At 36.0% G+C, this 54,484-nt stretch overlaps 1 protein-coding gene and 7 gene segments (V, D, J or C); all 8 read left to right on the top strand.

The window, feature by feature from the left end:
- The first annotated feature begins 1,153 nt into the window (after positions 1–1,153).
- On the top strand, positions 1,154–1,769 carry LOC122148801. The segment is given in 2 exon segments: positions 1,154–1,227; positions 1,339–1,769. Coding segments are annotated over 2 exon segments (393 nt in total).
- Positions 1,770–17,278: 15,509 nt separating this feature from the next.
- On the top strand, positions 17,279–17,998 carry LOC122147001. The segment is given in 2 exon segments: positions 17,279–17,434; positions 17,531–17,998. Coding segments are annotated over 2 exon segments (408 nt in total).
- Positions 17,999–22,345: 4,347 nt separating this feature from the next.
- On the top strand, positions 22,346–23,634 carry LOC122148798. The segment is given in 2 exon segments: positions 22,346–22,944; positions 23,128–23,634. Coding segments are annotated over 2 exon segments (516 nt in total).
- A 4,246-nt stretch (positions 23,635–27,880) lies between these two features.
- LOC122148796 lies at positions 27,881–28,761 on the top strand. The segment is given in 2 exon segments: positions 27,881–27,953; positions 28,249–28,761. Coding segments are annotated over 2 exon segments (408 nt in total).
- A 265-nt stretch (positions 28,762–29,026) lies between these two features.
- Positions 29,027–29,926, top strand: LOC122148794. The segment is given in 2 exon segments: positions 29,027–29,264; positions 29,446–29,926. Coding segments are annotated over 2 exon segments (438 nt in total).
- Positions 29,927–30,466: 540 nt separating this feature from the next.
- LOC109074162 lies at positions 30,467–31,253 on the top strand. The segment is given in 2 exon segments: positions 30,467–30,670; positions 30,771–31,253. Coding segments are annotated over 2 exon segments (348 nt in total).
- Positions 31,254–35,294: 4,041 nt separating this feature from the next.
- LOC109087728 lies at positions 35,295–39,774 on the top strand. Its single transcript, XM_042767999.1, has 4 exons — positions 35,295–35,403; positions 35,537–35,878; positions 36,895–37,082; positions 39,715–39,774. Exons 1-4 carry the CDS (start codon positions 35,364–35,366, stop codon positions 39,772–39,774), a joined length of 630 nt encoding a protein of 209 aa, XP_042623933.1. The 5' UTR covers positions 35,295–35,363.
- Positions 39,775–47,312: 7,538 nt separating this feature from the next.
- On the top strand, positions 47,313–48,075 carry LOC109053341. The segment is given in 2 exon segments: positions 47,313–47,475; positions 47,554–48,075. Coding segments are annotated over 2 exon segments (396 nt in total).
- The last annotated feature ends 6,409 nt before the right edge of the window (positions 48,076–54,484 follow it).

The following is a 54,484-nucleotide window of genomic DNA, read 5'->3' as shown; positions in this document are numbered from 1 at the left end:
ATATTTCCTGACAGAGTGCAATACATAAAATTCTGTCAATCAGCCAGCAATTTTTTTTTTTTAATTCCACTGCATTTACAGTACCAGTGATTCATACCCTTATCTTTACTGGTACCAACATAAAACCAACAGTTTCCCAGTTTACATGCTCTGTAAACTCACGACTGGATCAAGCAGCAGTGAAAAAGAATTTGAGGAAAGATTTCATGCTGATCTCAACAAATCCTCAAGCTCAGTTTCTCTGTCAATCCAGGATCTGCGTGTGTCTGACTCTGCTGTTTACTACTGTGCTCTGCAGCCCACAGTGACTGAAACACATAAACATCCTGACAAAAACTAAAAGCTCTGAAATGTGCAGTTTTCCACATGAGCATGTTTTCACTAGAATAAACACACTCCAGCAGCAGTGGGTGGAGCTTATGGTTGAGAGTGTGTGACAGAGTGAAACAGTTACAGTAATTCAGATACTATTGTTGTCATCACTATTTCTGTAAGGATATTGTGGTTCTCGTCACCTGTATAATAATCAAAATTTTCATGGGTAAGAAATATTCATTCAATCAATATGCTTATTGTGAAAAAAATCCTTTAATAAAATTCATTTAGCTTTATACAGTGTATAAATATGTTTTATTGTTTGATTAATTAGGGTCCATTTCTTTTTCACAGGAAAATTTTTTGGTGACACAATACAACTATGGTTTCCAGAAAAACTTGATTCTGAGGGTGAAAATGTGACTCTTTCCTGTAACTACAGTCTCACTAGCGGCACTAGTGTTGTTATCCAGTGGTATCGCCAGTATCCTCCAGCACAACCAGAGTTTTTACTTCTTGTCACTGAATATTCAAGCAAATCTGAGCCCAAACTATGTCTATATTCAGAAGCTAAAAAAAAATAAAAAGTGTGGATCTGATCAAATCCACATAAAAGCAGCCTATAATTTATGTTTCATGGATTATCATGTGTAACACATTGTGCTGGTATAACGTGCCACAAGATGGCAGTGTTCTCAGAAATTCACTAAGAACTAGCAATGTGCAATGAACAACAGAACTGAACTTTGGTATAATGTGGCTCAGAGAGGAGGGACTCAGTGTTCACAGAGCTGACATGATCTAATTATGTCTGACAGAGACTTTGGAAGAATCTATTCAGTCTGACTCTTCTCAGAGTGAACACTTGCACAATGGATCTTCATTCAGTTATTCTGTTCTGTGCCTTAGAAGGTGTGTATTTATTTGGTTAATAACTCTTTTTTATTTTGATAACAATGAGTTTTATTTAAAATATCCCACTAAAAATGTACAAATGTACTCTTACCAATTTTTATTTTTCAGCTGCTGTCTTTGGAAATGTTATCAAACCAAACAAAACAACTGTTGTTTATGAGGAGGGTTCAAATATTATATTAATCTGTAGTCATTCCCCTGGAAATTCAGATTACCTCCACTGGTACCGTCAGTATGGAAGATCAAAACCTGAATTTCTTGTACTCACCTACGGTAGTTCAAAGGAAGCTGCAGTGTCTGATGTAGATCCAAGATTCACTGTTAAAGTTGAAAAAAGGGAACAAAACCATGCGGATCTGAATATCTCCTCTGCTTCTGTATCAGATTCTGCTCTGTACTACTGTGCTCTGGCGCCCACAGTGACAGGAAACACATCAGCTCTCTACAAAAACCTGCTATAATGAGAGACAAGAGAGAAACACAGAGACAGCGATGAAGACAGAGAGAAATAAGCTGTAACTGTTTTGTGTACAGTATACATTATTATATAGGTCAGAAAAACTAATATAACCAATGAAAATATATCACAGGCAGCTACTAAAATCTAATAGTAGACAAATCATTTAACTAGAATATGAAAAAACAAACAAAATACCAAAAAAAAAAAAAAAGTATCATTTTAAAGTAATTTAATCTTTGGCGATATGAAGATGAAGTTTGTTAAAATCCCACAGGACTGTCTTACATTTTTTTTTTTTTTTTTTGGTAAGTGCTGTCAAATGTGTTTCCATTTGTTTTGTAAACTTTGCTTTTACAATCAGAAATCAGTTTATTTTTGCTTATTTGTTGACAGGTTTTTGGCTGGAGACAACATTGAGCCAGATAAAGGGACAGAAAAAACCTCTAAAGGAACACAAACTGTCAAGCTGAGCTGCTCATATAGTACATTTAGTGATTATGTTTGGCTTTACTGGTACAGACAGTATCCAAACAGGAACCACATTATTTGTTACCCAAGGGTGCACAATCATATAGTTATGAAGACACCTCTGATGATCGGTTTGATTTGACTGCCCAGAGATACAAAATATGAGACATGTCATACAAAAACCTTAAGCTCTTTTCACACACCACAATCAAAACCCAAATCTATCCATCCCAGAATGTAATAAAATTTGTGGTAAGACCTGTAAATTAGGCCGTTATAAAACTTCATGTTATCATGATATCATGTTCAAAGTAGTTATTTGTTTGTGCAGATAATTAATATTTGTTATTTTTTAATTTATATTTTAATTTTTTATAATTTATATTTTATTTCAAGAAAATTATATGTCAATAGGTCAATACTAAAACTCATCTATAAAATTCTGCTTTTGTAAGTCTAAAATAATTATTAAAATAATATAATATAATAAAAATAAACAAATAAATAAAACCAGCACAGATTGCAACCAAACTTAATTTGGTTCAAAAAGAAAATAAAAGATAATTACATGCATGTTAAAATTCAGTATGAATAGACTAAGGAGATTACTATATGACAAAACTTCATTATAGTCTACATAATCAACACCACTATTCTTGCCTATTTTTTTAAGTATATTTTTTTTTGTATATAATTCATTATTGTTTATATATTCAAAAGCATTTTTTTTGTATATTTTTTGGTGGCTATCCCTTAAATGGTGTTGATATTCCAGTAATTTATGTGAGGACAAATCAAAGCCATAGAATGATATTCTAGAGTGTTTGAAGAGGGCCCATTCTGTTCCAGCATTACAATGCCCCGGTAATTTCAGATGTTGTCCACAGTGTGGCATAATCTATGATGTTTGTGGCGACTGTTTATTTAAGCTCCCTCCTGCTATATGTGTAACTTCTGCAAACAATTGTTCACTGGAAAACTTATTAGACTAACATTGCCTGTTGTACATAAATTATGTTAATTTAAACTTAAATGGCTGCAGTCCTTGGTAAATAACTGTTAAATGTAACAAATTTGTACTGTTAAAGTTTGAATTGATTTTATTTTATAATTTTACCTGTAACTATGAATATCCATGACAACATACAGAACAAGATGAACACTAAAAATTGAATAGTCATTTTAATACTGGCATCATCTAAGATAATTTTCAAGACCATTGATAACTGAGATGCATGATAGTGCCAGTTGCCTTTGTTTCGAACAAGAGAGTCTGCTCTGGTTTCAGTTACTGTGATGAGTGGACCAATCGGACTATACAGCATTGCTATGGACGATGGTAAATATTAGGAAATATAAAACTGGTGCTGAATGCAACATTTGACCAATCAATCAAATAATTCAAAGAAGTGTAATAAGAGACTGTGTAGTGTTCTTCAGTGAATTAAGTGACATAACCTAATCAAATGAGTGGATGCATACTGTATGTACATTCTAAGATTAATCATTGTACCCATAGACATAATTAAGTGATATGATTTTACATATACATAATATTACAGTCTTCACTGACACACACTGTAGCACAGGCTCCTCCCAGCAGTCAGACACAGTGATTTGAATTTACTGCTGCTTTAACAGATGCAGAAAGAGGAAGAGGATCACAACATCTCTGCACATTTTTCAAGAGTTGGTGATTTCAATTGTATATAATGGCACTGTGGAAAAATGCCATTGTGATCTTAGTTTTGTATATCTGGGGTGAGTAGCACTATTAAATAATGATTCTTTTCAAATATATTTAAAATTAATTTTCATTATGTGTGTATGTGCATATTTTTTGCTATCTTTTTTATTCATAATGTTTTCGTTCAATTTCAGGATGTAATTCCCAAGACAAAGTTGATCAGCATACAAGGATTCAATCTGCTTTTGAAGGTGATAGTGTAACGATCAACTGTACATATCAGACTACTGTCACAAACCCGACTCTCTTCTGGTACCAACAGAAAGTCAGTGGAATTCCCAAGTACATGCTAAATAAAGTCTTTAAATCTGGACACAGTGAGGAAGAATTCAAGGAGAGATTTAATGCAAATCTCAGAACAACTTCAGTTCCTTTAACAATCCAGAATGTGTGTGTGTGTCTGACTCTGCTGTGTACTACTGTGCTCTGCAGCCCACAGTGACTGAAACACACTCAACACTCATACAAGAACTCCAACAATGCAACAGCATATATTACATGCAATTAAATATGTGTTGCTTAGTCTATGATTTCATTTATAAAACCCCTTTCATCCATAAATATATTCTATTTTAGTAGGTTTCTTTCACTTAAAAGTTTACATTCAGTTTACATGATCTAATTTTAGTTTATTTGCAATTAATTTTGTATTAATTTCCCCTTGTTTCAGGAGATTTGCTATTGTTCATGCAGCTAAAATAATATAATCAGCATAAATATGGCTACTGCTATTAAAATCCTTTGTAAATGTGTACTATGCAAGTGCAGAAAGGTGATTGCAGTGTGATTTACTAAGTTTTGCGATTGTCAAAAAGCACACCTTAACACATTTTGTGCTTAACATTGCTACGGTAGTTGCTAATTTGCACTGCTCTTGGTTGCACTGGTCTTTGTGGAAATGCACCGTCTGAGTCTGTGTTCTTCAATTTGCACACTGTCAGTAGACCACTCACTGAAATTTCCACACACATCTGTGCTTTTATGGGATTGCCCTGTTTTTTTAATATCTGGCCCAAAATATTCTTCACATTTGCATTATATATGGTAAAACTTTTAAAGATCAATGCACTAAGGAATGATGAGTCACTTAATAGACAAATTTGGCTCATACATAAACTAATAGACGAACCAAAAATTAAATAGTGCAGATCTTTTATTACATTAAAAGATATGAGTAGCATAACTGCTGCAAATAAGTCTCACCTGAAACACGTTTACGTGCATACACTCCAGTCTGTCTATTATGTCTTGAACACTCTCCATTTGCACTGTTTGCCCTTAATGTGTCTTTTTGTATTTTTTATATATGTTTATATATCTAGCACCGTGGTCCTGTGAGGCACAACATTTCGTTCCTTTGTATGTAACATATAGCAGAATGACAATAAATTTTACTTATACTTGAGATGCCACTTATGCAATATACTTGTAGTTAACCAGAAGAGGGCAGTAGGTGCTCAATATTACATTTGATAATTCAGCAGCTTTTATCGGTCTCCACAAGCTCCTCTTTGGATCATTATTATAATACCAGAAGCAAAACTCTCATATTCACAGATTTCTCTAGACTTCAAGGTGTATTCAGCATAGATACAGTCATGTCACACAAGCTGAGAAATATTTCTCTTCGCACTATTAATTTTTGGCATGGTTTCATTTAATACAACTGTATATTGATGTACGTTAATTATATGTTGTATTGTACTGTACATTACATATCCTTAAACATTTACAGAGTGCAGATAAGAGGACACAACATGTGACTGGTGTCAAAAATTTCTTAGTAAAAAGTAGGCCTTTTCTGAGAGTAGGAGACTATTATAAAGAAGCTAAAAGCAACTTTCAGTAAAGTCTTAGACTGATTCTTAAGTGTTGACTGAGGTGAGACTTAAGTGTTGTGAACTAAGGACTACAATGATGTCAACACAAAATGGCTGACCTCAACCTCTGAATCAGCCAATAGTGAGCCTGCTCATGTAAAGTCACAGCAGCACAACACCAATCATTTAATGTAACTACAGTAAAATCATTTAATTAAGACATTAAAATATTTTAATATTTAAAGTATTTTTTAAAATGCTTTGCATTGTGCAAAATTAACACAAATTATTACTGAAGCTTTTTTTCTATTGGTGTGTCTCCTCTTTTACAGTTGGGGCAATGATGTGAACATGAGTTCCATCAGTGGCTCCAACAACTCCAGGAAAGCCCACAATCCTCATAAAAGTGGCTTGTTTTGCAATATGGTTTGGCGGACAGTTGGAAAGTCAATAAACTGCCATAAAGTAGTGGCAAAAGTGATGTCCAGTCTAGGAAATTTGACATCTTCACCCTTAAAAAAAAAAAAAAATTTGTAAGCATATTGCATAGTCAGTTGTTTTATTTGTGATAATAATGCAATGAAACATGCCAAATTCTGTGGTCATAATTTTTCGCCATGCTGAAATACAAAGAAATTATGAAGACATGCATGAAATGTAAATAACGTATTTTATAGTCAGTGTGCCAGTTTTGCCAATTTAGAGATTTTGTCTCTAGATTTAGTGACTTCCTCATCCCTTTAGAGACTTTTTTTTTTTTAAAGCCTAGCAACAAAATCAGTTTCTTGGATAAACCTTAACTACATTCTAAGACTCATAAAGGCAAGTTCACTAATCTATATAAATATAAATATAGATCAGTGAACTCACCTTTATGAGGTCATCTAGCAACAATAAGTGACCAGTTTTAGTTACTTTCAATTGAAAGCAGTTGGCAACACTGGTCAGTGTTTTTTTGTCCTTTGTATTTTAATGGTTTAAGTGAAATGTGGGGTCATATAAAAAAAAAAAATCCACACATCATTTTTGGCCACTGTTGTGTTTGGTGGGGTTAGTGCCACAATATGTAAGACCCTGCTTACAGTGTCATCACCGGTGCATTGCTGCATTTTTCCAATTTTCCAGCCAAATGTAATTACTACTTTCATTTCTGCAGTTAGAGCATTGACTTGTTGAGAAGAGGTTATTAAATTTCTTACTTTGTCAGTTACAAAAAAAAAAAAAAGAAAATCTTGACAATCAAGTTTGCATCGTTTTATCAACACCATTTTATCATACAAGTCCAATATGTCATATTTTTGCTGGAAAGTGTTTGTCTCCTACTCTTTGCTGCCATCTTACTCCTAACTAGGTTAGGAGACCTCTTCAGCTCTCTTAAATAACTTCGGAGCTGAGACGTAGTCTTAACACTTAAGAACCTTTATGAATCACTTAAGTCTAGGAATAAGAGTAAAATTACATCATTCTAAGAATTTTGACACACTTAGGACTAAAATTTTACTCTTATACATATGGACCCAGATACTCTTTTGGGCTTTTCACACTTGAAATAGTGAACCCTGGTCATTCTAAACCCCAGGTAAACGGAATCCTGGGTTATCTTGCTTTATGTTTCACATGGCTTATGCTTTACCCAGAGTTGAAAGTTAATTCTGGGTATTTATACGCTACTGTTTTTTTCTGCCTTTTCTCAAGTCACATCATAGTTGTCTACACAGTGTGGGCAAGAGCATTTTCTCATTGAAAATTAACATCTGTTCATTCCTCTTTAGATAACAACTTTTCAATTGTGGAAAGCAAGCCATTCTGCAATATTCTTTATACTAAGTGAGCAAATCTTTACCAATTTAAAGATGAATACATTGAATTCCTACAATACTGTCTTACAAATAAAATAATAATAATAAAAAAAAAAAACTGTCAAATGTAGCAAACAAAAAATATCTTAATTCATGAATATTGAATGCGGAAGACAGCGCTGTTCATTCACTTTCCCCACCCACTAAAACAGAGTGCAAAACACAATGTCATAGAGTAATTAAAGCAGGAAGTTCCTGTGTGTGTTTATGACTGATCTGCAGTGACTCAACAGAGAACTGAGCTGATCTGATTGAACATGGACAGATGCTTCATACTGATTCTTATTGTGGGAACAGGTACATTATTTATGGAGTAAAAACAACTGCAACAGTGTATTTATGATTTTTTATTTAAATAATCATCTTTTTTTATTTCATTATTATTATTATTTTAAGTGCTGTGAAATATGTTAGCGTTATTATTTAGTAAACTTTGCTTTCACAAAAAAAAAACAAACAAAAAAAAAAATCAGCTAATTTGTGCTTTTTGTTGACAGGTTTGGTGGCTGGAGACAACATTGAGCCAGATAAAGGGACAGAAAAAACTTATAAAGAAAGAGAAACTGTCAAGCTGAGCTGCTCATATAGTACAAACAGTGAAAATGTTTATCTGTACTGGTACAGACAGTATCCCAACAGAGAACCTAAGTATTTATTACGGAAAGGTGCACGATCATATAGTAATGCAGACAGCTCTGATCTTCGATTTCAGTCGATCACATCACGTACATCCACTGAACTCACTATTACTGATGTAGGTCTGTCAGATTCAGCTCTCTATTATTGTGCTCTTAGAGTAGGAGCCCAGTGATACAAAACATGAAGAATGTCATACAAAAACCTGAAGCTCTTTTCACTTTGAACCAATCTAGTGAAAACCACAACCAAAACCCCAATCTATCCAGCTCTGAATGTAATAAAATATGTGGTCACACCTGTGTGAGGTGAAATTAGGCCTGTTATAAAACTTCAAAGAAATATTAACAATATGTTCTGGATATCACTTTCCAGCTTCAGTGTATAAATATTTCATCTTAATTTCTACATTAATAACTACATTTTAATAAATATACATTTTTTTCAAGAAAATCCTATGCAGGTGAGTATTAGAACATCATTTACCTACATAGTCAATGACACTATTCTTGAACACTGAGCTTCTTCATACTTACAAACTCAACCATCTAAATCCAGCTAAAATATAACCCAAACTTCTCTTCAGCAAATGCAAAGCCATATGTGCTTGCAACATTAACAATATGTGGCCATGCCTTATAATTAAATGGTGTTGATATATCAGTAATTTCTGTGATCAAAGACAAACATTGCCTGCTGTACATAAATCCGCAGAGGAATTTACTTGCTTTTAAATGTAACAAAACTGTATCCTTACATAAAAACATTTCTATATAAATGATTCTCTTAAGATTCCCAGTTTACATGCTCCATAAACTCTCAACTGGATAAAACAACATTGGAAATAAATAAATATATAAATAAGGAAAGAGTTTATGCTGATCTCAACAAATTCTCAAGCTCAGTTTCTCTGTCAATCCAACTTTTGTTTATCTGACTGCTGTGTACTACAGAGCTGTGCAGCCCACTGTGACTGAAACACATAAAACATCCATCCTGACAAGAACTAAGAGCTCTGAAATGTGCATTTCTGAAATACGCATTTTCCCCCATATTTTTTAGAAAATAAACACTCAAGCAGTAGGTGGACTTTATTCATCTTGCTGAGGGTGTGAGACAGAGTGAAATAGTTGTTCAAACACTATTTTTGAATTGTCTCTCTGAAGGCATCATGCTTCTTTTTACCTGAATAATAATTCAACTTTGCATGGGAATTCATTCAGATTAAATATTTATTATGAAACAAGGAAATTAAAAATAAATAAATAAAATAAATAAATAAATAAATAAAATGCATTATTATTTTATTGCTTGATTAATTGGGAGTCTTTTTTTCCCCACAGGAATTTCTTTTGCTGATACAATACAACCACTGTCTTCAGAAAAATGTGACACCGTTTTGTAATTACAGTACCAGTACTGGCACTGTTAACTCTTTCCTGTGATATTGAAGTTGTGTATGGGCAGTATGTCGGAGTTAATGCTTATTTTCTATTTATTTTCGATGAATATTCAAGTAGATCGTCGTCTGTATTCAAAAGCTAAAAGAAATGTGAATCTGGAGATCTCTTCTGCTGCTGTATCAGACTCTGCTCTGTACTACTTGAAGCCCAGTGATACAAAATTGAAACAATTTGTATAAAAACTACAAGCCATTTTCACTTTGAAGCTTTTATGAAAACCAAATCCAAACCTCAGTGTGAGATAATAACTGTAAACACCTGTGTAAGGTTGAAAAAAAAAAAGCTTTTCAGAAAGATAAAATGCTTAAAAAGTTTAAGGTTTGCAACTGTGTATTAAAAAATGTACTACAGGTGTGCAACACTTCATTTATGTTACATTTGCAAAAAACCTAATGCTTCCCTATATTATACATAATAATGTGTTTCAAGTAGTTTTGTTTTTTAAATCTTACAGTGACAAACTGACTGACACTAAATAATGACTAAAGTTAATTTTAACTTGTGTACAAAATCTACTATGCACCCACTTAGAATATTATTAATTAGAATTAATCTTAACAATAGTGGACAGAAAAGTTGATTCACATAATGGTAGCAATAATGAGCCAGGCCCAAAGAAAAACTATTCCTTCAAAATAGAGCTTTTCTTTTGTCTCGAAGTTTCAAAAGAGGAGGGACTTACATCTGACATGATCTAATTATGTCTGACAGAGACTGTTGTTGAAATGATTCAGTCTGACTCTTCTCAGAGTGAACACTTGTACAATGAATCTTCATTCAGTTATTCTGTTCTGTGCCTCAACCGGTATGTACATTTATTTGGCTAATTATTTGGTAGATCATTAAGAGAAGAAAATAATAAACATATATACCTCTTCTTTTTCAGCTGCTGTCTTTGGAAATGTCATCAAACCAAACAAAATCAAAATTTTTGCTGAGGAGGGTTCAAGTATTACATTATCCTGTAGTTTTTCTGACTCTGGAGGTACAGATTATCTCCACTGGTACCGTCAGTATGGAAGATCAAAACCTGAATTTCTTGTACTCACCTCCGACACTGCAAAAGAAGCTCAGCCGTCTGATGTAGATCCAAGATTCATTGTTAACATCACAAAAAGAGAACAAGTGGATCTGAAGATCTCCTCTGCTGCTGTATCAGACTCTGCTCTGTACTACTGTGCTCTGCAGCCCACAGTGACAGGAAACACATCAGCCATTTACAAAAACCAGAGACAGAGTTACAATGAGAGACAAGAAAGAGAGTAATTTAAGTAATCTAATGCAAAAAGGATCAAAACATAAAACAAAGCAACATTCTATAGTGAGTCAACAGGGCAACCATGGACTAATAGTTAGAAAGTTAAAGTTATAACCTGAAAGTTGCGGATTCAAGTCTTGGTACCGGCTTGTACATGACTGAGGTGCCCTTAATCAAGGCACCAATTGATCCACGGGCGCTGCAGAAAAATGTCTGTCTTCTGCTCTGGGTGTGTGTTCACTACTCACTGCTGTGTGTGCACTTAGATGGGTTAAATGCTGAGCACAGATTCCAAATATAGGTCACCATACTTGGCCATCACTTCACTTCAAATGGCAGTGTTTTATTTATGTAATACTCACAGTTAACCATAAGAGGGCAGTAGTTACTATATTACCTTTGAGAAAACAGCAGCTCTCCCAATCACTGATTTATCTTTGAAGGTATATTCAAGACACAGTCATGTGAAACAGGCTAAGGAATATTTTTATTTTCACACTATTGGTATGCATTTAATATAACTGCATTTTCAATTGTGTACATCGTTTTACATTTAATAATGTTGAACTATAAAGTTTTATTCTGCTACTTTTGAACATTCAAAAATGGTGGGAAAAGTAGTTATCAAACACAATTAAATTAACTAAAATAATACAGCATATAGATGAAAGTAAAAATTCAGAGGATGAAATGTGTGTTTGTGACTGATCTGCAGTGACTTACAGCTCAGAGCACTGAGAGCCTCAACAGAGAACTGAACTGATCTGATTGAACATGGACAGATGCTTCATACTGATTCTCATTGTGGGAACAGGTACACTGTTATATAATTACATTGTTACATTGTTTCATCAAAAATCTGTTCATATGTGCGTATTGTTGACAGGTTTGGTGGCTGTAGACAGTATTGAGCCAGATAAAGGGACAGAAAAACTCTCAGGAAGGAGAAACTGTCAAGCTGAGCTGCTCACATAGACCTAGTACAAGTAGTGATTATGTTTATCATTAATGGTATAGACAGTAACACAACAGAGATCCAGAGTTCTTGTTTTACAGAAATGTACGGTCAGCAAGTGATGCAGACAGCTCTTATCTTCGGTTTCAGTCGACTGCATCACGTACATCCACAGAACTCACAATTAATGATGTTCATTTGTCAGATTCAGCTCTCTATAATTGTGCTCTAAGAGTAGCAGCCCAGTATTATAAATTATGAAGATATAGTGCAAAAACCTGAGTCTCTTTGATCTTATCTAGTGAAAACCACATTCACAACCACTATTTATCCAGCCCTGAATATAATAAAAAATGTAATAACACCTATGTTTTGAGGCCTGTCATAAAACTTTATAACACTCGTGGTTAATTTTACACACATAGTCCTAAAGCACCTTAACTATTTGGAATTTTTTAAAAAAAGAAAGAAAATTCATTTTAATATGAAAAAATATAAATTAAATTAATTTTAAGTTCATGAGCACAAACAAGTACTTGTGCCTTTATCCACTACAACAAAATTTGAAATTTTGTTGAACACTACGATGAACAGTGTGCTGAATTTTGTTTAGCATTTTCATGTTTTTTTTTTTTTTTTTTTTTTTTTGGTCATGAACCTGAATTTCAGACATTTCTGGATGTGCCAGAGGGAGGAGTCAAAGGAACCTCTTTAAACAGCTCTGTAGTGTAGATCAAGTGCTATTGCTCACTAGAGTATATACACTCACTCTATCACAGACTAGATCAGGGGTGAGAATAAGATCTGGATTTAGAATAGACTTAATTTTTAGAGCAAGAAAGATGACAGACTGGATAAAACAAACTATCATTGTTTTCATATATGTCTGGGGTAAGCAACATTTTTGTAATTCTTTTTAATATTCTTAAATACTCTTTGCAATACTACAAAATTATTTAGAATGTTTATAATATTTCTTTGCTGATGTTCATGATTTGGTTCTGCAGGAATAGAATCACAGGACAGCGTTGAGCAGAAAACAAGAGTTCAGTCTGCTTATGAAGGTGGAACTGTAATAATCAACTGTACATATCAAACTTCGTACCCCCCAACTCTCTTTTGGTATCAGCAAAAAGTAAACAAAGTCCCTAAATATATGCTCAACAGAGTTGGTAAGACTGGAGATGAAGACAAAGAGTTCAAAGACAGATTTAATGCATATATCGACACATCTTCAAAATCAGTTCCTCTGACAATCAAGAGTCTGAGTGTGTCTGACTCTGCTGTGTACTACTGTGTTCTGAGGCCCACAGTGACTGAAACACACTCAACACTCACACACGAACCTTCATCATTCAGTCAGTTCTGATCAGTTCAGTTGTTCAGTCATCCACTTTTTATTTGTTGTTATTTTTTAATTATTTCCCTGTTTCTTTATACTGGAGATGTCAAACTCTAACTTTTAAAATGTGGTTAGAATGTTAGTATTGATCAATGATATTTAATCTACCACAGAAATGAATTTGTAAGCTTAAGCATAAAAATATTCTGACTTTTAAGAATAAAAACTGACTGATCTGTGTTAATATTTATTATAAGTGCAACCAAACTTAAGAACTAAAAGAAATAACTAAGGAATGTCCCACTAGCCATTTTTTAGTCATTCAGAGTCATAAACTGTGCGTACTACAGAGCATTTATGGTAACCAGAATTCAGTAGTAAACAGACAGCTAAATTATAAAAGTGTTGATTAGTGAGTTTCAGATTTGTTTTTTTTTTTTTTTTAAAGTGATATTAAATCGCATGTGTTATTATGTATTTTTATTCAAGTGTATTTTTTTTTTATTTCTAATTTATGTAATGAATATACATTAATGTGTGTAATTGGCTCTTTTTTTGTTACTCAGGTGTGAATGAAATGGCTCGGAGAGGAAGGACTCAGTGTTCACAGATCTGACATGATGCAGTTGTATCTAACAGAGATTCTGATGATCGGTTTCAGATGGCTGCATCACATACATCCACTGAACTCACTATTACTGATGTACATTTTTCAGATTCAGCTCTCTATTATTGTGCTCTAATGAAACATGTACAAAAACCTGAAGTTCTTTTCACTTTGAACTGATCTAGTGAAAATCACAATCAAAACCACAGTCTATTAGCCCTGAATATAAAATATAACTAAAGCATATTATCTAATAAAATATGTGGTCCCACCTGTGTAAAACAGAATTAGGTCCTGAGGCATAAATGTAAATTAGAAACTTCAGAAAATAAGCATTAACAGTATGTCCAGATATCATATTCCATATGTTCAAACCACTCAAATTAAATCTACATGTTCTACAGCAGAAGCACTGATTTGTTAAAAAGTTTCTCTTAATTTTTTAAAACATGTACAAAAACACATTATTTAATAAGGATTAATAAATAACCTTTCATTTAATGGATTGTCATTACACTTCATTATATTCCCATTAAAATTTAATTAATTTAATTTAACAAAATTTAATAAAATACATAAATCCAGAGAGAAGGGACTTAGTGTTTTAACAGCATAAAAACCTCTTTAAAACAAGTTTTTCAAAAAAAAAAAAAAAAAAAAAAAAGAAGCAGAATAACTTAACTGATAAAATGCTAAACCTTAGAAACAAATAACTTTAACTTGTTTATTGCTAACGTTTAATATAATTTGACTTTAATTCAGTTGTAACACTTGCAAGAAACCAAAAGAGGGCAATATCTCTCAATATCACACCAGCAGAGAGGTTTCCTTTACATTTTAATAAACTCAGTCTCATCATAACTATGAGAAAAAACTCTCTTATTGAAGGATTTATTTTGACTTCATTGTCAATTTTAAACAGATGATGAGGTGGTTCAGGAATATATTTATGGTATGCATTTCTACTCATTTTTCAACTTAAATATAAAGTTCTGTCATGAAACTCAGAAAAGATGGAACAGGCCGATAGGTTCTAACTCAATCTGACTTAATGACTCATTTTTGTGGTGGTGCTGATTGTTTGTTTTTTTTGTATGAGGAGAATGTGATTTTTGTTCTAAAATTTTAATACTCAGCTAGTGCTCACTGTAGCAGTTGCAGCATGCTTCAGAAAACATCTGAAATCAACATCTGAGATAAGTGAATATGCAGATCACTTTTACGCACATCACTGTTCATATTGCATGGTCTGCCTAATCAATTTCTAAATGAGCTACCATAAACAAGTTTAAACTAAGTGTCATGTTTAACAGTCTTGCATTCCTATACTAAGTATAATTAGTAGCATTTATGTATCTGTGTTTATACAGCTTCAGCAGCAAGCAGTCTGTAATTGTTCTGAGGACATGCTGACAAGTTAAGGACATGAGAACAGGCTTAAATGACATAAGCATTAACGGTGTATGCATTTCAACTGGGGTTCGCATATTAGCTGCTTAACCTCAATGTTCACATTTACTTATTTCTTAGGTAGATGTTTTCTGTAGCAGTGCTGAATGTGCATTTGATTCAGCTGCACGCAGAGTCTGAGTCATGCTCTCTTTATCGTACTAATAGCTTTAATACACAATAAGAGTATAAAGTTTAATATATTTTGTTCAGGTGGATGCTGCGGTCTTCTCTCATCTACTTGCAATGTATTTATTTGTGAACAACACAAAGTGTCCATTCTAACTAGTGTTAAGCCGGTTGGCATGGTAGCCAAGGCATACATAGCCACAGGCCAATAGTGTTAAGCTGGTCGGCATGGTAGCCCATGCACACATAGGTAGTAATACATACTGTTCACATGGCTCTTTTGAGCAGCAGCAGTGCATATGTCTTGGTGATAGATCTGCTTGTTTGAGAGGTATTTGTTCTATTGTAACCTGTTTTCATTCTTTCCATAGTTGTGAATATATGCATGTCCGCTGATGCAGCAATTTATATCTTGCACTCAGCAAAATGCATTTATTTGACTGTATTGTCCATTTCTGTGTCTCCTGCTTTGTTGGGAGGTTGTCTCATATGTTATATGTTCAGCAGCAGTATTTCTTACATGTTCACAGCAGCATGTCATGGATGTTCTGGCAGTAGCAAGTCTTGGTACTTGCTCTGTGGAGCAGTGTAGCACATCTATTCTGCCAAGACCAAACACATTGACATTGACATCTATTTGCATGATAAACTCTCAGAGAGTTGTCATTGCAGAAATACCTAGTTCTGTCATGAAACTCTAGATCAGGGATCCTCAAATCTGGCCCACACAATCCACTTTCCTGCAGAGTTTAGCTCTAACCCTAATCAAACACACCTGAGCATGCTAATCAATGTCTTCAGGATCATTAGAAAATCACAGGTTGGTGAGTTTGATCAGAGTTGGAGCTAAACTCCACAGCGCATTGGACCTCCAGTGCAAGATTTGAGGAACCCTGCTCTAGATGGAACAGGCAGATAGGTTCTAACTCAATCTGACATAATGCATTATTATTCACATGGTGCAGCTGATTGGTTCTTTTTGTATCAGTAGCCAATGAGCTTGCTGCTCAACCATTCAAATACTGGGCTAGTGCTCGCTGTAGCAGTTGCAGCGTGCTTCAGAAACCCTCCACCTTCCCCAGCTCCACCTGTACAGATCTGCTACGGGATGATTTCATGAATGTTTTATAATGGGTTGTCTCATATATATGATATATGAGTAGCAGCAGTATTTCTCACATGCTCACAGCAGCATGTCATGGATGTACTGGCAGTAGCAAATCTCGGTACTTGCTCTGCAGCAGCAGCATAGCAGATCTATTCTACAAAGACCAAACACATTGACAAGGCAGAATTTGAATTATGTAAAAGTGTTTTCTTGATTTAAATGATGTTCAAGTGAACAACTGGATTATGATGCATGATGAAAACATAAGTATGTGTTGTATTTTTTATTGTTTTGTTTTATGAATCTGAGCTGTTGTGAGTTGGGCCCAAAATGACATTCAAAATGACTCTGATGGAGAAAAAACTCTAAAACACTAAACACTTAAACACTTCCCCATTTAAAATAGCATTCATTACTGTCAAAATCATTATAATTAAAGGCACACCTTGGCAAATAGTGATAATTTATTACAATAACTTTGCATTTTTCTGCTTAAGCATCAGGTTATTCTGTATTTCTTTGCTGTGGTTTATTTTGCTTTTTGGTTACTTTTCTTTCACTTCAGAATTCTTATGTTATTTATTTACCTTTTTTTATTATGGTACTTTATAAATAGACTAAACAGAGCTGAAAACTGTTATTTTCACACAATCATATTCCTAAATAAGGATCCCAAATTAATTTTGGTTCATTTATTTGGTACAGTTGTAAAAATTGTTCATGTGATTTAGGTTACTTCTCTCCTCAATGTCTGAATTGAGTTATAATATGATAGAGGAGGGACTCAGTGTTCATATTGTGTCTGACAGAGACTGTGGTTGAATCGATTCAGTCTGACTCTTTTCAGAATGAACATTTGTGTAATGGATCTTCTTCCAGTTATTCTGCTCGGTGTCTCAGCTGGTATGTATATTTATTTGCATAATTATTTATTTTTCTGTTAACATTTTTCTTCAGAACTTTTCTCTTAAAAGTTACCAATTAACTTTCCATTTTCAGCTGCTGTCTTTGGAAATGTCATCAAACCAGACCAACCAGATGTTTTTGCTGAGGAGGCCTCAGATATTACATTATCCTGTAGTTTTTCTGGAGCTGGAGCTTCAGATAATCTCTACTGGTACCGTCAGTATGGAAGATCAAAACCTGAATTTCTTGTACTCACCTACAGCAGTGCAAAAGAAGCTCAGCCGTCTGATGTAGATCTAAGATTCACTGTTAAAGTTGAAAAAAAGGAACATGTGTATCTGGAGATCTCCTCTGCTGCTGTATCAGACTCTGCTCTGTACTACTGTGCTCTGGAGCCCACAGTGACAGGAAACACATCAACTCTCTACAAAAACCTGCTACAATGAGAGATGAGAGACAAACACAGAGATATAGATGAAGACAAAGACAAAAAAGCTGTGACTGGCAATTATGAACCAATAGTAGAAAAAAAATCACAGGTAGTACCAAAATCAAAAGGTACACACATTCCCCATTTGAAATAAATAGTGCAGGTTGATGTATGCCACAGGATGGCAGTGTTCACATGTACTTTCACGTGGACATGCTGCTATGTTCCTATCCTATATAAGAGAAATATAGTCATACTACAGAATTATGTTAAACGTTTATATAGTACAAATTATATTTAAAATATACTTACATACAGTAACAGAAAATATATAAATCAAGAAACCACATATTTTCTGGTATATTATTGTGCTTTTGGAAGAAATACTACACTGGATATACTCTGTGCGCCATCATCACATTATCATGCTTTGTGCAGTGAGGAAGCTAAACTCCATCAAAAATGGTTTAATTAACATGCTTCTGATGTTGTTTTTGATGTAGGCTAAACCCCACGGAAAACCTTTTATATACAATGTTCTTTAAATCTCTAATATAATAGTGTAGTTATATATCACTGTTAAATGATGGTCATAAACAGCAGCAGGAAGTTCAGAGAGGATGAAGTTCCTGTGTGTGTTTATGATTGATCTGAAGTGACTTACAGCTCAGAGCACTGAGAGCCTCAACAGAGAACTGAACTGATCTGATTGAACATGGACAGATGCTTCATACTGATTCTCATTGTGGGAAAAGGTACATTATTTATGGAGTGAAAACAAATGAAAGACTGTTTTTAAATGATAACAGTATGTTTTTATGATTTTTTGTGCTGTGAAATGTGTTCGATATTATTTTGTCAACATTGCTTTCACAAATAAAAAATCTGTTTATTTATGCTTATTGTTGACAGGTTTGGTGGCTGGAGACGGCATTGAGCCAGACAAAGGGACAGAAAACTCTCAAGAAGGAGAAACTGTCAAGCTGAGCTGCTCATATAGTACAGACAATGATTATGTTGTGCTTTACTGGTACAGACAGAATCCCAAAGGAAAACCACAGTATTTATTACGCAAAGGTGCCCGATTACATCATGATGATAACACCTCTGATGGTCGGTGAAGAATGTTGTACAAAAACCTGAAGCTCTTTTCACTTTGAAAATATCTAGTGAAAACCACAATCAAAACCACAATCTTTCCAGCCCGTAATGTAATAAAATGTGTGGCAACACCTGTGTGAGTTTGAATTTGACATAAAAAAAAACTTCCAAAAATGCACTGACAATGTGTTCAGATATCACATTCTTTGCAGTGCCTTTTATACACAAATACATTCTTAATATAATTTCTTAATTGCTTGTCTTCATGCAGTGAAACATGGAGCCAATTGAGGGAAGTCACTTAAAGGGGTCATATGATGCGATTTAAATTTTTCCTTTCTCTTTGGAGTGTTACAATCTTTTGGTGCATGAAGAAGATCTGTAAAGTTGCAAAGACTAAAGTCTCAAATCCAAAGAGACAATCTGGCGCCTCTGAATCAGCTACTTTAAATATGTTTTGTTATTAGTTTAAGTATTTGCTACTGACTGTTCAAATGTGGAGTTTTGCGCGTCGTGTGTGTGTGTGTGTGTGAGAGAGAAAGAGAGACAGGGTCACACAGTGGAGTCATCTGTCTTAACCGTCCGTGGCTTGTGTACTGCAAACACATACGAGCTTCATCACTGTGTCTGTCACGCGACTCTGTTCCCCTTTTGGGCTTGAACTGATGGAAAAACTAACGACATTATCAACATATTCTGTTAATCCAAATACACAAAATAATGATCTTTAAAAAAGCATCATATGACCCCTTTAAGTGAGATTTGTTGAAAAGGTGTTGAGATTTCTGTCTTTTCATTTATAGGACTCCTTGAACTTCTTCCAATGGCTGTCTCTGCACCTCTCCTGTTGAGTTCATGGCTCTGTTGACTCTCCAACAGGATCCAGTCTATTTAATATTATTGTTCAGTCGTTGGGTTTATCATGGCTTTGGCAGTGAACTTTTGACCTTCTTTGTACACAAGCCATTATCATACTCAAGTCTTCTACAAACCAAAGCCATATGGCCAAAAGCATGTGAAAACCCCTTTTAAATGATGAATGGTCTTTATAATTTATGCAATACAATAATATTCTGTGTGCTTTTTGGTCTTGCTGCAGCAGTTTGGGAAGAGACAACTTGTGCACAAAGAAAGAATGATACATTATAAAACATGTTTTTTAATAGTACAGAAAGTAACAAAAATTTTTAAAGTCAGAAAGGGACTTGTTGCATTAAGGGGATATTATTTATTTCAGCTTTTGTCTTTGAGAAGGACCCTTTTTAATTTAATTTAAAAAAAACAATGTAATTTCAGAAATTGGCCATAATCTATGATGCTGATTTATGAAGTCCCTGCTATGAAGAAAACAAAAATAATGACTTTATTCAATAATTCCTTTGTCAACGGTCTCCTCTGTGTCTCTCCATATCCTTGTGGTGCGGATGACACAAAAGAGCATACACAGCATACAGTGATATGCAGAGACACAGAGGATACTGTTGACAAAGGAATTATTGAATAAAGTCGTTATTTTTGTTTTCTTCGCTTACAAAAAGTGTTCCCGTCACTTCATATAACCCAGATTGCACATCTGATGGCAGATGGAGTATTCTGAAGACGACTTTCATACCTTTTATGGACCCTGCCTCTGTTGTTTACTTGGCAGTCTATGGGACAGTCTCAAGCCTCCCGGTTTTCATCCAAAATATCTTAAATTGTGTTCCGAATACAAACAGAGCTTTTATGGGTTTGGAACGACATGTGGGTAAGTGAGCTTCAGCTTCTCTGTCAATCCAGGATGTGTGTGTGTCTGACTGCTGTGTTTTATTGCACTCTGCAGTCTGAAACACATACACATCCTGACAATAAGAGCTCTGATTCATGCAGTTTTTGAACTTTAGCATTTTTTCACTGCTGTTACACAATAAACACGCTCCAGCAGTGGGTGGAGCTTATTCAACTTGTTGAAAGTGTGAGACAGAGTCAAACAGTTATTCAGACACTATTTTTGCCACCACTGTCTCTCTGAAGACATCATGTTTCTCTTTACCTGGATAATAATGCAAATTTGCATTGGTAAGAGATATTCATTCAAGCAACAGGTTTATTATGAAACAAAAAATAAACAACTGAAAAAAAAAAACGTAAAAATATTTGAGGCTTTGCATATATTTATTATTTAATTGTTTGATTAATCGAGACTCTTTTCTTTTCCACAGGAACTTCTTTTGCTGATACAATACAACCACTGTCTTCAGAAAAATATATTGTTGAGGGTAAAAATGTGACTCTGTCCTGTAATTACAGTACCAGTGGCACTGTTAACTCTCTCCAGTGGTATCGACAGTATGTTGGAGCAAAACCAAAATTCCTACTTTTTGTCGATGAATATTCAAGTAAATTTAAGACTGATCTTCGCCTGTATTCAAAAGCTACAAAAGAAATCAAACGTGTGGATCTGGTGATCTTCTCTGCTGCTGTATCAGACTCTGCTCTGTACTACTGTGCTCTGAGGCCCACAGTCACAGGAAACACAAGAACACTGTACAAAAAGCTGATACACTATATTGAATATACACAAAATAGCCCTAGCAACAAGAAATAAATATCTGTAACAAAATACTAGTAATATTAATACTGAAGTCATCTGATTTCTTTTTGAAGACCATCAGGATACAAGATGGTGCCAGTTGCGTTCGGAACATCAGAATGTGAGTCTGCATTGTGATACGAGAGACATGAAAACAGCGTCAGTTTCAGTTACTCTGATGAGCATCAGCGTTACCATTGCTATCAGTGATGGTAAATTTTAGGAAATATCACACTGCCACTGAATGCAGCAATTGACTGAACAATTGTAGAGAGCAGTGTACATCTTTATTCACTGTATGTTTCAGTGAATAAAGTAATATTGGCTAATCAAATGCATGGATGCATAGTGTATGTATATCCTAAGATTAATTATTGTACATAATAAATAAGTGATATATGTAGTTTAATATATACACAATACTAGGCTTCATTGAGGCTCCTCCCAGCAGTAAGACCAAGTGATATTGATTTACTGCTGCTTTAACAGATGCAGAAAGAGAATGAGGATCGCAACATCTATGCATCTATAAATCTAGGAGAGATTTAATGATATTTTCATATTTTATTAGGTTGTTATTTCAATTGTATATGTTTGTGTTTTTGTGATTTTGCTTTTTGTTATTTTTAGTTTATTTTAATTTTAATTTGATTAGGATAATTCATTAAGTCTATGATTTTATTTTTAAAACCTATAAATATGCTCTATTTTAGTCAGTTTTTTTTTTCACTTAAAAGTTTACATTCAGTTATCATGATCTAATTTCAGATTAGTTACTCTTATGTATGCATTAATTTCCCTTACTCTTGCTTTCAGTTGATTTCATATTACTCATGCCACTAAAATTATATAATCACCATAAACCTGGTTATTGCTATTTAAAACCGTTTTGTGAATGTGTAGTGCATGTGCTAAAAGGTGTGAAAGACCAGAAGAGGGCGATATACATTCAACATTAACATTTAATGAGCTGTTCATCATTCTTTAAAGAGTTAAATGATGAGTTATTGACATGTTAATCATTTCTTTTAAGTAAATTAATTTGCAGTTATAATGAATGAGGACTCTAATGTATAGGTGAAACCCAGGACTTTATAAACATAAACTTGTATTTAAAACAACATACCCAGCAGGCCAACATAAACATTCACCATAATAAAAAAAAAGATAATCTTAATTATCAGTTGAGCTTTTTTTTATACTTTTTGGTTATGGTATATTATGGTTAATATTTTTACTTCAGTGTTGATCAGTCAAACGTTTAATTTTAATGCTGTGTTCTCATCCTCTACAGTGACAGATAGGTGGAGTCTAGGGAAATGAAAAAGAGCAACTCAACTTTTGCTTTGTACAGTGCAAACATGACCATCCTTTGTGTTCTGCTTCTGCTATTCTTGATTAAAAGTAAGAGCTTACTGATTATTGACCTTTAATCATTTGATCAAATAATGTCATAAATCTGGAGTTTTATACAGTTTTTGAATGTTTCATTTCTATTTTATGCTGTTGAACACTGATTTCATTGTAATGCTGTAATATATTAGTATGAATTCTTTGGGTATAAAAAGTTGAATGGTTGTCTTGCAGAGGAGACATTTGCGCAGTCAATAACACCACTGGAAAACAAGACACTTAAATCCGACGGAGAAAAAGTCACTCTGTCCTGTAAATATGATGGAGCTGTAAATAACCTGCACTGGTATCGTCAGTATCCAGGATCCAAGCCGGAGTTCCTCGCATTTATTTATCCACACGGAGCCACAAGTAACCCTCTTCCTGATCGTCTAATACCTAAAGTTGATAATAACAACAATCTTGTGAGCCTGGAGATCTATGATGCTGAAGTAACAGATTCTGCGCTTTACTACTGCGCACTGACGCCCACAATGACAGGAAACTCAACTACAGTGTACAAAAACATCCTGAACAAAAAAACTCGAAAACTATTTGAATGTTTTTGTTTCAGAAATATCTTTCAGAGAACATTACGCAGCAGTTCAGACATTGGTGATATGTAGAAAAAGAAGTAGTAAAGTATCAAAGCATCTAATGCATAAAAACAAGTGCTAAATATATAGCACTATAACTGCTTCATTGGCCTGTAAGGGGAACCATTAACATTAAGTGCTAATATATCCTAAAAAAATGTTGGTAGCATTGCCTTATAGGTTTAGGTATTATTATTTTTATTATATTTTGTTTGTTAAAAATACTTGAGAAAGTCATTTTTACATGTCTTTTAGTTTTCCTGAGTTGTCTTATGTCATTCTGTTAACCTGGGTCCCATTAATTAAGTAATTAGTCCCTTGCCTGCTTTTGTATTTATACAACATATACTCTGTTCAGTTCCTTGCAGGTTATTCATGAGACAGTGGATTTTGACAAAACAATGTTTTAATACCTTACTTTAGTAATTTTTACTTTTGTATTGTGTCTTGTTTTACAGAATTCTGGTCAGCCTTGCCAAATAAAAAATCATTTCATATTCTGCTTTTTGTTCACAGGTTTGGTGTCTGGAAACAGTCTGGAAATTGAGCCAGATGAGAAAAATGTAATAACAAAAGAAAGAGAAGTCAAGCTGAGCTGTTCATACAGTACAACCAGCAATAACGTTCTGATTATTTAAGACATAAAAGTAAACCAGAAACATTTGAAAGAAGCATTACAAATTTATTTGTAATGTTTCATCCGTTTTCTGCATTAAGGAAGCATCAAATTCAGCTATATTTATTCTGCATGTTTATTTGTGTGTTACAAAAAAGATATTAACTTTTTATTAACAGGGAAAAACTGCAACCAGTTCGTTTTTTCTTTTTCTTTTCAATTTGTGGCAGAGCTCATAATTCTAATTCATAGCTTATTATGCATGCAACCTCATAAGTGTTTAACCAGTGCTAACATATAGTCACACACAGTGAAAACTAAACTCAGACTGGCTCATGTTCATTATCATAATATTTCATTAATATTGCATCTGGAGTTTTTATACACTTTATGTAAACTATGTTAATCTGGCTGAGGAATTTATTTCTATTGGCTGCAGTTCTACATAAACTGCTTTTAATTTGAATTGTTCCTTACATCAGAACATAGTTGAAAACAGATTTGTTTATTTACATTTTTATATTTCCTCACTGAGTGCAGATATCCAGTGCACTAATTGTTTTAATTTGACAGGAAACATAACAACACATAAAAGAAAACTGATACACAGTAATTTTTTTTCTCAACTTATATACATTTCTTTTGTGTTATTTGTTTTTAAAGCACAAAATATTCTTATAAACATGGATTGTTAATTTACACTACATGCATTTGCTTTCTCCCAGGTGGCGAGGAAGGAGGGGCTTAAAATATATCTGACAGTAGTTTGTTTGACCCAACATAAGATCTTTTAAACTTAGTCTGTAAACACAAATACATTGATACTCCATTCAGGTCTTCTGCTTTCTGCCTTAGCATGTAAGTAATTTTTAATGTATTACCTTTATGATCACAGCAAAGTATGTACTATTACACCAAACAAAACAGTGGAGTTTGTTGCAGAGGGTTCAAATGTTACATTATCCTACAAAGTTATTCACCGGCATTATCTTTACTTTGGTAAAGCTCCTGAGTTCCTTGCACACATCTCAGACAGAGCAAAACAAGCTCAGATGTCTGATGTAGATTTAAATCAGAAAAGAAAAACAAAATCACGTGGATCTGATCATCTCCTCTACTGCAGAATCAGAATACTGTGCTCTGAGGCCCTCAGTGACAGGAAACACAAGGTTACTGTTCAAAAACCTGACTGTAAAAGAAACAGCGGTGTTATACAAACAGGGAGAAATGTGACCCTTAAATACTGAATTACATGCAGACCCCCCTCTATAATATCTAGAACCATTTTGCTCATTCGGAGAAGCCACACCTTTGAGCATTTTTAAATGCAAATGCATGATTATTGTAAGTATAAAAGTCTCAGTGTAAAACATTATGGTAGAAATCACTCATACACATGCACAAATGTGGTCAATAAACAATCAAAGCACACCTTAAGATTATTTAAGGAAGCAAAAAAATAGGTGCATGATACCCATTGGTACATCCAGTAACTAAATGGCTTTATAATACAGGGATGACTAGTGGGGATCAAGCATGTGTTCTAAAAACATTTTCAGGCTTATTCTAATTCTGTGAAAAATGTTTTCCAAAATAACAATTTTTTAAGCAATTTCATACTACATCCACAAGAGGTCAGGATCACTCTCACTTCATATACCAGTAGATCATGTGACAACACAAACATTTCAAGAAGCATTCTGTGAGATCAACACTTTTTGAGAGCACAGTTGAGTGAATGTTTGTTCACAGATCAACCATGTTTAGATGGGCTTTGATATCGCTGTGTTTCACAGCACATTATGATGGTAAGCACATCTGTAAACTATAAAAGAAAATGATTTACTTACATTCAGGTTAATAAATGCTTAAGTTTACTGTTTTATTTGATGTTAATTTACGTTAATTTTATTTTTTTTTTTTTTCCAGTGTCCTCAGGACAGGACAGGGTTAAACAGTCTTCAGGAGAAATGCCTGAAAGTGAAGGAGCTCAAGTTATTTTAATGTGTAATTATACTACTACTTCTTTAAGTCCGGACCTCTTTTGGTACAAACAGCTACCAAACAGATCACCAACATTCATTCTCAATCAATACACCACTGAGCCTGATTTTAAATATTCTGCAACATTGAACTCCACATTAAGAACATTTCCACTGATGATCAAGAACCTACTTGTGTCTGACTCTGCTGTGTACTACTGTGCTCTGAGGCCCACAGTGACTGAAACACACTCAGCACTCACACAAAAACTCAGCAATACACATTACAGGGGACTTACATTACGAGGCACACTTGAAAATCCATTTCTCAATTCCACAAATTATTCCCCAAATTAATTCATTATTATTTTTTAAAGTTTGCAGATTCTGTCTTAGCATAATAATAAGTAACAGGGGACAAAATAAAAGAAAACATTACTAGAACTAGCAAATCAGCTAAATATATTTCAGAATGACTTCTGTTTACATTTGCTCATGATAAGTTAATGACAGTAAATAAATAATCTCTTTCAGAATTATCAATTTGGATGATCCTGAAATTACACTATAGCCCACTGACCCACCTGACTAGACTGTACAGTATTTCCTTTTCAGGTTCCTGAATTAAATGGCACACAAAAGGATGTGAACCAAAACACAATATCTGTATTACTGTAAACCAGTGTTCAAGATTTAAACCAAAAGCAGAAAGGTATGAGTTTATCTTTGTGAAATTATGCTACATAGAACATACCTGTATGAAACAAAAACAGTAGACGGGCTGAATGAGACGCAAATTCACTCTGACTGTAGGTTGCGCTTATGCAAAAGACGTGAAATATCATTTCCTTGGTTACCCCTGTAAACAAAGCAGCGCTGCACTTATAAATACTACTTTTTACACAAGTAAGAGGAGAAGAAAATGCCACTATCATGGTAACTTTTCTAAAGACAGTCAATTCCCTTAAGCGACACATTCATATAACCCCTCACCCCAATTTTGTATTTATATTTTCTTCCCATATTTCGAGCATCCTAAACAGCAAGCTTGCTCTGCCTGCTATAGTATTTTCTCCTCTTTATGTCCATCTTCAGTGTCTCTGACCTCTGTTGATGTCCTGACTTTTTCTTTATCACTGTCCCAGTAGCACCTGAAAATAACAGAAAAATAAGTACAAAGACTAGAGAAATGTAATATATTTTTGTAGGCCTACTTATTTTTCTGTTGTATTCGGGAGCTACTGGGACAGTGATAAAGATCAACCAGTCGATTGCAATCAACAGATTGGCAACCACTGCAGTAAACTAATCTTGTTTCATATTCAATCTCTTATTCACTAGTTACACTGACAGACAGGAGGAGTCTGTGGAGATTTTAAAAAGTGTATTATATGATATTATGATATTATAAGGTGCAAATCCACATGCTATTAACTTCTGTCCCATGTCAATAACATGCATTTAAAAAACAGCAATGTAAGAATTTTAAATTAGTTTGGGCTCATTACTATATAGATTCACATATAAGGTATATGTGCCAAAAAAAAAAAGATCTTAATATTCTTCTGTTAGCCTGTATAAAGATGATAATTTCATGACCTGCATGAGTAGATCTCACATTTATTAGACTAAATGTAATGTTTAGTTTTAAACTATGTGCAGATGTGAAGGGGTTTTTGGCATCAAACTTAAAGAGGAGGAGTTAGGCACATAGATCCGAGATGATCTTACATTTGCTAGACAGTCACAAAGCTCAGTCCTGCTGTAGTGAAACACATACATACACAATGATACTTCCTTCAGTCATTCTGCTTTCAGCCTTGACATGTAAGTTCTTTTGTGTATGTTTTGCATGCATTTGCATTTCTAATTTGAGAATACATATATAACATATTTTGCCAAATAATTTTCTCATCTTACATGCTTATTGAACGTTTTCATTGGAAAAATAAAATGATTACATCCTTAAATAATGTACATTTTCTCTGCTTTTACACTTTAGAATCTTATATAACAATGCAACATTAATATTTATTATAACTAACTAGTATTGTTTATTGTATGTATACCATTTCAAATCACTGTAGTAAATCAATTTCATCATTTACACTTTTTTCCCCAGGTGTGTGTTTTGGAGATGAAATCACACCAGACAGCACTGAGAAATCTGCTGCAGTGGGTTCAACTGTTACTTTATCCTGCAGTTATTCCTCTGCACAGTCGCTTCAGTGGTACCGTCAGTATCCCAGATCAGCTCCACAATTTCTTGTGCTCATAATGGAGAGTGTGAAAGAGAATAAGACATCTGATGTAGATCCCAGGTTCTCTACTAAGCTCAGAAAAGAAAAACAAGCTACAAAAGAAATCAACCGTGTGGATCTGATCATCTCCTATGCTGCGGTATCAGACTCTGCTCTGTATTACTGTGCTCTGAGGCCCACAGTCACAGAAAACACAAGAACACTGTACAAAAACCTGATAGACAGATGAAGCTGTGTTTATTTCCATAAATGTAGGTATATTATAAATTCACACTGTATTAATATGAGACAAACTATAAAACAATATATAAACTGTATAGTTGCAGCAATGGTACGATAAATTATGCATATTTTTAAAGTTAATACTATTATGAATGCTATTTGTTTAGACTCCCCTCTAGGATGCAAGTCACTGACTAAATGTTCATGCAAATACAGTTCAACTTGAATTTTTTTAATACCTATTTTTACCACCAAAATAAACTTCATCCCTAAATTCACTCTTTATGGATATGTACATCTAAAGAGAGACTCACTGCTGATAATCTGGTTATGATTTAAAGTCATATAGCTAAGTGCTGCATGAAGAATTAGTCCAGATCATATTCTGTTGTTTATCACATAATCATATAACAGAGTCAGTACATAACCACAAGAGGGTGCTATGCAGTATAGGATATGAATAGTACTCAAATAACATAATGGTCTATGAAACAGATCTGATTTGATCAGCTTTCTCAAAGAGCTCTCTGGAAAAGGTGGGGTTTAAAGCACTGATACCTGATGTGATCTTCTTTAACTTCATGTCTGTTAGAGAGAGAATAAGAAACACACACAATGAGTCTCTGTTCTGTCATTCTGCTTTCTGCCTTTGCATGTAAGTATTGAAGTGTTGTGCATCTAAATACTCATAATGCAGCCATAATGGTTAATTTCTGCTCAAACTTAAGTATGAAGTGTTTTTCTTTTCGTTGTATATTACGTTCTATACTGAACATCTAAACTGAATGATTCAATTTTAACACCAGTTCATAAAAAGATTTGATCTTATTTTGCAGATGCAACATATGGAAATCAAATTAAACCAAACAAAACAGAGGAGTTTGCTGAGGAGGGTTCAAGTGTTAAATTATCCTGCAGTTATTCATCTGCACTCCGTCTTCACTGGTATCGTCAATATCCCGGATCAGCTCCTGAGTTCATTGTGCTCATCTTAGACAGTGCAAAAAAAGCTCAGGAGTCTTATGTAGATTCCAGATTCACTGCCAAAGTCACTAAAGTCAGTAATGAAAACCATGTGGATCTGGAGATCTCCTCTGCATCTATAACAGACTTTGCTCTGTACTACTGTGCTCTGGAGCCCACAGTGACAGGAAACACAAGAACACTGTACAAAAACCTGATACACAGCATTGCATCTTCCTCACACATATCCAACCCCCATATCTGCTGTTAACACTAGTGAACACCCCTCTATTCAGCAAAAAAAACAGTATTATATACATGACTTGTCATTCACAATATAAAAGGATATAACAGAAAGGGTGATACACAAAGATTCATTTAAAAGATACTTCAAGTATTCATAACATTGTATAAAGCAACTATGTTTAAAGAGATTAAATCATATTTAGATGCATTTGCGTTTTGCCTGGTTGTGAAGCAGGTGAGGTTTATATCTTAGGGGTTGTTTGTTGAACAGAGACTGTGTCGTAAGCACACACACAATGATGACACTCCTTTTAGTTATTCTGAACAAATGTCCTTGGGTATATCCAGTGAGTAAATAGCTTTATAACATAAAGAGGGATAAATATAGTGGGGATAAAGCATTTGTTCAAAAAAATATTTATAACAATCCTTGACCTTGATAAAGATTTTTTCAACACAGTAACTAATACATTAGCATATTAGTGGGGAGCCGACCTGAATCAAGAATTCAAAATCTAATTTAACACTTTCAAACTTTTCATGTAACTTTTATTTGTTTATTAATAATTCACGTTTGTGTTTTTCTTAAGATTTATGTGTTAAATAAATAAATATATACTGTATTTATAATTCCTTGAAGTTAAAGCTTTCTTCTAAGCAATGGCAGAACAAAAACTTGAGAAGCATTAGATGGCATCATCACACAGAAAGCAGGAAGTTCCAGTGTGTTTGAGTGTGAAACTGGAGAGACTCACAGTAACACAGATCTACAGCTCAGAGCACAGAGAACATTAACACACACCTGATCTGACATGGAGAAACATCTGCTTATGATTTTAACTATGATTTCAGGTATAATATGACATTTTTTATTCATTACAGCAATAGACACATTTAAATGGAATAGTCTTGTGTTACTTAAGTCACAAATTATTTTGTTCATTTGTTTTAGGTGTGATGACTGCAGACCAGATTAGACCAAATCAAGAAATTAGTGTGATAAAGGAGGATGCGACTGTGACCCTCAGCTGCTCATATGATACAACCAGCAGTTATGTTTACTGGTACAGACAGTATCCTAATGGAGAGCTTCGCTATTTAATATACAAGGCTTCATGGTCGAGTGTTGGAGGTGGGAGACCCGCTGATCCTCGCTTTGAGTCGACTACATCAAAAACATCCACTGAACTCACTATTACTGGTGTAACTCTGTCAGATTCAGCTCTCTATTACTGTGCTCTAAGAACTGGAGCCCAGTGATACAAAGTCTATGTGAAGCTGTACAAAAACTCAAATTCTTTTCCCCTTTGATCTCAAGCCACATTAATCCCACAATCTAAAATTCACACAATTTAATTACACTTGTGGAAACACCTGTGTGTGGTTACAGCTGAAATTTTGTTCAAGTTATAAAGGCAAATGAACATAGGCATATTCAACGCATGACCAGTCCTAATAGATCTGGACATATATCATGAACAATAAAACAATATCTTAAGATCAAATAACAAAAAAAAAAATTATAAACCTGATTTAGATTGTTGAACTCTACAATAGATACTTGTTTTGGCCCCTTTTTCATAAAGTTTTTGTAACACAGTCACAAATGCAAAGACCTGCAGGAAGAGTCTGACTGCACAGAATCTGAGCTTAAAAAGTTTGACTGTCCAGCTCAGCAAAAGTGTTATATGCAAAAATTGTATTATCCCTCAAATTCTTATATAAAGCTAAACCTTAAGAATATAAAACTACTAAGAAAAACAAAGAAGTTTGACTGAATATTATATTATCCTGTTATTTTATCTATCCTGGTTTCTCATCTTGATTCAAATACATAAAGATGTTTATTATACCTGTATGTAATATCATTTTACACGACAATGTCATATGCTTAATCTGTCAAAGGATATTGCACTCTATGGTTAATATAATTAAATAAATAGATTTCAAAGGTTACAAATGAACTCAAAAAAAAAAAAAAAAAAAAAAAAAAAACCCTGAAGCTTTTATTATAATGAATTCACCACCAGGGGGAAGCAATCCTTTAATTTCTTGTGTGAGTCTGTTCAGTTGTTGAAAATATCAAGAGAAGCTACTAAGAATTGTGAAAGATTTGCCATAAGTAAAGACTCACATCAGTCTGACTCTCACTTTCTTCAACTCAGAGCAACAATGACAAAATGGCTGATTATTAAGCTTTTCTTCACAGCACAAGATTTTGATGAGAACATCTTTCATTTACTCTTTATTTATTTGAGCTACTTAATATCTGATTGTTAATTCATGTCCGATCTTTTCCAGTGTGCTGGGGACAGGACAGCATCGATCAGCCTTTATCAGAAAAGACTTCTGCTGAGGGAAATCAAGTAATTTTATTGTGTAATTACACCCTCATGCGTGCTGCAAATGCTTATCTCTACTGGTACAAACAACTACCAAACAGATCACCAACATTCATTCTGAGTGACTTTTCCATTGGGAATTTAAAAAGAGATTTTACATAAAACTGGACTCCACATTAGGAACAGTTTCTCTGACAATCAAGAATCTGTGTGTGTCTGACTCTCATGTGTACTACTGTGCTCTGAGGCCCACAGTGACACTCACACAAAAACATGATATTGTGATCAATCAGTCATTACTGAGGACCACTGCACATGCTTAGTGCCATAAAACATTACCAAACTAGACCAAAATATATGTGACATTCTGTATATATTTATACACACTGCCGTTCAAAAATTTGGGATCAGTAAGATTATTAAGTATAGTAAAGTAAAGGATTTTTAAAGTGTCTTGAAAAAGAAAACTATTTGACCAAACTTGCAGTGGATGAAAATGAACAGCAGCAGGAAGTTCAGAGAGGAGGAAGTTCCTGTGTGTGTTTGTGACTGATCTGCAGTGACTTACAACTCAGAGCGCTGAGAGCCTCAACAGAGAACTGAACTGATCTGATTGAACATGGACAGATGCTTCATACTGATTCTCATTGTAGGAACAGGTACATTATTTTTTAACAATTAATGCAAATCTTTATATAAATATTTACATTGTTTTAAAATCTGAAACTCCAAATCCTTCAATCGTTTGATATAACTGATTGCTTTTTTTCTTTGGAAAAAGTTAAGTGTGTTTGTGATATTATGTTTTCTACCTTGATTTCATAAATCTAAATCATATTGTTGACAGGTTTGGTGGCTGGAGAAAGCATTGAGCCAGATAAAGAGACAGAAAAAAACTCTCAAGAAAAAGAAACTGTCAAGCTGATCTGCTCATATACTACAAAAAGTGAATATGCTGTGCTATACTGGTACAGACAGTATCCAAACAGAGAACCACAATATTTATTACGCAAAAATGCACGGTCATTGAGGTATTATGAAGACACCTCTGATGATCGATTTCATTCAGCTACAACACAAACATCCACTGAACTCACTATTACTGATATACGTCTGTCAGATTCAGCTCTCTATTATTGTGCTCTGTTAGTAGGAGCCCAGTGATACAAAACATGAAGAATGTCGTACAAAAACCTGAAACTCTTTTCACTTTGAAAATATCTAGTGAAAACCACAATCAGAACCACAATCTATACAGCTCTAAATGTAAATAAGTGGTCACACCTGTGTTAATATATGTGTAATTTCTGTCATCAAAGCCAAAGAATGACATTCTAGAGAGATTTTATATATATATATATATATAATATATATATATATATATATATATATATATATATAGATATATATATATATATATATTCATTGTGGTGTGTGTGTGTATATATATATATATATATATATATATATATACACACACACACACACACACACACACACACACACACAATGAATCTCTCTCTCTCTCTCTCTCTCTCTCTCTCTCTCTCTCTCTGTAACTCTCTCTCTCTCTCTCTCTCTCTCTCTCTCTGGCCACAATGTGGTGGCATAATCTATGATGTTGGTGCAAACTATTTATTTAAGCTCCTGCTTGTGTTATAAGTGTTTAACCTCTGCAAAAGAATGACTAACATTGTAATATAATAATCCAATTACAATAAAACAATAAACACCTTACTGGAAATGATGCAGATGTTAATATGGAAGTGGGAAGAAGTCAAGAAACCATAAATGACAAATACAAAAACCAGAAAGTTAAAATGACAAGCAATTATTTTTAAATATAGAAAATGTATATGGTTACAGCATGCAAATGTAAATCATAAAAGTCTTTTCTAATTATAAATATAATGATGATAACCTCTACAGAAGAAGCTCCTCCTATAAAGTGTTTGAGGTCTACTGCATCACTGAGAAGCAAAAGCAAGAAGAGACTCTTGACTTCTCAGTTAATTTTTATGACTTCTGTGATTTCAGTTGGAAAGCACCACAGATATAATGAAACAGTGGCAAAGGGTGGTAATCATTCTATTCACATATTTGTGGGGTAAGTGGCACTAGACTAATTTAAATTTTTAATATTGGAAATCCCTGTGTGTGAGTTTGTGTTTTTATTTCATTAGAAAATAAACTTACTTTTTCAAAAATTCCATTTTAGGATGTGATTCTCTGGACAGTGTTGAACAGAAAACAAGAGTTCAAACTGCTTTTGAAGGTGAAACTGTAACAATCAACTGCACATATTCAACCACCGATTCATTTCCGTATCTGTTCTGGTACCAGCAAGAAATAAAAGGATACCCTAGATATATGCTGAAGAAATTTCCTGGATCTGGTGAGGTTGATAAACAATTTGAAGAGCGATTTAATGCCAATCTCAACACCTCTACAACATCAGTCCCACTGACAATCAAGAATCTACGTGTGTCTGACTCTGCTGTGTACTACTGTGCTCTGAGGCCCACAGTGACTAAAACACACTCAACACTCATACAAAAACCCTAAATTAAATCATTCTTTTTTAAGATTATATAAATACAATTCCAACCATTCCACTTTATATCATAAATCAATTTATATCGTTTTAAATTTGACTTTAGCCTAATATAAATTATATTTAAACAGGTTAATTTCACATCAAAACAACACACAGTTACCAATATTCAGTTAAAATACACTTGTTGAGTGTACTGGGTTATCACTAGTAATAAATGTAATATGATAAGAGCAGAAACACAACTCTTAATTTCAATGCTTTATACATTGTTGAATATTCCCCATTTTATTAAATAACCCTACTGGGGACCAGAAGAGGGCGATATACAGTCAGGATTCACACATCAGCTCTTTAAGTTGGCATTGACAGAAAACAATTATGTAAATGAGTGTTACATGAGGCACATTAATACCTCATTTACAAAAAAACTAAAAACAAAAACGGATTGTAAAAAAAAACCACTACATTGCTGTAAATAAATTCAATGATATTTACTAAGATTGTTTTATATTTGAACTAGGATGTTGATCATAAAGAAGTACAATTCATTCCAATGTGTTCTCATTCTGTGCAGTTACAAGGAGGAGCTTGTGGAAGTTTGAATAAAAGCAAAGTGATCATTTAAACGTCTCACAGTGCAAACATAATGATTCCTTCTGCTCTTCTTCTGCTACTGTTCATAAAAAGTAAGTGAAATTTACTTATGACTTTTAGACATTTGTACAAATAATGCAGTTTACATATTTTTAAACTGTTTAAATGCTAAAAATGATACAAATTCATGAACTGATGAAATATATTATGTTTTACAATTTCCAGGTGACACACTGGCACAGTCAATAACACCACAGGGAAACAAGACACTTGCAGCTGTGGGGCAAAATGTCACTCTGTCCTGCGAATATGAAGGAGCTATAACTAACCTGCACTGGTATCGCCAATATCCCAGATCCAAACCAGAGTTCCTGGCTTGGATTTACCCACAAGGTGCCACAAGTAACCCACTTCCTCCTCGTATTATACCAAAAGTGGACAAAAATCTTGTGAGTCTGGAGATCTCTGATGCTGAAGTAACAGATTCTGCACTGTACTACTGCGCACTGACGCCCACAATGACAGGAAACTCAACTACAGTGTACAAAAACCTGAACAATAAAACATGTCTCTATCAGTCCCCACTTATGAATGTGAAATAAATTTAGTGCTGCTTACCTTTTAATTTACACATATTTATAACACTACAGTGATATAACACTACATTAAACAATTACAGATTTATAATAATGACAACAAATAATAAAACCTACAGCATAAATCAAATGCTGCTATTTTCAGTTACCATACACTGTACATCCAAACTTTCCAGGACTTTATGCCAGTTGTCACAGCATAAGTTTTATTATTTTATGTCTATCTTAGGCAGATGAAGCACGGTGCCTGCATTTTTCCCACTAGACCATGTTGAGCTGGAGAGGTCTGATTAGGCATCATATCTGAGAGGACCTTAAACTTCTCCACAAAAAACTGAGCAGCTAATGATGACACACTGCTGTTTACAAACCCCTGTTTTTCTACAATTGCATATAATCAAATCATTAAAGAAAATGAGGAATTTTGTGTTATTTTGCATTTTCAGTCTTCATTCATCACAAAGGATGCTACAAAAACTACAATTCAAAACCTTCCTGTGTATTACTGTGATCTGAGGGTTTTGAAAAATCAGTGAAAATTAAACTGTAATATATTCCCTTTTCAAGACTTTTGAAATGTGAGTCTTGATTATACTGCATTTGAAATGTTATATTCCCTGTCGGTGTAATGACAGCATATAATATCATCTATTATCATGTTTTTTTTTATTTTACTTTATTTCAATTGTTATTTTATGAAAAACAGGAGAAAACATCGGTGACTGTAACTGGATCTTTCTTCTGTTCTCCAGGAGTGAAATGTAAACAGAAAGGAGGGACTACACAGATCTGATATGATATAATCACTTCAGACGAGAGTAGAAACAATTCAGTCTTCCAGGGAACACAGTGCACTGCACAATGGATTTATTTTCAGTTTTTCTCTTCTACAGTCTGGCATGTGTGTATATTTATATATTTATTATCGATTATTAATTATTAGCATAATTGATAGATCTCATTAAATATGTACCTCTTGTTTTTCAGCTGCTCTTTCTGGAAACGTCATCACACCAGACAAAACAGAGCTTTTTGCTGAGGAGGGTTCAAATGTTACATTGTCCTGTAGTTATTCCTCTGCAGATGATCTATACTGGTACCGTCAATATCCCGGTTCAGCTCCTGAATTTATTGAGCTCATCTTTGATGGTGCAACAAACACCAAAAAGTCTGAAGTAGATCCAAGACTCTCAGTTAAACTAACTAAACAAGAACAAAAGCATGTGGATCTGAAGATCTCCTCTGCTGCTGTATCAGACTCTGCTCTGTACTACTGTGCTCTGAGGCCCACAGTCACAGCAAACATTTGGGTTCCCTACAAAAACCCTTTAACCAGTGAGAGAGAGCAAGAATAGAGCTGATGTAGTGAGTCAAACAGTCTTAAACTGACATTATGACATTCATAAAACATACAGTATTTCACTTTGCATATACTCCACAGTATTTTAATGGACACTGGCTACCAGTAGCCGCTCGCATCAAATTCAAGGTACTGATGCTTGCCTACAAGATGACCACTGGCACGGCACCAGCATACCTAAGCTCATTAGTTCAATCTTATGCGCCCTCCAGAAGTTTGCGCTCTGCAAGTGAACGACGCCTTGTGGTGTCATCCCAAAGAGGTTCAAAATCACTCTCACGGACCTTATCCTGGACTGCGCCCAGCTGGTGGAATAACCTCCCGATCTCAATTCGAACAGCTGAGTCTTTACTCATTTTCAAAAAACATCTAAAGACTTATCTTTTTCGCTAGCACTTAACCAACTAATACTAGTACTTACCTTTGCTTTTCTTGTCTATCATATTCTTAAAAAAATAAAAAACCCTGCCTACGTGTTCTGTACTAGACTAACTGAGACTTGTCATGGCACTTGTATACCCTTGTTGTTCTCTTGTTGATCTGATTGCTTCTATTGTTCTCAGTTGTAAGTCGCTTCGGATAAAAGCATCTGCTAAATGATTAAATGTAAATGTAAATTCTATTTCCTATAAAAGGTGTTACATGATAATCACAATGTGCAGGCACATTTCTGCCACAGGACTGCAGTGTGGTTAAATGTTCTTGAGAAAATGCACACATGGATCTTTTTGTCCTTGCATAAGGAGAAAAGCTGCAGCTGTAAGGTTGATGCAGCATATACAATGAAAACAGGATATAAAATAATAAAATACATTATACAACAGAATAGGCAGATAGAATACAATAGGATAGACAGACAGACAGACAGACAGAGATAGATAGATAGATAGATAGATAGATAGATAGATAGATAGATAGATAGATAGATAGATAGATAGATAGATAGATAGATAGATAGACACATGTAGTGCAACTAGCAATAGCTTTCGGCTTCACTGGTACAGACAGAATCTACATGGAGAACCTTTGTTTTTAGCATACAAAGGTGCTCGATCACAGAGTGCTGCACACACCTCTGATAATCGGTTTCAGTCGACTACATCAGATACATCCACTGAACTCACTATTACTGATGTACGTCTATCAGATTCAGCTCTCTATTATTGTGCTCTGTTAGTAGGAGCCCAGTGATACAAAACATGAAACATGTTATACAAAAACCTGAAGCTCTTTTCACTTTTTAATCAGTCCAGTGAAAACCACAATCTATCCAGCCCTGAATGTAATAAAATATGTGGTAACACCTGTAAAGTAAATTATTTAAGGCATAATGTAAACCAGAAAGCAAGCATTAAAAATGTATTCAGTTTTAATGTTTCATTAGTTTCTTGCATATAGCATCAAATTAATGTGTTTATTTAGCAAATTCCTCTTATTTTAGTTTAAGGTGATCAGTAAAATAAATAAATAAAATAAAAGTCAAACAAGGATAAATGGCAACCTGTTTTGCTGTTGTTTTTGTTTTAATGCAAGTTATGTAATTGCATATCTTGACCACTTTGTGGCAGAATTGTATCCTATTATACATGCAAGCTCCTCCTATATGTGATTAACCTCTGCAAACAGAGTCACACACACAGTGAAAACTAAAGTCAGACTGGCTAATCATAATCATAAACTCAGACTGTTAATCATCATTTCACTAATATTGCATTTTTTACGCTTTATGAAACTATGCTAATCTGGCTGAGGAATTTTCTTCTATTGGCTGCAGTTCTAGGTGAAGTAACTTCCCTTTACACCTTATCTTCACATCAAAATATACTTTAAAACTGACTTCTTTATTTACATTTTTATATTTCCTGACAGAGTGCAATACACAAGATTCTGTTAATCAGTCAACAAGAGTTCAAACTGCTTCTGAACATGAGATGGTTAAACTTCACTGCACTTACAGTACCAGTGACCAGTACCCTTCTCTTTACTGGTACCAACATAAAACCAACGGATTCCCAGTTTACATGCTCCGTAAACTCTCGACTGGATCAAGCAGCAGTGAAAAAGAATTTGAAGAAAGATTTTATGCTGATCTCAACAAATCCTCAAGCTCAGTTTCTCTGTCAATCCAGGATCTGCGTGTGTCTGACTCTGCTGTTTACTACTGTGCTCTGCAGCCCACAGTGACTGAAACACATAAACATCCTGACAAGAACTAAAAGCTCTGAAATGTGCAGTTGTTGAGATGAGCAATATTTTCCTAAATATGCATGTTCTATGTGATTTATTTTGCTAAATACATCAACTGAAAATTGTTTTACTGTATATACATTATATAGCTACGAAGTGCTGCTCACTGCTAATGCAAAAATGCACTTTGTTTGTTCTGACATTCATACTGTAGATCAAACTTTCACTTTCCATAAAGACATCTTGTACAACTGTTACAGAATAAAACACTCCTGCAGTGGGAGGAGCAGATTCACACTGATGTTGACAGTGCCAGATGACGATGAGTGATATTATTATATGATTTTACTTCTGTGCCCTGCAGCTTATTAATAACACCATGATGGTCTAAACACTTTATTGCGTGTTTAACTGAGGCCCTTTTCTTTTTCACTGAAACGTCTTAAGCTGATACAACCATTTACTTTAGAAAAACATGTTTCTGAGGGTGAAAATGTGACCCTCTCCTGTAACTACAGTACCATTGGTGTCACTGTTATCTCTCTCTAGTGGTATCGCCAGTATCTCAGAAAAAAAACCTGAGTTTACTTCTCACTGAATATTCAAGCAAGTCTGAGCCTGAACTTCGCCTGTGTTCAAAAGCTACAAAAGAAATCAAACGTGTGCTTCTCTGCTTCAGTATCAGACTCTTTTCTGTTCTTCTGTGCCCTGCAGCTCACAGTGTCTCAAGTGATCTGAGTTAAATCTCAAAACGATGACAGATAAATATGCTACTCTGGGTTTTTGTAATATTTTATGAAGCAACTGTGTTCAAAAAGGTAACAGTGACAAAATGATATTGAGTTGTATTGCCTTTTTTTAGTGAGGAAGGAGGGGCTTGAAGTATATCTGAGGGTATTTTGCTGAACCTGACAGATTATGTCATAAGATCATACAAGTTCAGACTGTAAACATACATACTGTACCATGATACTCCATTTAGTTATTCTGCTTTCTGCTTTAGCAAGTAAGTACAATAATGTTAATGCATTACCTTTATTTTCAAAATGAAGTATGCTATTTAATAAATAATCATATGGTCTTATTTGGTGGGATAAGATATAAAAGTGTATTATATTATATTATTAGTCATATATATTATTTTCTGAGACTAAAACTAACATTTCGATTTTCTTTGCAGGTCCCAGTAACGGAGATACTATTACACCAGAAAAAACTGAGGAATTTGCTGCCGAAGGTTCAAATGTTACATTATCCTGCAGTTATTCATCTGCAAGGTCTTTACATTGGTACCGTCAGTATCCCAGAACAGCGCCTGAGTTCCTTGTACTCATCTCAGACAGTGCAAAACAAGCTGAGACATCTGGTGTAGATCACAGACTCACTACTAAAATCAGAAAAAAAGAAAACGTCTAAGGTTACGTATGTAACCCTGGTTCCTCGAAGGAACGAGACGCTGCGTCGGTGACGCTTTGGGGAACGCCTCTAGCGTGACGTCTCTGAATCACGTGTGTAATCAGTCCAATGGATGGGCGAGACATCATAGGCGGGTGACGTCATAGACCAGGAAGCATAAAAGCACGAGCGGCGAAGCCGGTATCCAGCCTCAAGGATGAAGCAAGCGCCGGCCAGAGATGCCGGAAGTGTGGCACTGCGACGCAGCGTCTCGTTCCTTCGAGGAACCAGGGTTACATACGTAACCTTAGACGTTCCTCTTCAGGAACTCGAGCTGCGTCGGTGACGCTTTGGGGAACGAGAATGCCCACGCCGCCAGACTTACAAATCTCTGCCTAGTGTGGGAAACTGCACAGCTAAAGCAAGAGAAGGAGTCAGGACCCTGACAGTAATCGGGACAACCCGTCCAATGGCCAAACTTCAGAGGAGTGAGTCTTGACCCCATAGAGAGGGGAGATCAGAGGACTCAAGGCTTCAGGATAGCATCCTGATCCACCGCTTAGCATAAGCTTCTTCTGGCCGGAGGCCTTAGCCTCAGCGCACCGCAGAGGAAACGTGTAACCAGAGGGTGTCTGCCCACTGACTGGCCACCGAGAGGGGTGCGGTAGGTCGCAATGGCCCCCACGTAGACCTTCAGGGTGGAGTGGGTCAACCCTGCGGAGAGAAGGGCCTGCAGGAACTCCAGCACTGTACCAACCGGGCAGTTAACTGTGTCGAGCTGGCGGTCTCCGCACCAAGAAGTGAAAACTTCCACTTCAAGACATACAGTTTCCTCATTGAGGGATCTCTGGATTGGAGAACAGTCTCAACAACCTCGGTTGAGAGACCGGAGACTCCTCAGAGACCACACCTCCAGCCTCTAAGCTCCATGCGGGGGCGCACCCTCCGCCTGCGAGAGGAGATCTCTCCTGACGGGAACCTCCCATGGAGTGCCGTCAAAAAGAGAAATCAGGCCATACCCGGCCCGGCCAGAACGGGGCTACTAACAGCAGCCGGACTCCGTCCCAGCGCACTCTCTCCAGAACTCCCGGGAGCAGAGCAATCGGGGGAAAACGTACAGATAAACCCTCGGCCACATCTGTACCATGACGTCCAGCCCCAGTGGAGCTGGATGAGTCAGAGGAAGCCAGAGGGGACAGTGCAATGTCTCTCGAGTTGCAAACAGATCCACCCGAGTCTGGCCAACTTCTCCAACTGTGCTTCATCACCTCAGTGTGAAGCCGTCATTCCCCGGGCCTCAGCCCCTGCCTCGACAGGATGTATGTTCCCAAGTTAGATGCCCAGGAATGTGGACTGCTCTCAGCAAGAGGAGTTCGTCTCTCACTCTCACGACTGGAGTGAGGATCGACTCGATCCGAGCAGGTGACATACGTGCCTGCATCGTGGTCCAATCCCACACCACGCCCAGATAAGTGGTTCTCTGTACTGGAGAATGTACACTTTTCTTGGCGTCAAGTCTTAACCCCAGCTCTTTCATGTGAGCGAGAACGACATCTCGTTGCCGAACCGCCAACCGCTCTGATCGAGCTAATATCAACCAATCTTCGATGTGGTTGAGTTGTGAAAGCGTGGGGTGAGAGTGCAAGGCCAGAGGAAGAACCGTATTGGTAAGCTTTTGCCCCCAAAAGCAAACCTCAGGAACTTCCAATGAGGAAGGATGGAGAAGTGCAACTTATGATAGATCGTGACACACCAGTCCTCAGACTTGGTCTGTGCAAGCGTGCTGAACTTCAGTCCCCTGACTGAGTGGTTCAAAAAATGTAGATCTAAAATAGGACGCAACACATCATCCTTCCTCGGAACAGTGAAGTACCGGCTGTAGGACCCGGACTCTGCAACGGGAGGAGGGACCACCTCAATGGCCTCCGTCCTCGGAGAGTGTCTACTTCTGTTCCATTACCAGAGCCTGCTCGGGGCCCACCAAGGTGGAAAGGTCCCCATTGAATTGAGGCGGAAGAGAACCGAACTGGATTCTGTGGCCTCTCACTACAGTGTGCAGGACCCACTGAGACACATTTGGCAGTAGTTTTTCACGCTGCCAAATAGTCTACTAAGGGAATCAGCTTCTCGAGACTGATCTCTGGTGTCATCAGAGCAGTTAGCTCAGTGCCCTGAAGCGGCGCACCGGCAGGAGACGGCCGAACTAGCTGCTCTGGAAACCTCCCAGGAGGTCGCGAGCCTCTTAGCACCGCTACGTTTCCGGGCGGTAACTGAAAGAAGCGCTCGCCGGAGACCGCTGTGCCCTGGAACACCGGCAGGGTTGGCAGATCGATCTCCTGAGGGCACTGAGGAGAGACGGGCACCGTGTAATGCGGTGTATACCGCTCTTCCCCAGAGGGGCCTGCCCTCTGAGGTCCTGAGCCACAGCATCAGGACTCTCATAGCTGAAGTCTCCTAAAACGACGGTCCTCAGACCCACGTCGTCTGCTAGGAAGACTAGACCAGATCCTGCTCGGGGCAGGACCCCATGAAGTACACTTGGCAGGGACTCCCCTACTGCCATGTGACCTCGTAGGGGAACCAGTCTCACGAGACTGGCCTCTGGTGCTCTTAGAGCCACTAGCTCGGTGCCCTGAAGCGGCGGACCGGCAGGGGACGACCGTACTAGCTGCTCTAGGGACCTCCGTAGAGATCGCGAGCCTCTTAGCACCGCTACGTTTCTGGGCGGTAACTGAGAGAAGCGCTCGCCGGAGATCGCTGCGCCCTGGAACACTGGCAGGGTTGGCAGATCGATCTCCTGAGGGCCCTGAGGAGAAACGGGCACCGTGTAATGCGGTGTACACCGCTCTTCCCCAGAGGGAGCTGGCCCTCAAAAAGTCCTAAGCCTTATGCGTCAGGACGTTATGATGAAGGCTCTTCAGCGAAAATGACGGTCCTCAGAACCGCTTTCCACTAGAAGCCTTCTGCCTGAGAGCGCCACTCTAACTCTAGCATCAGCGGAGTACAAGAAGTGACACCCCCGGCGCGAGGGGCTGGAACACAGTAGGGTTGGGACTGCTCCGCCCAACAGCCCCTGACCGCCTCAACCTCCTAAGAGGAAGAGAGGTAAACCGTGTTCTCACTCGAGAAATTACAATCCAGGGGCCCCTGTACATCTAATTGTCATAGTCAGATAAATATTTAAATTTATTCCTCAGAATTAAATGTAGTCAATAACCAGACGAGAAAACACGGTCTGGAAAAATTCACATCAAACGAAACCAAGAAATATACACGTTGCCTCGGCAGCGCGCTCCTGGTTTTTATTTAGTAAAAATTCTTTTTGATTGTTTTTTGCACTCAGTCACACAAACAACAGCAATCTCCCAGAGAAAGATGAATGCTGCAGCGAGCTCCGCATCAGAGGGGGAAGAAACCGCAGCGCGGGCTTCCAAACCTCGAGAACGAGCTCTAGATCTAGTGAACACGGGTGGAGATAGGACGAGCCGTCTCCAACCTGTTCGCCAGATCATGTGCGATTCCCGTGATCTCGGTCGCCGCTGTGCCTCAGCAGCAGCGGGACCGCAACCGCGAGATCGCACGCACGGACACACTCCTCGGAGCGTGCCCGGCGAGAGCGGAGCGCTTAACAGCGAGAAAAGCACAATCAGCCCCCCGAGAGCCGACTGCGCGAGCTCCACTCCTCATTAAAACTGCTCATTATAATATCAGAATAATATGCTTGCTTGTGTAACTGATGCTTGTGCAACTGGCGAGCTCATCGACGCCTTTCACATCAATCTCCTCAGAGAAAGACAGGAAGAGCGTCGCGCCCTCTCACCGGGGAGAAAGTACCGCAAACGCGGGCTTCCGAAACCCCGAGAGCGAGCGCCGGATCCGGTGGTTAAGGAAGAAGATAGGGACTTGCCCGTCTACATTCCTTCCAGCGGATCCGAAAGCAAAACCCGCGAGCGCAACCACCGCTCCGCCTCGGCGAAAGCGGGGCTGGCACTGCGAGAAACGCCAGTGAAGACTCCCTCTCAAAAAGAGCCTTCTGAGAGTGAAGCAAAATGCTCGCATCGCAGCCGTCAACTCCCTCGAGAGCTGATTCTGCGCGCTTCACTCTCAAGCAGACAACACACAAACTGCGTGTGTCCCTACCCTTTTTCTTTGCGCGCAGGGAAAACACACAGCCTGAATGCTGCCTGCTCTCGCCCAAGACTTCTCTTGATTGAAGTCTTTGACAAATGGAGCTTATCAGTGGACAAACAACACTAAATAAGACTCACAAACAGATAGCAACTGACACACACACAGAGCGCTTGCTGAAGACAGAAGGCTGGATACCGGCTTCGCCGCTCGTGCTTTTATGCTTCCTGGTCTATGACGTCACCCGCCTATGACGTCTCGCCCATCCATTGGACTGATTACACACGTGATTCAGAGACGTCACGCTAGAGGCGTTCCCCAAAGCGTCACCGACGCAGCTCGAGTTCCTGAAGAGGAAACAAAACTATGTGGATCTGGAGATCTTCTCTGCTGCTGTATCAGACTCTGCTCTGTATTATTGTGCTCTGACGCCCACAGTGACAGGAAACACAAGAACACTGTACAAAAACCTGACTGTTAAAGAAAACAATGGTCTTTTAATGATATGGAGAAATGTAACTATTGTTCCTCTGATGATGAGCCAGGATTTGTGGATGAAACACACTCAACACTCATGCAAAAGTGCTGACAAATTACAGAGGATAAAATAGGGTGACCATACGTGCTCTTTTTCCTGGACACGCCCTGCCCAGGATTTCTATATTGCCTAAAATATCCATGTTTTGGCTGTTTCCATACTTGTTTTCGACTTGAAGCAACACTTGGTCCCGTGAGAGCTATAGAGAGCAGACGGCTCCTTATGCTTTTGAATCGTCAAATGCGATTGGTCTGTGCAGCGTTGCTTGTAGTAGTAAACAAAAATAATATTTTGTGTGTGTGTTTTTGTATCTTTTTGACCATTCTTTGTAGATTTTATGTTGGTTCGATTATTTGTAGTTTTTATGTACAATGCCTGCTTGTTATTGGACAAACTACTTTTCCATCATTACTTTCAGCAAGTATGAAAACAGGAAAACAAAGCTTTAATACTTAAATGTTGATTGTAAAGTGTAGATGAGTTTCCTGTCACTGTGGGCATTAAACATATAGTCACCCTAGATCAGGGGTCTCCAAACTCCTGGAGGATATACCTCCCAGGTGTCTGATTGTGATTAAAATTGTTATATATCACAGAGAAAGTATGTAGCTGAAATACACTTAAAATTTAAACAAACCCAGTAATACTAGAATTTGTATCTGTATATCAAACACATTAGGCACAAACTCATCTCACATCTTTGAATAAATGTAAATCTGACCTTTATATTTCCTATATTTCCTAATACATTAAAGGTATATGTTACATTAATAAGGGTAAATGTTAATCCTGATATGATAAAGGATGATTTACCCATCTTCCTGTCTCTTTGCACTGCACATACTGTATATGTACTGAATGTGTTAAGTACAATCACTCATGTTTGTCAGATGTGAATATTATCTGAATGCTGACATTCATAACACTGTGTTAAATATTACTCTGTCATATGCAACTGAATAATGAATACAAAACCCTCTCTGGTAAAATCTTTTTATAATAATATCCTGGACAGTGCGGTATACACACACACCACTTAAAATCTTTTTCCATTTCCTGTATCTGTTTAACCTCTCCTCCTCATGAACCATCCTGTTTCTAACTGAAACAAGCAACATAATGAATGATTTATATTTTTCTCCTGTTTTAGTCACACATAAAAATGACTATGTTGTTGAAGCTGTTCATTTTTGCATCAGTTTATCATAGTAGTAAGTGGGGGAATTTGTATTTTCATAATTACGTCAAACAGTTTTATAACCTTATTACAAGTACATGTTTTACAGTTTATTATTGTAAAAAATTACAATGTGGATTCAATTTCCTTTCATGTGGAAAGGTGCTTACACTGAAGTCTACAGCAGAGATGTCCCTTCCAATGGACTGTTCAAATCAGAGGGCTAAATTCAGGGTAAAAAATGCCCATTTGTATCTAAATTATGTTTTTGATGAAAAAAAAAAGAAACACACACACACACACAGAGATGTACATTCAAACACACACACACACACCCACACACACACACCACACACACACACACACACACACAATTATGTTTTTGTTTTTGATGAAAAGAAAAAACACACACACTAAGATTATAAGTGCACCTAAGTTAAAGTGTTTTTTGAAGTATTTTAATTATGGTGATATTATTTATTACACCAAATCCATTCAAAAGTAGCCTAAAGTTTATTACACTGTGCTGGTATAATTTGCCACTAGATGGCAGTGTTCTCTGAGATTCACTAGGAACTGCAGCAATGAACAACAGAATTGAACTTACAGAACTGAACTTGGGTATCATGTGGCTCAGAGAGGAGGGACTCAGTGTTCACAGATCTGACATGATCTAATGTGTTTGACAGAGACTTTGGTAGAAACTATTCAGTCTGACTCTTCTCAGAGTGAACACTTCTACAATGGATCTTTGTTCAGTTTTTCTGTTCTGTGCATCAGCAGGTATTTATTTGGTTAATTATAATATGTTTTCTGTTTTATTTAAAACATTTCACTAAGAAGAACTGTTTTCTTTTACAGCTGCTGTCTTTGCAAATATCATCAAAGCAAACAAAACTGATGTTTTTTATGAAGAGGGTTCAGTTATTGTATTGTCCTGTAGTCAGTCACCTGGAGCTTCAGATAATATCTACTGGTACCGTCAGTATGAAAGATCAAAACCTGAATTTCTTGTACTCACCTATGGTGGTGCAAAAAAACCTGCGGTGTCTGATGTAGATCCAAGATTCTCTGCTAAAGTTGAAAAAAGGGAACAAATCCATGTGGATCTGAAGATCTCCTCTGCTGCTGTATCAGACTCTGCTCTGTACTACTGTGCTCTGGCGCCCACAGTGACAGGAAACACATCAGCTCTCTACAAAAACCAGTTACAATGAGAGACAAGAGAGAAATAGAGAAAAAGACAACAAGGAAGTAGTAACTGCCAATTACAATAATATGTCTAAGAAATAATGAGAATAAGTGAATAAACCACAGACAGTTACCTAAATCAGAATGTATACAACTCATTTCATCAGTCTTTGGCAAAATTATCAAAATCAAAAGAACATTCTAAAGTAAGTGAATCTTTGGAAAAATAAAGATGAAAAACATTAAATCCCTATAATACTGTGCTTTCTAAATCAATTTAGAATATTCTGTAATTCAGGAAATTGTCAAATATGACAAACATTAAAACATATCAAATAATTATCATGTGCAACACATGGGGCAAGATCATGAATGCCACACGATGGCAGTGTTCACACACATTCACATGGAGATAATGCTATTTTTTTTATTCTATAATAAATAAATAAAAATAGCTAGACTATTCAATTACCAAATAAATATTCTTTATGTTTTCATCAGTAATATTTCCATGCTCATGAGAAATGGCAGGAAATTAGATCAGTGAAAAATGCAAAGACATCAAGCCATGCCTTTATAAAGCAGGAAGTTCCTGTGTGTGTGTTTGTGACTGATCTTGCTCATGAGAAATGGCAGAACTGCAGATCAGCTCACAAAGCACCGAGAGGAACTTCCTTAACAGAGAACTGAACTGATCTGATTGAACATGGACAGATGCTTCATACTGATTTTCATTGTGGGAACAGGTACATTATGGAGTGAAAACAAACAGTCTATTTACATTAACACAAGGTTTTTTTTTTTATTGTAAAAAGAGCTGTAAAATATGCTTGTGATAACATTTTGTTAACTTTGCTATCACAAATCAAAAATCTATTAATTTGCTCTTATTTGTTGACAGGTTTGGTGACTGGAGAAAGTATTGAGTCAGATAAAGGGACAGAACAAACTTCTAAAGAAACAGAAACTGTCAAGTTGAGCTGCTCATATAGTGCAAACAGTGAAAATGTTCGGCTTTACTGGTACAGACAGTATCCCAACAGAGAACCTCATTTCTTATTATATAAATATGCACCATCATTGGGTGATTATGAAGACACCTCTGATGATCGATTTCATTCAGCTACAACACAAACATCCACTGAACTCACTATTACTGATGTACGTCTGTCAGATTCAGCTCTCTATTATTGTGCTCTTAGAGTAGGAGCCCAGTGATATAAAACATGAAGAATGTTATACAAAAACCTGAAGCTCTTTTCACTTTGAAAATATCTAGTGAAAACCACAATCAAAACCACAATCTATCCAGCTCTGAATGTAATAAAATATGTGGTCACACATGTAAGAGTCTGAATTGGGCCTGTTATAAAACTTCAAAGAAAACATCAAAGGGGTCATATGATGCGATTTCAGTTTTTCCTTTCTCTTTGGAGTGTTAAAAACTCTTGGTGCATAAAGAAGATCTGTAAAGTTGCAAAGGCTAAAGTCTCAAATCCAAAGAGATATTCTTCATAAATGTTTATAAAAGCCATTGTTCACTGACAAGATGCACAAAGCATGCGCAAAATATTATGGTAAATAATGTGTTTTTTTTATTTTGTTTTTTTTATATTAATTGCATTACACCAAATAAACAAATAAATGTTATTTTTAGCGACGTCATATGACCCCTTTAATGTTCAGGATATTATGTTCCAGTTCTGCCTTTTTAATTTCACGCAACTCTATTTCTTTTTTTCTGACTTTTCCTACCTTATAATTACTTAATTGTAATCATTAAAGTTTTTATTTAGGTATTATACATATTTAAGTACTTAAACTATATTAGTACTTAATATAGAATATAAAATATTCTGCTTAGGTTAGTAAAAAATAATTTAGTAAAATAATATAATTTGAAAAACAGCACAGATTACAACCAAATCAAATCTGGTTCAAAAGATAAGACATAATTACATGCAGTATTTCAGTGAATATTACTAATCTTACAAATCTTATTACTAATCTTTGTTTACATAATTCCACTAATCTTGGCTTTTCTTGAGCATTAGCCTCAGCAACTCATGGACATCAGTAAAGGCAAAACCATATGCGTTTGCTACATTCTTAAATTGATTTTTATAAATAAATTACTTTAAAAAAAGTAATATATATATATAGTTTTACATAATCTGTGTGTGTGTATATATACACACACACACACACACACACACACACACACACACACACACACACACACACACACACACACACACACACACACACACACACACACACACACACACACATATTAGAGCAGTTTCTGACATAAGCATATTTTCTTTCCTATTGTTAGAAAATAAACAGACTTCAGCAATGGGAGGAGTTTATTCAGTTTATACTCTCATTAAACATGTACCTCTTGATTTTCAACAGCTCCTTATGTAAACGTCATCACACCAGCTATTTGTGGAGGAGGGTTCAAATGTTACATTATCCTGTAGTTATTCCTTTGCAGATTATCTATACTGGTACCGTCAATATCCCGGTTCAGCTCCTGAATTTCTTGAGCTCATCTTTGATGGTGCAACAAACACCAAAAAAGTCTGAAGTAGATCCAAGACTCTCAGTTAAACTCACTAAACGAGAACAAAAGCATGTGGATCTGGAGATCTCCTCTGCTGCTGTATCAGACTCTGCTCTGTACTACTGTGCTCTGAGGCCCACAGTCACAGCAAACATTTGGGTTCCCTACAAAAACCTTTTAACCAGTGAGAGAGAGCAAGAATAGAGCTGATGCAGTGAAACAAACAGTCTAAAATTGACATTATGGCATTCACACAACATACAGTATACTGTCTTTCACTTTGCATACACTCCACAGTAATTTAATGGATTCTATTTCCTATAAAAGGTGTTAAATGATAATCACAATGTGCAGGCACATTTCTGCCACAGGACTGCAGTGTGGTTGTGTGTTATTTGTTATTTGGAAAATGCACACATGGATCTTTTTGTCCTTGGATAAGGGGTGCAGCTGTAAGGTTGATGCAGCATATACAATGAAAACAGGATATAAAATAATAAAATACATTATACAACAGAATAGGCAGATAGAATACAATAGGATAGACAGACAGACAGACAGAGATAGATAGATAGACAGACAGAGAGATAGACAGACAGACAGACAGACAGACAGCTAAATAGATAGATAGATAGATAGATAGATAGATAGATAGATAGATAGATAGATAGATAGATAGATAGATAGATAATTCATCAGGACAATAACATTATACAACAGAATAGATAGATAGATAGATAGATAGATAGATAGATAGATAGATAGATATTTTACACATGTAGTGCAACTAGCAATAGCGTTCGGCTTTACTGGTACAGACAGAATCTACATGGAGAACCTTTGTTTTTGTTGTATTAGGGTTATCGTTCGGATTTTGTTGTACAGACATAATCTACATGGAGAACAGTCGACTACATCAGATACATCCACTGAACTCCCACTATTTACTGATGTACGTCTATCAGATTCAGCTCTCTATTATTGTGCTCTGTTAGTAGGAGCCCAGTGATACAAAACATGAAACATCTCATACAAAAACCTGAAGCTCTTTTCACTTTTTAATCAGTCCAGTGATGAACACACAATCTATCCAGCCCTGAATGTAATAAAATATGTGGTAACACCTGTAAAGTAAATTATTTAAGGCATAAACGTAAACCAGAAAGCAAGCATTAAAAATGTATTCAGTTTTAATGTTTCATTAGTTTCTTGCACACAGCATCAAATTAATCTTTTTATTCAGCAAATTCCTCTTCTTTTAGTTTAAGGTGATCATTAAATAAATAAAATTAAAGTCAAACAAGGATAAATGGCAACCTGTTCTGCTGTTGTTTTTTGTTTTAATGGAAATTATGTAATTGCACATCTTGACCACTTTGTGGCAGAATTGTATCCTATTATACATGCAAGCTCCTCCTATATGTGTTTAACCTCTGCAAACAGAGTCACACACACAGTGAAAACTAAAGTCAGACTGGCTAATCATAATCATAAACTCATACTGTTAATTATCATTTCAATAATATTGCAGTTTTTTATGCTTTATTAAAGTATGCTAATCTGGCTGAGGAATTTTCTTCTATTGGCTGCAGTTCTAGGTGAAGTAACTTCCATTTACTCCTCATCTTCACATCACAATATACTTGAAAACTGACTTGTTTATTCACATTTTTATATTTCCTGACAGAATGCAATACACAAGATTCTGTCAATCAGTCAACAAGAGTTCAAACTGCTTCTGAACATGAGATGGTTAAACTTCACTGCACTTATAGTACCAGTGACCAGTACCCTTCTCTTTACTGGTACCAACATAAAACCAACGGATTACCAGTTTACATGCTCCGTAAACTCACGACTGGATCAAGCAGCAGTGAAAAAAGAATTTGAGGAAAGATTTCATGCTGATCTCAACAAATCCTCAAGCTCAGTTTCTCTGTCAATCCAGGATCTGCGTGTGTCTGACTCTGCTGTTTACTACTGTGCTCTGCAGCCCACAGTGACTGAAACACATAAACATCCTGACAAGAACTAAGAGCTCTGAAATGTGCAGTTGTTGAGATGAGCAATATTTTCCTAAATATGTGTATATGTTCTATGTGATTTATTTTGCTAAATACATCAACTGAAAATTGTTTTACTGTATATACATTATATACTGTAGCTACGAAGTGCTGCTCACTGCTAATGCAAAAATGTATACTATGTTTGTTCTGACATTCATACTCAAACTTTCACTTTCTACAAAGACATCTTGTACAACTGTTACAGAATAAAACACTCCTGCAGGGAAAGAAAGAAATCATACGTGTGCTTCTCTACTTCAGTATCAGACTCTTTTCTGTTCTTCTGTGCCCTGCAGCTCACAGTGTCTCAAGTGATCTGAGCTAAATCTCAAAATGATGACAGATAAATATGCTACTGTGGGTTTTTGTAACATTTTATGAAGCAGCTGTGTTCAAAAAGGTAACAGTGACAAAATGATATTGAGGTGTATTGCCTTTTCTTAGTAAGGAAGGAGGGGCTTGAAGTATATCTGAGGGTATTTTGCTGAACCTGATAGATTATGTCATAAGATCATTCAAGTTCAGACTGTAAACACACATACTGTACCATGATACTCCATTTAGTTATTCTGCTTTCTGCTTTAGCAAGTAAGTACAATAATTTTAATGCATTACCTTTATTTTCAAAATGAAGTATGTAATTTAATAAATAATCATATGTTTTTATTTGGTGGGATAAGATATAAAAGTGTCTTATATTATATTATTAGTCATATATATTATTTACACCATCTGAGACTAAAACTAACATTTCGATTTTCTTTGCAGGTGCCAGTAACGGAGATACTATTACACCAGACAAAACAGAGGAATTTGCTGCTGAAGGTTCAAATGTTACATTATCCTGCAGTTATTCATCTGCAAGGTCTTTACATTGGTACCGTCAGTATCCCAGAACAGAGCCTGAGTTCCTTGTACTCATCTCAGACAGTGCAAAACAAGCTGAGACATCTGGTGTAGATCACAGGGTCACTACTAAAATCAGAAACAAAGAAAAACAAAACTATGTGGATCTGGAGATCTTCTCTGCTGCTGTATCAGACTCTGCTCTGTACTACTGTGCTCTGCAGCCCACAGTGACAGGAAACACAAAAACCTGACTGTTAAAGAAAACAATGGTCTTTTAATGATATGGAGAAATGCAACTATTGTTCCTCTGATGATGAGCCAGGATTTGTGGATGAAACACACTCAACACTCATACAAAAGTGCTGACAAATTACAGAGGATAAAATAGGGTGACCATACGTGCTCTTTTTCCCGGACATGTCCTGGCAAGGATTTCTATACTGCCTAAAATATCCAGGTGAGAGCTATAGAGAGCAGACGGCTATCTGCGATAATATCACAGAGAAAGTATGTGACTGAAATACACTTGACAATCAAACAAAACCCTTCTAGAATTGATATCTGTACATCAAGCACATTAGGTATATATTTATATCAAGTGATTTGGTTATATGTAATCTTTGAATAAATGTAAATCTGACCTTTCTATTTCCCAATACATTTATGGTACAATATGTTACATTAATAAGGGTATATGTTAATCCTGATATGATAAAGGATGATTTACCCATCTTCTTATCTCTTTGTACTGCACATACTGTATATGTACAGAATGTAAATGTGTTAAGTATCAATCACACTTTTGTCAGATGTGAATAATCAGTGTCTCCAAGATATTATTGCTCTGCCATATGCTACTGGGTAATAAATACAAAACCCTCTCTGGTAAAATCTTTTTACAATAATATCTTGGAGAGGGCAGTATACACACAACTTTTTTTCATTTCCCGTATCTATTTAATCTCTCCTCCTCATGAACCATCCTATTTCTAACTGAAACAACAACAGAATGAATGATTGATCTTTTTCTCCTGTTTCAGTCACACATAAAAATGATCACCCCTATGTTGTTGAAGTTGTTCATTTTTGCATTAGTTTTTCATGGTAAGTGTGGAAT

The sequence above is a fragment of the Cyprinus carpio genome, chromosome A2 (genome assembly GCF_018340385.1).
Source record: "Cyprinus carpio isolate SPL01 chromosome A2, ASM1834038v1, whole genome shotgun sequence".
In the NCBI taxonomy this organism is placed as follows: domain Eukaryota; kingdom Metazoa; phylum Chordata; class Actinopteri; order Cypriniformes; family Cyprinidae; genus Cyprinus; species Cyprinus carpio.
This window is presented reverse-complemented; position numbering and strand designations above follow the sequence as displayed.

Excerpts from the sequence above, each read along its gene's own strand:
- LOC109087728 (XM_042767999.1), top strand. The coding sequence starts at position 35,364 with ATGATTCCTTCTGCTCTTCTTCTGCTACTGTTCATAAAAA. Across the intron at positions 35,404-35,536 it reads TCTGCTACTGTTCATAAAAA|GTGACACACTGGCACAGTCA; the intron begins GTAAGTGAAATT and ends TACAATTTCCAG. Across the intron at positions 37,083-39,714 it reads CAAACACCAAAAAGTCTGAA|AATAAAACACTCCTGCAGTG; the intron begins GTAGATCCAAGA and ends CAACTGTTACAG.